Genomic DNA, 72,089 nt, shown 5'->3' on the forward strand with positions numbered 1-72,089 from the left:
ACACCGATCCCTTATCACAGTCCTAGGCGTTATCTCAAAAAGTGACTTCATCGATTTAACAGCAGCCGAAATGCTTCAAGGGCTCACCGGCCAGAATGTAATTGACGTTCAACAAATAAAAATCCGCAAGGATAACAAAGAAATAGATACCAAACACATGGCCCTCACATTTAACATCAGCACTTTGCCTCAGACATTATATGCCCAATCCCCGCCGATGTTTCAATTGTCAAAATTTTGGCCACGGCTGACAGACTTGCCGCGGCAGCAAAACCTGCGCGAAATGCGCTTCGAAGGACCACCATTCTGAGGAATGTGACGGAGCACTGCGCTACGCAAACTGCGAAAGAGACTACGCTGCGTACTCCAGGGCATGTCCGTCCTGGAAAAAGGAAAAAGAAATATTCACCATAAAGACCAAAGAAAACATTTCATTTAAAGAAGTGAGGAGGCGTTTTGCGCTTACCAACACATTCTTTTTCACAGCAAAACCAGACTTCGCTGGTGTGGTGCGCGGGGGCGTAGCAAAACAGAACTCCGGCACCTGCCAAGGCCGCTTCCACAGAGCCGATGGGAAGGCCCTCCAACGCCCCAGGCAGGGACAGCGAAGGCTGCTCTGCCACCTCAAAGCAGGGAGCGCCGGATCATGGGTCGGCATCCCGCAGGACTTTTCACGGTCGTGGGAGGCTTGAAACTAACACAACAGCGGCTTCTCTGCGGTCCTCCAGCACCTCTGGTGAGGTGATGGATACAACTCTCACTCCGCCTGCTTTACAGCGGCGGAACAGCTCTCTCGAGAGAGAAAAAAAGACAGACCCCTCATAACAGGTCCAGAACATAAGTAAACCCCATATCGTTCCCACCCCAAAAGATAAACATGACTTTTTTAGTTCAGTGTAACTGTAGAGGCCTGTTGAGGAATTACAGAGACATAAGAGATATTTCAGGATCAATATTGCCCGTAGCATTATGTCTTCAGAAACCAATCTAGGTCCACAACATATGAATATCTTGAAACACTAAAAAACCTTTAGACGCGATCGCGAGCAGGCAAATACTCTCAGGAGGCGTCGGGATTGTCGTTCGTAGCGGTGTCCCTGCTCAAGAAATCAAAACAAAACTTGAAGCCGTTGCGGTCAGTATCGTTAGCTATAAAACAATTACTATCTGTTCTGTATATAATCCTCCACATTTCACATTAACAGTTCATGATGTACAAGAACTCATCGATGAGCTTCCACAACCATATATAGAGGTTGCGGATTTTAACGGTTGCTCTCATTTTTGTCAAACTTGCGCTGTGACTTTAGAAGCCAAATAATCGAATATGTTATCCTTACGAATAATGTAATATCTTTAAAATGCGGAAAAGGCCACATACTGCTCCCCTACCTCGGAGAAAATCACGTGTTTAGATTTGTCGTTTACTTCAACTTCTGTCTTTAACGATTTTAAATGGGATATCATTGACAACCGATATGGTAGCGATCACCTCCCTATGCTAATCAGCTTAATATCTCCGCCAGAAATAATCCCCACAAAGCCACGACGCTGGAAGCTGCATCTAGCAGACTGGGATCTTTTTAGAGCAAAAGCCACTTTACAAAATATAGATTTAGAAAACCTGACCATCGATCAGATAAATGAAAAGTTCGCTTGTATCGAAAGGGCTGCATAATTAGCTATTCCGCAGTCTTCTGGAGTAGTGCGACAAAACCACAAAGTGAGGTGGACGAAAGACTGCAAGGAAGCAAAAAAACAACAAAGTAGAGCTTGGGGTAAATTTCTCAAGTATCCGACACATTAAAATCTCGTAAATTTTGAAAAGGCAAGAGCTAGATCTCGGTACAGTCGTCGCATTGCCGAGAAAGCTTCGTGGCAGAGTTATGTTTCATCTATAAACAGTCAATTTACATAAAAAAATTGTGGGAGCAGGTTCGAATATTATACAACAACTTCTCACCGTTCACAATTCCTCTTCTGACAACTGGCACAGAAACAAGCATAAGGGAACATGCAGACACTTCGGCTGAACACTTCGCTGCAGTTCCCAGTTCATCGCAATATACGCAGACATTTATAAAACACAAAAATATAACCGAAAAACAACGACTTCCATTAAGTGGAAGTGAAAAAGAACAATACAAGAATTTAATTACTCTCCAAGAAATAAACAGAGTACTGTCTGCCGGAAAAAAACTGCTCCAGGAGCCGACCAAATACATTATGAAATGCTTGCCCATCTCTCCGAGCCTGCCGTAGAAGCACTTTTAGATTCTTTACCACAGTTTGGATATCAGGGAGAATACCTGAAGCTTGGAAAAAAGCTATTATTCTACGGTTTCTTAAACCTAACAAACCTCCAACCTCTCCTAGCAGTTATACACCCATAGCCCTTACCAGTTGCCTCACCAAATCCTTTGAAAGTGTCCTGAATATTAGATTAACATTCGCCCTTCAATCCTGCGAACTTCTAGATGTCCATCAATGCGGTTTTAAAAAAGGATGCTCCACAACAGATTACCTAGTCCGTCTCTAAACTACAGTCAGAGAAGCTTTCATCCACAAGCAATACTGTCTTGCAGTCTTTTTCGATTTAGAAAAAGCATATGATACAACATGGAGGTTCGGGATTTTTCAGGACTTAGCTGAGCTCGGCATCCGTGCCAGAATGCTGAACTCCCTTAAATACTTTTTGTCTAACCGTACATTTATTGTCCGATTAGGCTCGACCTTCCCGAGGAATTTTATTCAAGAAAATGGAGTACCTCAAGGGTGTTTTTTAAGCAAAAACTCTATTGTAAAAATGAATTCTCTTAGCAAAATAATATCGAGGTCTGTTATGTATTCACTTTATGTAGAGGACCTCCAGATAGCTTGCACATCCTTCAACATATCAATATGTGGAAGACAAACACAATTAACAATTAACAAACTGGCATCATGGGCAGACAGAAATGGCTTCCGGTTTTCTGCACAGAAAACCGTAGCCATTATTTTCTCACTCAAACGAGTATTACAAGCAGATCCGACCCTACATTTGAACGAATCTAAGGTGCCCGTAAAAAATTAACACAAATTTTTAGGTATAACATTTGACAAAAAGCTCACTTTCCTGCCTCATGCATTAAAAGAGAAAGCTTCCCGATCACTGAGCACACTCAAAGTCCTTTCACATAAACACGGGTTCTGACAGGGCAAGCCTTCTAAAAATTTACCGCTCTGTGGTACGATCCTGCTTAGCCTATGGCAGTATAGTATATGGTTCAGCAAGGCCATCGTACTTGAAACGACTCGACCAAGTGCACAATTTAGAATTACACCTTCCAACTGGTGCTTACAGGATGTCAGCTATAAACAGTCTTTATGATGAAGCCAAAGAGCCGTCACTTACCCACAGAAGAGCCATGCTGACATGCTCGTACATTCTGAAAATCCGCTCACTGCACAAACATATTTGTTACCCCATCGCTACAGAGTGCCCACCTAGAGTACTCTTTAACAATAAACCGCGAGCTACCCGTCCACTGCTCTTACGATTTAAAGACATGTGCCAGAACCTCGGCGTACTAGACATATTACCAAGCATTGCTCCAAGGCGAGGTCCACTTCCGCCATGGTACAACCTTCCGGAAATCGGTAATCTCACTCTTACACATTTCCGTAAAAAACAAATTCCCCAAGAACATGTAATACAAGCATTCCTCACCCTTGAAGAAAAGTAAACTAATTACGCACCTTTTTATACAGACGGTTCAAAAACAGACGCTTACGTTGGAAGTGCAGTGGTACAGGGGAATTGGAATAAAATAGTAAGACTTCCACAGTGTGCTTGCATCTTCACTGCGGAATGTTACGCTATCTGTGTAGCCATAGAAGAATTAGTAAATGAGAACCTCGGCAACAGTATTATTTACGCAGACTCACTAAGTAAGCTCACAGCCCTTCATTCTATAAATGCAATAACTCCGTTTCACGGCGACCTCATACACAACATCACAACAGCCATAGCTGAAGGACAAAACATTAGACTCTGCTGGGTACCAAGTCATGTCGGCATAAAAGGCAACGAAAGAGCAGATTTGTGCGCTGCTCAAGCTTGTGGCAAGCAAATAAAAATGCAAATGCGCCCTAGAAAGATTGCCTGAAATTGCTGCAATGTAAGGCAAGGAAAAATTGGCAGTCCACTTGGAACAGCGAAGTAAATAACAAGCTTGCCTTAATAAAACCAGTTCTAGGTGAATGGAAGTCGTGTGTGCACCAGAAACGTTTCAAGGAAGTCACTATCTGCCGTCTCCATATAGGTCACACACATTACACACAACTTTCTCCTAACAAAAGAAGACAAACCAGTTTGCGCATGTGGAGATGAACTTACAGTCAGTCACAATTTAATTTCATGTTCGAAACTGGAAAAGCTACAGAAAAAGTGCTTCTGTCCATTTTATAACCGATGCATCCCTTTTCATCCATCACTGCTCTTAGGTGAAAATGCAATTGTGGACATGTCCTGCGTTTTTAGATTTTTAGCAGAAGCTGGTGTTCTTAAAAAATATGTACAACACGACCCAGTACTTTGCCTGATTGACCTCAGCCACTTTCTCATTCCTGAGAAAAGCGCTGGGGTTTATTTTGATTGGTTTCGGGCCTCCAGTCCTTGCCCAAATAAGGACGGCTGATGAGGTTACCCAGACTCTTTTGAAACCTTTAATATTGGCCATTTGTGAGTCTTGTTTTTCTCTCAATACTGGGCAGAAGGGTATAACCTTTAGGCTTTCTACTCCGCCATATCTTTATACCTTTGTAAAAATCTACAGAAAACAATTTCTTATACCTTGAGCTTGGCGCATGATAGCCTTAGTTGCTTATGCGTCACTAAACTCAACACAGCACAAGCAAGCTGAGCTAAAGGAGTCAGCAGACACACGTTGGTGTTGGTATACCGCTGTACATCTGGGCATGCGATTTAACATAATCTCTGATAATCTTTTGATGGTAATCATGTTTAGGAAATGCCTTCTTTTTATTCTTCTTTATTTTGTGATCAGCGTTTTCATGTCTACGTTTTAATTCGCTAAATTCCGAAGCCATTTCATGCTAAAAACAAATAAAAGTTTCGAACCCACTTTTACTCTTATGTAAATGCTCAAAATAGAAACACAACGCCTTACTGCGATAATCTTTTACTTTATTCTCTAAATGAATGAGAAGCCACCGCTTAGGCTCAGTGGCTACGCTGCTCAGTTGCTGACCCGAAAGCCGCAGGTTCAATACAAGCCGCAGTGGTCGCAATTCTATGGAGGTGAATGCCAGAGGCCTGCGTACTGTGCGATGTCACTGCACGCTAAATAACGCCAGGTAGTCGAAATTATCGGGAGCCCTCCATTAGGTCATTCCTTATTATCCATAGCAACTTTGGAACGTTAATCTCCGTAAAACGAAACCAATTTTTGGTAGGCTCCAAACGAGTCCAGAAAAGGTTTTATGTGAATAAGGACAAACGTATCACAGCGCAGATTGTTCTTATATGTGCGCAACGCTGACGTTGTGTGCCGCATTTAAATGCATTTACAAAGTGCAGTGACTGGACTGTGATCGCCAGAGCATAATTTTAGTGTCCTTTTGGTTGAATCCTTTCTCATCAGTCAGTCTAGCGTTGTGTCGCTGTAATTGCACCAGTTCTAAAGCTTGGGCTGTCCTGCAGGCCTCCCTCTCAACAGTCGGTCCAAGCTAAGCTAGCATAGTGGCACCTCAAGTGTTTGGCACTCACGCATAATTGAAGAGTACTAGCAGCCCAGATGCTCGTAAAAAGCATCTCACAGAGCAGCAGTCACGTTCAGTACATAGCACAAAGTCAGACGTAATGCTGCCTGTTCTGATGGAAGATTTCTGGGTGTATACTGGAGGACTACTGGAGAAAGAGCCCCGTTCGCTCTTTTGCATAGATGGGCATGAACTGGAATCGTTAACGTTAATCAAAGACAGAAACTCTGTTTCTCAGGAAATAAGCTTGTACATATACAACAGTCGAGAAATTCAACATTTGAGATTCCGCGCCCTTACAGCCATATTTACGTTACGGCCGACTAGGGCAGTTAGTGCCTGAGAAGTGTCTGGGATGAGTGGGAGTGGGAAACGAGCTTCAACTGCCGTCAAGCGGTCCGAGAATTGTTGGAAGACTTCGTTTAGTCTGTGCCTAAATCTTGCCTCAAACGGTGCGAATCTGAAGTCTAAAACTCGGTCTTGAATTCGGATGTTATAATCGCTTCTGGGGCAGTAACCTTGGCGTTGACTTTGTGCATTATGGTGAACTCGGCATTGCGTTGCGGTCCCTCCACGTGGCAGGTTTCGGCGGTGCGTTTTTGTCCTGCTTCCACTTCAGCGGGCGGGGGGGGGGGGGTGCATTTAAGGCTGGTGGGCGCGTCAAGTTCAATCGCTTTTGCGGGAGAGCTCGTTGTTTACGGCTGCGGTTGGCGGGGAGGCGTCTGCTGCACTGGTGCTTGATGTGCAGGTTTCGGGGTTAGAATAGGTGTAGGTTTGAGACGGCTTTGACAGTCTGCTATTTCTGGACACGATGACCTCCTCTAGTGTATTTTGCCTAACAGAGCCTTTTCCTGAGAAGTGGCTTTGGGGGCCACGACCGCCCAGCTCAAATGTTTTCCGGAGCGGCTGCTGCTTCACCTTCTGTCGAAGCGGCTGCAGTCGGCATTCCTTGGGCTGGCACTCCTCGAACCCCTACATGAACCTAGCTGCCGACAGGACGTCGATCGTTCGCGGGACTTCCTCTACTTGCGCCGTTTCGGCGTTTGGAGCGTTCTTTGGAGCGGGACTTGCGAACTTGCAGCTGCTGTCCCGGTTCTGGGGTGGAATCAGCGTCTTGTTCGTTCTTAGGCGGCTGTTTCTGGCGCTTGACGAAGCGGTGTTTGCAGTTGTTCCCACCCGTCATATGGGAATCGTTGCATACGATGCATTTGGGCGTGCATTTGCGTTGTTCGCCTTCGGGCGGGGGTTGGTGGTTGTCGCAGCATCCGCGGCATAGGTGCGTCTCAGGTTTGGGACAGACATCAGTGCGATGGCCCGTCTTGCGAAAATTAACACGTCTCGACGCGGCAGTAGAAGGAGGGGCAGTTGAAGAGGCCTGCCCTGAAGTGTATCGAGCGGGGGACCTGGCTTCCGTCGAAGGTGATCATGATGGAGGCCTCCACGGGAATGTCTGCGTTACAATCGAGGAAGCTCTTGATGATCTCTTCGGGCGTCTCGTTCAATAGCCGTTGTATATCACGCCCCTTACGGATTTGTCTGGCGGTGGGACGTATGCTGCCATGCAGTACGTTTGGTCTCCCAGCATGAGAGATTAGAGGTTGACGTAACCCAGGACTTGTCTTTTAGGGCGTGCTGATGGTGAACGCGTTGTTGGTGGGGCTTAGAAAAAAGCATTATGTTCTCGTGAAAGGGTGGAAGAAAATGCAGTAACGCAGTCTGCCAGCAAATAAAAAAACGATGGTCAATTTGAGTAGTTAGGCCAAAAGCGAATTTGGAGCGCTACAAGTCTGGTTTTCCCTTCGGTACGGGGGTTCAGATCCAGCGCTCACAGATGGCAGTTGTTTCGATAGCGACAATGGATTCATGTGCACATAAGCGTAATTGGTCATTCATTCGATTCATATATTCCTGGGAGTCTTCCTCTCACTCCTGGCGCAGTGGTGCAGCGGTCATTAAGCGATGCGCCACTTGCCTTCTATGGCCGTAATAGGAAAGGGCAGGGAGTGTCTCGTGTGTGATTGACGTTGACCTGTGACTTTCTGCAAGCCCGCGGTTTTTGAATGGCGAAAGAAATGGGCCATAACGGTGGGTAGTCTATTCGCAATCCTGTGGACAGTCTGCTCACAGTCCGGTGAGCAGGTTGCAATGATGCCACAAGGTCACGTGACCTAGGTGACTCCCCTAGCTTGCTTTAATGAGGCTTTTTTGTAGATTTTTCCCTCGTGGTCAATGACGCCGACACCGGCTTTTCTGTGGCATGGGCTCTTAAGCGCTATCGTCTTAATTTGGTGCCCGAGATACTACTGCACCTGAGCCTGATCGGTGCGGAAGAAGTAGAAACAGAAGCAACACCCGTGCGCGGCCACTACCTCCGAAGATTTAACGCCCTATATATATGGCTGACTTTCTGGCAGTGGCTCTTCTCCTGCGCTGGTTACCCAATTCTTTTTCTGAGTTAATAATAATTATGGAATCATTATCCTTATGCACTTCTCTATCCGCGTCTACTGTATGGCAGTCATATCACATGCTCACATTTTGATCCCTCCTCATCTCCAATTAATTCGGTTTGTTATCAATTCGGTTACTGCTCCCATCCGCCATCATCATCGCTCCCTGACCGCGGTAATGATATCCCTAGGCACGGCCTCTGATCATTGTAGCGAGGATATATCGTGCCCGTTAGTTGCGTGCAGTGCAGCGCCTGTTGGCAGGTGTGTACTAAAGGGAGTACCCAGCCACTCCGCGAACCCACCATGTGTGACTTGACCTACAGCAATCTCCACGCCTCAATCCTCAGTTTTAACGCAGGGAGGTAGTAGATAGAGGGAAGAACAATTTGATTTTTTGAAATGTTCGGATTTTTATAATACAAAACTTGTTCCTGCTCCCATCGGAGAACATGCATTCTCCCTAGGCACGGCACACTACACGCAAAGTACGCTTATTCCCCTAACAAATTACGCGTATCAGCTTACATGCCGATAACGATGGGATTCTTGTTTCGTTTTGGGGCTTTGAATCTCAGTTCTATACATTCATTATTAACGAGGCAATCGCGTTGACGGTTTTGAGACGTCGACATTGGAAAAAACACCTTCTGCAGGTATATCCTTTTACAAAACGTGAAATCATTAGGGCGACATGGTATGCTTCTGGTATGGCTTTTGTACTATGTTTCCTTGCTTGCAGCATGGTGCCACAGCCTAACAAAACTCAGGCTGCATCACTAACCGTCTATACGCGGAAAACAAGAAGCACTTATTAAAGGGCCTCCACTTTGTAGTTGACCCATTAAAGCGCAGCTTATCACTTATTTTGTAGAGTTCAAAAAATACAAATAATTTTCACTTCGGCTCACAGGACGATACATATTGTTCGCAGAATTGCTGAAACTGTGTTTTATAACGCATTTATCGACGTTAGGTCATTGTCACCTGTCAGAGATGCAGGAGGCTTGCTCAGAAGAGAAATGCATTCACTAGGTGATGCTAATCGCAAAGCAGCCTAAACATTATGCGCTCGTAATGCGGCACAGAAAGGTAATGCCGTAGTTTTGTATAATGCTTTCTATTAACTCGTGAGACGCAGGCTCTACGTTCAGTTTTATAGTCCTTAGAAATTAAGAAACCATCATAATTACAAAAAAAAACAACTTGCCTTCGTTTCTTTAAAAAATATTTAAGTTAACATTCTCGCAATGTTAGGATCATCAGTCCTTAAGTATCCTCGAAGATGGTAACTTTAACGCGGCACTTTCAATTTCTGGGCATTCGAGGTTTAACACATAATGAGTTGCTCATTTGCATAATTTAAGAAAATCTTTACCTAAGCAATGCCCGAAAAACAGGGCCTCAAAATAGCGCTCGGTTTAGAATTCATTTAGCATAATAGGTTGCTCTTTACCATGTTATTTCTCTTTCGCTGCGCCCTGAATAGACACGGAAAAATTGTAGCGAAAGCTACTTTGGCCACGAATTCGCAGTTTCGCAGTGCTCGCGGTCCCACCGTGGTCGCACCGCTCCACTTGACAAACCACGTGACCAGCCACGGCGCCGCGCCGCCGGCAGCTGCTCCGCGCCACGTGGCCGGCCATGTGACCAATCACGTGGTCGGTGGCGGGAGCCACCGAAACCCCCGCACACTCACTGAATAATGCAAAAAACCCTGTGTCGAGGCTGGGTATCGAACCAGGGCCTTTGCCGTTTGAGACGGAGACGCTACCACTCCGCCACGATGGCACTTTTTTTCTTTATTGCATGAAAATAGTGCCGAAAAGAAAAGTCTAAGCACGCTTACGCCACAAAACACCAGGCCACCTTAGCCCTGCATGAGCCCTCCTTCCAAAACATCAAAAGTCTGGGTGGTACACACATGCATCCAGATAGGGGAGCCAGCTAGGCGGCTCTTGCAGGGCAGCATATACTCCCCTCACCAGAGCGCATTGTTTCCGAAACAAAGATTTCTACGACCGTGGTGATTCGGCGTGGCGGTGCATCATGAGGCTCTTCCAGGGAGTAAATAGTCCCAGCAACATAAATAGATCATATGGCAACCACAGTTTTTCTCCCCAAGCCAAAAACGGATACTGTAGGGTGTTCTCACAATGTCTTTCTTAATTGTTTGATGTAAAATGTCCCGGAAGAATACAGCATCAATGCACAGACTAAAACAATGGTCAATTGTCTCAGGTGTATTGCACAGGCGGCAATTCACCGTCCATGGCGCAAGCATCTCCTTAGCATGAAGCCATTCCTTCACAGGGAGCGTAAATGTGTGCAGTTTAAATAAGAATATTTTTGCGGCTGAAGAAACGCACATTCGCGCAACACGTTTTAAAACACTGGTGTCAAGGAACTCCAAAAAAGGTTGCCCATACAACGGTACAGGGAACAAATACGCTGCAAGTGCCTGAGTCAGCTGCCTTTTGGAAAGGCTATACAGGTAGGCTAAAGAAAAGCGCACAGTGAGGAAATTGAAGGTGTCAGCAACTTCCTTAAGGAAACCCCATAAAGGCCCCTCGCGAGTGCGTCCCGTCGGTGCGAACAGGAAAGGCAAATTAGCACTGAGACGCCTAATAAGCGCAGCTAATAAAAAAGGGTGGTTTGACGATTTGAAAAGAAAGGCGAAACAAGCTGATGCACGAGTAAGTGAACAAAGGCAATTCCACGAGACTCTGTAGAAAGAAATAGGTTATCGCGACGCATGCGTTTCCAATTGGAACGCCATAGGAACGTGGCAAATAATCAGTGCATTACCTGCATTACCTGAACATTACCTCGCACAGTGGAGAGCCTGCACCACATAGGCAAGTTTTGCAACTAAAAAATGTTGCAGACTTGAGCCCGAGCAAACACTGGTAGCTCCCTACCCAACCAAGCCTGGGTTTGTCGCCTCATGGAGACTATCTGAGAATCTAAGAAAGGCGTCACTGTTGCGAATTTGGTGAAGAGGAATCCCTAGGTAGTGAAGGGTCCCGCAGTCCCAGCTTATGGCACCATAATTACTTGCCGTTGTATCCCAATACCCCAACCAAAACCCCTTGGATTCATCTAGATTAAGAGCCACACTTGATACCTCGCAAAACTGTACATTCAAATGCAATGCCTCAATCACACTCTATTTGTCAGAGCAAAAGAGGGCGACAACATCTGCATAGGCTAAAATCTTAATTTCACACTGCGCCAGGGAGAAAGCACAGATAGATGTGCAGTTAATAATACTGAGGTAAAGGGGTTCCAGATACTAGGGCAAACAACACAGGCGAAAATGGACAGCCTGTCCGAACAGATACTTTCAATGGAATCGGTTTGGTTAGCTTGTATAGGACTGCTTAAAGCACAGTCTTGTGCTCCTAAGCAAAACATCTCCAATATTTGCATGCTCTAAGACCGCAAACAAGTAATCGTGACGAATTTTATCAAAGGCATTCGCAAGGTGAATCTGAGTTGGAGCTACTTATCCAATCTCATCTGATACTGTCTCCACTACTGAACGTGCATTATGAATATGGGTTTGGATGTGGCCTCTGATAATGCAGACCTGATGCGTGCCTATTAAGTGAGCGACAACTACCTGCAGACGATTGAAATGAACCTTTGCAAAATGTTTGTAATCTACATTACAAAAGGAAATTGGACGATGTCCCTCAACTGTTTTCAACTGATTTGAATCTGTGATTCCTGGAAATAATGTAGTATGCCCAGAAGATATAGTGGGGGGCAAAAAATAAACATCGTAAGAAGCGCAATCGTGATGATGAATTCTTATGGCGCAACGGCAGCTCTGGCCATAAAGCTCCATGGCACAAGGAAGCTTTTCATTACAGAAGGAGGGGTCAGAGACCCATTTTTCAAGCTTTTCAACCTAAAGAAGCCGAGTACCATGCAAGGAAGAGCTTGCACTCATTGTTTCACCGGTGGGTACCCCGTGGCACTGGGGATCGAACCCCGCACCACCCGCAACCGAGGCGGATGCTCAAACGACTAGGCCACCTCTGCAGTCATCGTAAGAAGCCTGGAAAACCTCCATCAATAGAGGCGCTAGGGAAGTGGAAAATGTATTATAGAACTCGCTAGTAATGACATCTGGCCCAGGAGGTTTCTGAGCCGTCAGGTCAGAAATGCCAGATTTAATTTCGCCCAAAGTGATAGGTCCCTCCACTACAGCACGCTGCTCTTCGTCAAGTGGGGCAAGGCTTCCAATAAGTGACTGTAATCTGATGTCACATTTGTGCCCGCACAACCACCAAGGAGCTTCCAAAAATAGTAAAAAAAAATCCTCAATAGTACCAGGACATAGCTCTGTGTGCAACCACTATAATGAATTTCCAACATCTTTTTAGCTAGAGCAGCCTGCCTTTCGTCACTCAGGGCCCGACGAGATGGTTGCTCATCCAGAAACCTATGGGCCCTAGATCTTATCAAGGCCCGTTTGTATCTTTCGGTTTCAGACTGCTTAACCTCTGTTTTTAAGGCAGCGATATCTTCTACAAAGGCACCTGGGCTAATCCTCTCTAACTCATTTAGCTCAACCAAAGTACGACCGAGCTCTAGAAGGTGACGTCTCTTCAAAAACGCGATTCTTGCTGAGGCTTCATTAGCAGTTTTTTTTTTATCTTGTTTAAATAAGTTTAATTTTGCAAAACTGAGAGATCACCTTGTGACCATGTGTCCTTCAAGCAAGTAGATACAGCACGTTTGAAGATTTCGTCTGAGAGCAGGCAGCTATTCAGGTTCCACAGCTCCCAACGAGGATGGAGTATGCGCCGACTGTACCTCCCTATCTGAAGAGACACCATGCAGTGATCACTGAAGAATATGGGCGGCAACCAGTCACCAAAAACGCTGAATTACATGTTTGCTGAAACGTAAATCCTGTCAAGCAGAGCACTACAGGAGCACTGAAAATGAGTGAAACGAATGCTATGTCCCTTATTATGCCCAAACCCACCAGGTTGTTTTCGCATGCCAAATCAGTAAGTAAAGAGGCACTAGGGTCATATCGCGTACTTAACACTGCTCTGTCTTCATCCCTACAAACACAATTGAAACCACCCAGCAGCATAATTTTACGATACGTGGACAAATGGTCGACTAGTGACAGAAAAAATAGCCTTTCATCACGCTGCTTTACAGGGGCATAAACCCAAACAATTCGCCACTATACACCCAAAGTTGCGAGGTCTTAGCAGATAAATCGACCGTCATCATCCGTGCTATAGGGCACGGTAGTAATCCCCAGTGTGCTGGCCAGGAATAGCATGCACCCACTTGATAAGCCTCTCGAGTGACTAACGAGAACATTGAATTCTGACAAAAAGGGCTCTACAGCAGCTTCAGACTCCTCATCAGAGGACAGTTTGGTTTCCTGGATGGCTGCCACGCTCACACCCATTTATTTAAAAAATGCCGTAATTGATGTTGCATTCGACGATTACGCAAACCCCTTTTGTTAAAGTTAACGACCTGAAATGCTGTGACGCCCGCCATTTTTGGTGCTCAAGGTTTTATCATGAATAAAGGCGCATTCAGTGAATGCGCGCCTTTCGTTCATTAACTCTTCCGAACCAGATGTCGCCGTGCTCTCGCTACGTATATCCTGCCCTAACACAGCTAGGACATCATAAATTTTTCGTCTGCACTTTTCACGCTGGCTTCTAACATCCGTCGAGGATAAACCTGATCACCTGCCTTGTGGAGCTCGATATGGACTCCGTGATAGGCGTAGAGGTGTTGAAGGCCTTTCAGCGACACTCCGGTCCAGCGCTGCATATGTCCGAAATAGGGCGTCTCAGCATGAAACCATTCCTTGATATGAATGGCTACCGTGCCGAAAAGTAGCATTTCTCTGACTTTGTAGGAAGAACGTACGAAAGAAGACCGCACCAGTGTTGTCTTTATTGAAAAACATGTGCAACATTTATATCTGATGTCGATGGAGAGCCGTATTTCTGTGCATGCGCACTCTGAATGCACCCTGTCGCATGTTATTTTGATTTAAAGGTGACCTTGCAGGCAGTGTCAACATTTGCACAGGAAAATAAATACCTGCATAACGAAAAGTTACGAAATATCCCCATAGGAAATAAGGAGCAGGGCAAGCCTGCCTATTTCCACTGCATTGAATCTTTCTGTCCAGTTCCTGGAGGGATGAGCGATGTTATTTACGAGGCGGAGATTTATTGAAATCCTGTGGCAGTCGTAATCTACACAAAATTTGAGACTGCAACGGAGTCATTTCACAGTTCTGAGAGTTATTTCCACTGTCAGTAACTCTTCACTGTTGATTTCAATTCACAGGGTACCTTGCCTTTTCATTCACGAGCAAGACTTTCTCGCAAACTATGTATTAAAAAATCATCCGCGACAATTGCTCGTCTTTTGCGCTTGGTTATCATACTGAGAACATCTGTGGCCTTCACTCGGCTGGTTTAACCTCCTTAAAATCGCTATTTCTCTTCATGCAGCGCCCATGAAGGAAATTCCTGAAATTCAATTCATTTCCCGCACTCTCTCTTCGTTCACATGCTTCTTGCCATTCACGTCGTGCTGCGCTCGTGAGCTTGCGCGGAGTACATTACAGGCGGGGGAGAAATCAGTGGAAGCCCTGCAGAAGCAGGAGAACACTTTACAAAAGCCCTTCCGGAAGCTGTCTGAGAGAAACGCGTACAAAAACGGGTTCACGCATGAGTTTGCGTACGCGAGAACTTGCGACGCGATTTGCACCGCGATGCGCGCAGCGTCCATGTGTTTTCCGTACAGGCCGACACTTCTGAGGGCTGCCACCACGTGCACGGGGCACCAGAAGACAGCGAAGACCAGCACGACCACAAAGACGAGTCTTGTGACACGCCTCTTTGCACGGGTACTCTCGGCGCTCACCCTACCACCGGGAGCTCTTCCCAGCCACAGTCTCTTCAGCAAAAGTGCGTATAAGACAAAGATCAAAGACAGTGGTACCACGAAGTTCATCATGCAGAGAGACAAACCGAATGCGGCAAAGCTATAACCAGAGTCGGCACGGAATTCGCAGGAGGAGTGGAAGTCATCGAAGATCACCATGCCGTAGGAAACAAGCACCGGAACGCAGGCCACGAATATGATGATCCACTTCAGTAGTATGCATCCAAAGGCGTTCGCCGGCGTCCGTATTGACGTGTACCAGAGAGGGTAGACGACCGCAAGGAATCTGTCCACAGACATGAGGACCAAGGTGTAGACGCTGGCGCAGGCGCAGACGATGATAAGGTACTCAACGATCCGGCACCAAGCGTCTCCGAAGGGCCAGTAGCTGAGCGTGTAGTAACACGCTGTGAAAGGGACGCAGAAGAGGATGAACAGAAGGTCGGCCACGGCGAGGTTCGCGATGAGGATATTGGTGGTGGTACGCATTCGACGGTTGGAAAGCACGACGAGGAAGACGAGGGCGTTACCGAGTGATCCTACGATGACAACGGCACCGAAAATCATAGAAACAACTACTGCCAGCACCGTGCCGCCGCGGTAGTCGTAATCCACCATCTGGTTCTCTTGGCTGAGCACAGTTGTGCTGGAGTCCCCCCAAGTCTTGCAGTGGTCCCCGGAGCTGTTGCAACTTGCCATCAGAGCCGTACCGGTGGTAGTGTTCTGCGCCTGTGAGACTTTAATGGTCCTCAGCAACACTTTGGGTTACCTGAGCAGCGTGATCTGTAAAATACAAATATAAAAATGCAGTGTTCAGCGCACGTGTGCAAAACGCAAACCCTCGCGTGGAGAGTGGGAGATAATGTATGCTAAAAAGTCCTTTGTTCAGGAATGCCATTGCGATTACACGAAAACAAGAATTATTCAAATGCCGAACAGAACACCAATCGCTTCGATTGGGCAAAATAAAAAATCAAAACAACACAGTCGAACGCGAATATGACGAACTCTTGGGGGATCACAAAATATTTCGATACATCAATGATTCGATATTTGAAATGCCAAGAGATAACTTGGTGGCTGAAATTAGCTTTTCACAGAAAAACGTTGCACCATTCTGTTACCTGTTTATAAAGTTGGCCCTGGAGACCTGATGTCACCTCGAGAGTGCTTATGAAAGTAACCTGAAAATACTAAGCGCTTAGCATGAAGTTAGCAAGCAGATACCGTGGTGGCCATCCGACTGTTGAAAAACTGAAACAAGCTTCGTAAAATGTTCTCTGGGTACGCACCAGGAGTCTGAGACGATACATGTCGTAAACTAACGCTTATCCAGTGTTCACTTGACGTTCCCACTGAGTGTCATCGTTTGCAGTTAACAGACAAAAAACAGCGACTTTTCCTTGCACAAAGGCTTTGTGAGGAGAAGCATACCAACATATTCATTGTTCGTTGCTTCTGTCTTTTCAAATATGCAATGTATCTGTAAGCATCATTGTACGCGTGCATGATTCCCGCGAGCTAACTTTTAGCGACCATGGCTGCCACATAACTGTGCGAACAGTAAGCTTGGCTACGCTCAGAGCAGTCTCGCTTTACCACCGTCTGACCATAAAGAGTAAATGCTAACTCCGTTTGCGATCCCCATCAGAGTAGCTTGGTCAATACCATTGAGTCAGTCCAGAATCGTGCTGACCGATTCATCTTATCTGACCATTATAATTCCATAATATCAGGATTAAAATGTCCATTAAATTTAACTGCACTCATCGTGTTTAGTAACCTAGCACATATTTTCTAATGTCAAAGTTTTCGCAAAAAATTCCCGCACCTATTAAGATTCTCCATGCGCTCGTGGCATTTCCCGCCATAACCAACCGAACGCTGTTTACCCACACCGTGGCCATGCTAACATTCCGGCTATCGTTTTTCTTGCAGACCGTTCATGGCTGGAATAGCCTTCCGACTGATTCGGCGACATTTATCAGTCTTCGACTCGTCAAATCCGCCATCAACGAAGCACATTAATCTCTCAAAACTATTGTCCATCATTGTAAATCGTGTATAATGTATGTTTTATGCGTTGCATATTGCAATCACTCAGTTCAGCCCTTGGGCGCGGCCGGGCAGCCACCAAACAACGTGACGTGACGTCACGACAGCCGGAAGAAAAGCTGGGCCCCAACTCGCGCGGTCGCGCGCGGCCGCAGCCACCACCTGACTACCGCTCCTCCCGCTAGGGGCGCTGCGCCGGCGCGTGACGTCATGGAGGAAAAGCTGGGCCCCAACTCGCGCGGTCGCGCGCGGCCGCAGCCACCACCTGACTCCCGCTCCTCCCGCTAGGGGCGCTGCGTCGGCGCGTGACGTCACGGACGAAAAGCTGGGCTCCAACTGGCGCGGTCGCGCGCGGCCGCAGCCACTACCTGACTCCCGCTCCTCCCGCTAGGGGCGCTGCGCTATGATTGACGTCACGGCATATGCATAAAAGAGCTGCGCTCCTTCTCCGGGACAGTCTTATACCCCTGTCACACGGGCATTTCGAGGGCCCTCGAACCGATAGTCTATCGACTCAAAGGCGATCGAGCGCTGCTACACGGGCAGTTTCAATAGCGATCGAGTCAATAGCCTATCGAGTCAACGGAGCAGCACGGAACTCCATCGAGATATGCACCGCATTCTTGGCTTAACCAAGCTAAGCCTGGCCATTTTTTTGCCGTTGTTATCCGCGCCCCTTATATAATGTATCGCGTGCGGTACCCTCGAACAATAAAAATAAAAGGTAATAAATAAAAACAAACTTCTGTTGTTTTAACTGAAGTCGCAATTAGTCCATTCTTAAGGATAAATGGGAGAACAGAATTAACCAAGTACGATGATGTGCAGCAGTATGCGCAAGAAATCGACCATTATGAATAGAAACACTGCAGTAGAGATCGCTATGCTATTTACTGTTGCTGGGGCTGTACTAACTATAATATAAAGTTCCGAATTATTTTACTTCAGGGACTACGTTTATACAGTTTCTGGAAGAGCCTTCACCAGGAGCGAATAAAAAAGCGTGCTTTTGGAGACACTCATCATACAATGTGTCGAGGGGTCCTCTCATATAATCTCTTCGACACTGGCAAGTTTTTACTCTACACACCACTTCCCCAAGAATAGCACCTGGCAAGGAAATATTCGTTTTGCGCCAAATTGCACAGCGTGTCCTTCTCAAGACTTCCGGGGGACCGATACTTCGCACTTTTCTCGAGGGCTTAGCGTGGATAATGTATACAATTAAGCGCAGTCATCGCTTGCAGTGGTTGTTCACGTGTGACAGTAGACCACTTGGCTTCCGAACCCTGAACGTCATCTCGACGGGCAGGTGCAAGCAACCGCAATTTCAATAGGTGCAAAGCGCGATCTGGATGTCGGAGCGGCAACGCATTCCAAATATGATATGGTACAGGTGGAATATGACAAAATATGCGATTTAACATACAGATATGCGATGTAACATACGGCTACGGCTATACCACTCAACCAAACCTCAAAGTTTGGCTGAGATTTTTCGTTTGCTCTTTATACTGCTAAATTGAGAAGGAAAATGACACGTGAAATGCGCATCTCCCCGCGTTGGAAAACAATATCAGCGAATTATTCGTTTTTACTCGCTTATCTCATGACCACAAAAGTTTTTATATCATGATCCGCGGCTTCTTCAAGTCTTAAGACAGCTTCCCACAAGTGCCTGTAACCGCCAACGATTCGAGATATTACTTCGTTGGCAGTGCTTTCCGCGTGAAAGGTGAGCTGGAGCAAGTCTGGATTGTGACAATGCAGCTCAGGCACCTTTACATCACGTTCGCTGTCATGCGAGCAGTTGGAGGCAGCCATGACCAGAATTGGTCTCGACGACCAATGTCAGATCAGCCGATGGGTCGAGACATCAGCGCCATCCACCGGAGTCCTCAACTCAGGAGTCAGCCCTCCTGACTCGCGAAACATTGTTCGAAACCTACAAAGCTTTTTTTCTCTCTCCTCAAGAATATTTCCGGAGATGTCAAGTCAGCTGACCGTCCAGTCCATGCCTCTGGTCCCTGCCGCCCGACCCACTTGTCCTTCAAGGTTCCGTCAAGCCATTCGCGCAAGACTGCTGCTGTGAGCCTGTCCGCCATATAGTGCTGAAACCAGGTGATCTCTCGAAGCGCGAGGTGCGATCGCAGCGAACATCTTGGACAGTGCCTCTCAAGGTGTCATTGAACTACCGGTGCGCTCAGAGCGTACGGCCAAAAAAATGCTAGCCTAATTACTCTCACGTCAAAGACCCCATGTTCCACACCAGACACCAAATGGCCATTGGCTATGGCGTGTTACTTGTACCACCCAGAGTAGGTTCGTATCACTCCAGTAATACACGTATTGAATGATGAGCACGTCATGTCTGTAAACGTCGGGTTCATCAGTCCACGACACCATGTCTAAAAAGCCCAGTATTCCTTCAGTCTTCATCAATATCAGCGGAGTCAAACCTACATAAAAAGTCTGTGCCTATTTACTTCTGCTGCAGCCAGAGGTGACACGAATGCAGTGTAGCCTTCTATAGAATTCTCCACACTGAAGTCTTTTATGTTCCCACCTCAGGAGTCACATCACTAATGCAGGAATGAGGTTTTTCAGTCACGAAAGCCGAAATATCCGCATTGGGCTTTTTGCGGATGGTTCCCTTCCTCCTTCGCGTGTTCGTGAAGCTGACTTATTTTTTTCGTCAAGTAATTCCTCTTTGTTACAATTGGGTTGTTTTCCTCTCTAGTGTCGCACTTGCTGTGCCTTCTTGCAGCCAACTGCAGCGCACAAGTCTAGAAGAACGTTCGCCTTCTGTTCACTTTAGAAGGGCATGCTTCCACTAGACACCAGAACTCCGCAGGGGCTACTTGCGGCGCGACACTAATTAATCAGTCGCGCTCACAAACGCCCGCTATACGACACAGCGTGAAAAGAAGGTTCAATTGTACATAATCATAATAATCATCAGTCTGACTACACCCACTGCAGGGCAAAGGACTCTCCCAAGTGTCTCCATTTAACCCTGCCCTTTGCCAACTGCACCCACCGTATGCCCGCAAAACTTGTTAATCTCATCCGCCCACCTAACTTTCTGCCGCCCCTGCAACGCTTGCCTTCGCAGCACATGCGCTGCCGAAGCCCATTTCATCCTCTTGATTTCGACTAGGACGTCATTAACTCGCGTTTGTGCCCTCACCCACTCTGCCCGCTTTCGGTCTCTTAATGTTGCACCTATCTTTTTTTTTCCATGGCTTGATGCGTTGTCCTTAACTTAAGCTGAAACCTTTTCGTTAGCCTCCACATCACAGTGAAGACGTCACATGGCGTAATCTAACCGGCAACTCGGAGCAAGTCTTCTTCTACCGCGCAAGTTATCTGTGTGTTTTAATTGGAGATCTCCATGCACATCTTTATTTCTGGCTGGACCGCGGCAGGATGGTTCTTAGAATTTCGAAACATCTTGATCCTTCGCGAAAGGGCTCTCAAGAGGCCGCTCTTTGACACAACGTGGAAACAGAACTGAACCTTTGTGGACGATATCCTTCAGCAAGAGTTGTTGACGGACTAGTTGGCTTGACACGTGTAATGTCATCAAAGGTTATGCTCATAAAAGAGCACACGAAGATACAAGATACGACAGAACGAGCGCAAACTAACAACCAGTTTATTCAGAAGCTGACGCCTCTAAATAAAAGACATGTGAGCGCATGCGCGGCGGATATACCCACAGCATTTCTGGTAAAAGTGATAGCACCATAACAGCCTGCAAGGCAGATTTTAATCAGGCTGACTAGTTTCTGTATAGGGCAAGAGACGTATCGCTGACGTAATTGTTCGCCAGGACGGGCACCCGTCCTTGTGCTCTTCTCGTCCGTGTCTTTTTAGCGCATTTCCCTTGCTTAAGTATAAGGTTATAACTTAAGAAAACTTTCCCAAAGGCAGCACTGCAACCCCACTCATGGGCAACTAATGGATAATTTGAGTGCATAATAGTTTTACATTCGATAGCACTCTATCTTCTCGTTGTAAAAATAATTTATTTAAACAGTGAACCGAATTTAAATAGTAAACAAGAGGAAACAAACACCACACTCGGTTTCAATGGACAAATCATGACATCACTGACGAACAATTTAAGTTGCAGACAGCGGTGGGAAAGTGTCCGAGCTTTGGTTGGGCGAACAGTAGGCAGTTAGCAGTACCTCTGTTCCTGAAATGCCACAAAATCAAGGTTGTCATTTTATCATTCGACAGACGCAGGGCGTATATTTATTTATTTCAAATATCTGCAGCGCCCGAAGGCATCATTGCAGGGGGGGAATATATATTGTTTGCGAGAGGTCGTTCTGTGAAAAAACAACAAAAAGAACAGAATGGCGCCACAATAACAAACAACAAAAATATATATTGTTTGCGAGAGGTCGTTCTGTGAAAAAAACAACAAAAGAACAGAATGGCGCCACAATAACAAACAAGAAAAAATTGAAAGGAATGAACGAACAAATTAAACCAAGGCAGCGCGCAAGCAGCTACGCATGTGAAAACAAAGCCCGAAACAATGTTTCACTTGACGTTCAGCAATTTTCTGTGGAAGTCGATTCCATTTGATGAGAGTGTCTGGAAAAAAATGGCGGCGGTATAGCTCTGGTTAAACCTGGAGTCACGGGAGGGCTACAGCTGGCGGAGTGGAACTTGGTCACGTGAGCAACCACGTGACGAACCACGTGATCAGCCACGGCGCCGCGCCGCCGGCAGCTGCTCCGCGCCACGTGACCAACCACGTGACAACGTGGCGGCGCCGCCACGCTGAAGGCTCGAAATGCTACCGTAATGTAGCTATCGCTACAAAAATGAATAACGAAAGACATTGGTCCGACCATTAAATTCTGTTATTTTCAGTTGGTGATCGCGCTTCTTAGACAGAAAATGAGGGGGCAAAAAGTGAGCGTCTCTGTCTACTCTAACTGTTCCGAAATACATTCTGTAGAGCATTTCTAACCGCAAATTTTTCCCGCGCCCGCTTAATACTTCCAATTCTAACCCATTCCTAAGTAATGTAACGCTAGACGTGAAGTTAAAATTATTTCAGACGAATTGAGCTGCACGGCTTTGCATCATTTCAAGCATGTCGGAAGTTTAGTACGGGGGTCCCAAACCGTACAGGCGGACTCCAAAATGGATCTTACGTTCGTAAACTATTTCTCCAATTTTGGCAGGCGCTTTTGTGAAATTGCGTTTGATGAAATTTAGCATTTTGCAACGCTTTGCTGATATGTAATTGAAATGTTTATTCCAGGTGAGTTTAGATGAAAAATAAACCCCCAAATACTTGTATTCTCTTACTCGCGACAGCTGTACAGCGTCTAAAGTATAATTAAACACAGATGGATTGTGTTTGATGCTGTAATAAATAATGCAGCCATCTGCATACAGACGTATTATGCATGAAAGATCGTGAACATCATTGATATGTACCAAAAACACCAAGGGTCCCAAAACAGATCCCTGAGGGACTCCAGAGGTGACCGCAACATAATCAGATTGTGAGCCATTAATTACAACGCGTTGCTTGCGATCCTGTAGATAGCACTGAATCCAGTCATTAGCAAAGGGTGAAGACTTAGAAAATATAATTTATGCAACAACGAAACATGGGGAACAGAATCAAACGCTTTGTTAAAGTCCAGAAATTTGCAGTCAATCTGTACACCAAGGTCAAATGAAACAACAAGACCATGACTGAATTCGAAGAGTTGTGTTGAACACGAATGGCCAGATCTAAAACTATTCTGGGATTCGGTGAAAAACTATTGTTTTCTAAATGCTATATTAGAGCGCTGTACAGTATGTGTTTCACCGTTTTACTGCATACATTTGAGAGCGAAATTGGTCTGCGATTGAATAAATTGTGTTTTAGGCCGCTTTTATGGATTGGGACTACATTTTTACCGTTTTGCATTCTTGAGGTAAAGATGAAGAACGTAAGGGTTTTTGAAATATCAAAAGCAGAAAATGGGCAATCACGTCAAAACTATCCTTTAATACGTAGGAAGGTTGGCCATCAGGTTCATTTCCCGAGGGAACATCTATATTGGCAAACGATTTGACAACTTCATTGTGGGTCACAACGAGTTCGGTCATATAACACAACGTCATGAGTAACAGGCAGTTCATGATGGAATGAAGTCTTGAAAGCAGACTGGAAATAAGCCTTAAAGTAGCAGGCCTTCTCATAGTCATCTGTAACTAATACATTGGCATTGTTTAGGCTCGGAATGCCAGTTGATTCTCTACCGTTTGCTTTTAAACACTTCCACATTTATTTCGGGTGGTTCTTTAACTTGGGCTAAAGCGGCTGTTTGGGCTTGTTGGTCAGTGAACATGGTAAAAGAATGCAGCGCGAAAAAAACAAGGACGAACAGAAGTGGACAGGACAGGGCCCTGTCCTGTCCACTTCTGTTCGTCCTTGTTTTTTTCGCGCTGCATTCTTTTACCATTTTCTTTAACTTGGGACCTAGTTCTAAGAAATAATATTTCTTTTGCAACCTTTTTTGCTATTCTTAATATTCTTTCCAAGACAACGTAACATGTCACGTACTCTAGGATTACGATGCCCCCTGCAAGTGTTTAGCAGACGATGTCTCTTATTAACAAGTCGCCTGACCTCTTGAGTAACCCAAGGTTTATGTCTGCGTTTTTTTTTTTTTGCTGTCAGAATGTAGAAGGGAACATGTTTGTCTGTAACTTCTTTCAAGGTGCAGCTGAATGTTTTCCACAAATCATTACACTCTAAGCACTGATTTAAGCGGCTGAATTCCGCCAGAAAATTGGCAAGCTCTTCTGAGAGTGAAGCATAGTCGCCCTTATCACAACAGTAAACCTTCCTTGGTCGGTTGCGAGGACACGAAGACGGCATGATTCGAGCATGGGCAACAACGCAGTCGTGGTCACTAATGCCCGGAATGACAGAGTTATTAGATACCAGTGCAGCCCGGTTTGGAAAAAGCAAGCCTAGAACAGAAAACCGGCTAGGATCAAGCCTAGCAGGCATAGTAACACACTGGTAGAGATCATTTGCCGATATTAACTCGCGAAAAGCTAAGGAAAGTGCTGATAAATTACTAAGGACCGGCTTACTGTTCACCCACTGAACTTCAGACATATTGAAGTTGCCGCCGATAACATAGTCGTTATTTATTATAGTCATAAAGTCAGACAGTAATCTATACGACTCAAATGAACTTAGAGCGGGGGGACGGTAAAAGAGCACACTGTTAGTAGATGCCCATTGCTAAGACGGATATTGCACGCGACAGATTCTGCGCCTTGAGCTGGAACTACAAGAGGCGACGACTGAAGGCATGAATCAACGAGAAGAAAAACACCACCGCCACGTAGATGGAGGTCGAAACGGTACATGTGAAAACCAGGTTGAAAAACTTCGGAACTAAAAATAGATTCATCGAGCCATGAATCTGCGCCTATTACCACGTGTGGTTTAACGGAAAAGACAAGAGCAGCGAATTCGTCGGGTTTGTTTTTTTATGCTCCTACAGTTTACGACCAAAAATGCAAGGTACGAAATATGACGGGCTGGACGGTTTTTATGCTCACCTTGCTCCACAGGCAAATTGCGTAGGTGTCTAGCTCTTTGCTATTCCTTTAACTCAACAATCATGTCCAGAGCACAATAGTATGTGAAGCATTTCTTATCTATAAGTAGCTTATCGTGCCGCAGTGCAAAAGGGCATTTCAGGGCTTTTGCGTGATGTACAAGCTTAGATCGCGCAAGTCTGACAGCAGAGGAGAAATCCTGACGAACTGCAAAACGTGTGTCCTTAAACTTGATACCGTGTAGTAGAATGCGCTCCTTATCCTTGACACTGCAGAGCTTTATAATGATATGGCGGTTTTTGTTTGCTTGGAACTTGCCTAGCCGGTGAGCACGCTCTATGCATTCAGAAGGAACCTGCTCACCTAGTTTGGTTTGGCAGAAGGCCGGTATCTTTTGTTCTGATTCACACCAAGTTCCGTTTAAAAAATTAGCCAGGCCAAATATAAGCAAGGTGTTTCTTCTAGATCTGCTGTTCACGTCATCAAGTGGCACCCTAAGTTTCACCAAGTCCTGGCACAAGACGTGAACAGAACATGCAGCGGAGTGTGCCGCATCGGATTCAATCTGTCTCGGCGAATGCATATCCCTTTCTAGCACAGACACTCTGGTGCAATAGCTTGCAGTGACGCATTCAGTGCATTTTGTTGTTCTTTTATAGCTTCAACTTCTTGAAGGTATGCCGCCTGACTCAGTTGCAAACGTTTAACCGCTGTGTAAATTTCAGAAATACCGGCACTTTCGGAATTGGTACATGTCGTGTTTACTGCGTGAAAAGGGCCAGGGTTACTCGCAATATATCTAGAAAGCATCAACAGAACGTTAAGCAAGCTAGCAAAAACAGAATTAAACTGAGCGTGGCATTTTCGTATGTGATGGAACAAATCAACGGGAGGACATGACACCGCCATTTCACAGCGATTTGAACTGCGGTAACACATAGCAGCTTTTACATAACTGTTCTGAGCGTAGAACGGGTGTGAGCGCACGGCCATAGCAATGTCGTGCCCCGGAAGCCAAGCAGTGGTGTGCCGCTTAAATAGCTGCCCCTCAGGTAGTGTGCCGATAGCGGGCAGGCCTTGATGTCACAGCGCAGTGTTGCCCGTAAATATTACCGCATTTTAGGTCATAAAAGGAGGAACATTAAAACACTTTCGAGCGAAGGAGTACTGCGCGCGGCTTTAAAATTTTTGTTTAAAAAATCCAGACCGGGAGAAAAAGCCGAGGTAAAAATTTCAGTAGAATTCGTAAAGCTCAGAGAACCTCCGGAGATGATAATGTGTGCTGGTCATATAGCCCACGGCCAAACAAAAGTTTACTGCCTTTTAAGAGTGCTCACTCCAAGCTAGTGAAACGTGGCATTATTATGTCTAGCTAGTGAAACGTGGCATTATAATGTCTAGCTGTCTATCTGCCTTACAGAAGTCCTGTTCCCGCACCATGTCATCTAGTTTTCAAGGTCAAGTCTAATGCCTTCTTTCAGCTGGCTACCCCCAATTTCTAATCCTCAGCACTAGCGAAAGCCTGCTTCAAAGGTTAAAATCTTCCGATAGGACGGGACAACGCTCAGAAGCCAAGCCACCATTTGTAATGCCATATTTCCATTGTCTTTCACACATCATCAAGAAGGTTGCGGAGAAGTATCGCATCCGCGTTGTTTTTTCGGCGCCGTGCAAGCTGAAAAAAGAGTGTCCTTTAGTGACCAGAACAAAAAAACAACCCACCACTTGCAGAAAGAACCACCAGAACAAGTTCACTAAGTGCATTTCAGAAGGAGTCTACGAAATACCTCTTTCGTGTGGACGGACCTACGTAGGCCAAACTGGCCGATGCTATAATGAGCTTGCTCTAGAGCACAGGCGGTCCCTACGCACCGGCATGGGCAGCAATCTTCCACTGAACTGGAGGAAATGCGATACCAACAACTGTCATCCTTATCTAGAAAAAACTAAATTCCTTTCAAGAGCCAAATCACAAACCGAAAGAGAAGTTATCCAGGCGTTCTTCATCTCAAAAAAGGGCGACAACTATGTTAGCTCGCCTTCGGTTTCATTATAAAGAACAGAGATTGACTTCTTAGATTGTCATATTCGGGCTTTCCGGGCGTCTTAATCATATGTGGCTCTCTTGGTACTGTCATCGCCCTACGCTCGCTGTTCCTTTTGTGCAGCGCATATACCTTGTACGTCATGTTGTTTGCCTTTATAAGCGCCGTGTTTTCGAAAAATAAAATCAGTGGGAAGTTCTGCGCTTTGTGTGTTTCTCACCTTGTCCCGTCGTCTTCGCGAAGTTTTTATTCGCATTATAGCAATGTGTAATAAGAAATGTCTTGCAAAGCACTGCGTCGCGAACAACCAGAGGTACAGTCCAGACACAGACCAGAGGCAGCGGTCAGTCCAGAGCACGTACGAGGGATGGAGCGTTCGGCGCTTCTCGTCGTCTTCTTCGTTAAGCGCCAGTATCTGAAGATTCCAAAGCCGAAGGCCAGTCTCACAACTTCCCTGGGCGAAAGAGGCCGCCGCAGTGGCCGAGTGGTTATGGCGCTTGGCTGCTGGCGCGAAAGACGCGGGTTCGATCCCGGCCGCGGCGGTTAAATTCCGATGGAGGCAAAATTCTAGAGGCCCGTGTAGTGTGCGATGTCAGTGCACGTTAAAGAATCCCAGGTGGTCGAAATTTCCAAAGTCCTTCACTCTGGCGTCCCTCATAGTCTGAGTCGCTTTGGGACGTTAAACCCCCATAAACTAATCCAAACCCCCGGGCGAAAGGCCGGCACCCTGTTGGCCTAGGGCGATGTGACGATGGCGTGATCGTACTATAGTTTGAGGTGGGTCGTGTGGACAATGGCGCGGCCTCGGCGACGATTGTCAGGGGATGGCGTAACGAGTTCGATGAGGTAATTGACGGGAGAAGTCTGCTGAAGAATACGGTAGGGTTCCTGGTAATTGCTAAGAACTTTGGAGGAAAGGCCGGGACCTGAGCAAAGTACCCAAAGCCAGACCAAACAGTAAGGAAGGTAAGCGGCAAGAAGTGCAGGGGGATCATTGGCGCTTTTCTGCTATTGCTGGGCGTGAGAAGTGACGGACCGGGGAAGCTGTCAGCATTCTTCGGCATAAGTTGCGGCTTCAGAAAGAGTTGTAAATTCGGAAGCATCAGGGCGGTAAGGTAGAATGGTGTACATTGTGCAATAAGGCTCACGGCCGTACAGATTAAAGCACGGAGAGAATCCAGTGGCGGCTTGAACAGCGGAGTTATAAGCGTATATGACAAAAGAGAGAACGCGGTCCCAGTTACAATCGTCGGATGTAACATACATGGCCAGCATGTCGCCGATGGTGTGGTCAAAACGCTCAAGCATGCCGTTTGTCTGGGGATGGTAGACGGAGCTGGTGCGGTGAACGATGTTGCATTCCTAAAGGAGGGCTTCTACAACTTCGGAGAGGAAGGCCGGACATCTATTACTGAGCAGCTCTTTGGGCGCATCATGGCGAAGAATGGTGCGATGGAGAATGAAGGATGCAATGTCGTGGGCTGTAGCGGATGGTAAAGGCTACGTTTCAGCGTAGCGTGTAAGGTTGTCGATGGCAACGATGATCCAGCGGTTATCGATTGATGTGCTGGGAAGAGGGCCATAGAGGTCGATGCCAACACGCTCGAAGGGCTGCGCTGGGCAGGGCAGCGGCTGCATAGGAGCGGTGGGTCGACGAGGTGGATGTTTTCGTCGCTGGCATGCGGTGCAGGACTGAACGAACTGGCGGACATAACAGGCCATCCCACGCCAGTAGTACCGCTGTCGTATACGGGTGAAGGTCTTCAGGAATCCGGCATGGGCCCACTGGGGATCATCGTGGTAGGAAGAGCAAATGAAGGAGCGCAGATGTGTAGGAATGACGAGAAGCCACTTGCGACCATCCGGGAGGTAGTTGCTGCGGTAAAGAAGCTTGTCTCGGATGGCGAAATGGTGGGACTCACGGCGAAGAGCGCGAGAAAGAGGTCGAGACGATTGGCCAGATACGAGATCTAAAAGGCAAGTGATCCATGGTTCTTTGCGTTGCCCGGAAGCCATATCAGCGGACTCAAACGTTAAAGAAGGCAGGGCGGATATACAAGGCACTGCCTCAGCTGGCACAGGGGAACATGAGGGGGCATCAGCATCAGCATGTTTGCCGCTGTAACGATAGATAACCCGAATGTCGTACTCTTCGAATCGCAGAGCCTAGAGCGCTAGTCGACGCGAGGGATCTTTCAAAGAGGACAGCCAGCAGAGGGAGTGTTGATTGGTGACAACGTCAAAAGGGCGCCCGTACAGGTAAGGGCGAAATTTGACGATCGCCCAGAGGATGGCTAAACACTCCTTCTCGGTGACAGAATAGTTGGTTTCAGCTTTTGTGAGTGTCCGGATAGCGTAAGCGACAACGTATTCGTCAAAGTCTTGCTTGCGCTCAGCAAGTACTGCACGGAGGCCGACGCCACTGGCATCGGTGTGGAGTTCCGTCGGAGAACGAGGGTCGAAGTGACGCAGAATTGGTGGAGTGGTGAGGAGGCGACGGAGTGTCGTAAACGCTTCACCACAGGCTGGCGACCTGGCCGAAAGGTCGTGGCCAGAAAGGAGCTTAATCATGAAGTAAATGATAGTGGCGAAATTGCGGACAAAGCGGCGGAAGTAGGAGCAGGGGCCGACGAAGCTGCGGAGGTCTTTTACAGAAGTGGACTTCGGAAAATCGGCCACAGCTCTCAAGTTGGCCGAGTCCGGGAGAACGCCATTCTTCGACACGACATGTCCGGTAATGGTGAGCTGCCGAGCTCCGAAGCGGCACTTTTTCAAACTGAGTTGGAGACCACCGCCGGCCAGGCACCGAAGAACCGTCTCAAGGCGCTGGAGGTGAGACGAAAAGTCCGGGGAACAGATCACGTCGTGTAGATAACAAAGGCATGTGTGCCATTTAAGCCTTCGGGGTATGTTGTGCATCATGCGCTCGGATGTGGCGGGTGCAATGCAGAGGCCGAAGGGCATGACATTAAATTCACAGAGCCCGTCGGGTGTACTAAGAATAATAATAATAATTAGATTTTGGGGAAAGGAAATGGCGCAGTATCTCTCTCATATATCGTTGGACACCTGAACCGCGCCGTATGGGAAGGGATAAAGGACGGAGTGAAAGAAGAACGAAAGTAAGAGGTGCCGTAGTGGAAGGCTCCGGAATAATTTCGACCACCTGGGGATCTTTAATACCCCTGTCACACGGGACGTTGAATGTCATTCGCAGCGAATGACATTACGTTTGAATGACGTTTTTTTCGCTGCTACACGGGCACAGTCAATGGCATTCACAGCTAACGACATTCGCCCATTGAATGAGTTTCCCGAACTCATGCACGCGCGACCTGTGTAATCTCGACGACAGCGGCTTGGCGAAAAATTACAAAACTGATTAGCGAGAACAAAACGTATTCAAAGAAAACTTTATTTTAATTGCTGCAATGAACTTTTGAATCATTTTTGACGTAACATAAGGTATTTGAAGCGATTTGCGCAACTACACTCTTGTTCCCAGTTGCCGCCAGTTACTGTAGAGACGGCCGCATTTGTTTACAAGCCGTCCTCCATCTTGCCTGAGTAGCGTGGTCGTCACTCCATTTGCCTTCAGTGCTTGCAATGGAAAACAACTCTGCAGCTTCGCCAGCCCAGCAGAAGGCGTGTTGGACTGACGACGAAACGTCAAGAATTCGGGAGGAAGTGGGGGCGGCATGTACGGGAGGGATCGTGAGCGGCTTTGAGCCTGTCTTGCTTTGGATATTTCAGTGGATTGCTTGTTTACTATTGCTGCCGCAAGGCGTTGCAAAAAATTTTTAAAGAGTGTATTAATGTGTAACAATGTGATACTAGCAATAAACATAAAATATGTGTATGAAAAACATGATTTGTAACGTTCTGCTGTCGTAGCAGTTAGCCGATGGACATCACCATCATTTGCAAATGCCATTTTGTGTACCCGTGTAGAACGGGAACGCCAGCAGGCAATGACATTCGTTGTGAATGTCATTCGCTGCGAATGACATTAAACGTCCCGTGTGACAGGGGTATAACTTGCACCGACAACACACAGCACACGAGCGCCTTAGCATTTTGCCTCCATAAAAACGCAGCCGCCGCGGTCGGGTTCGAACCCGGGAACTCCGGATCAGTAGCCGAAGCGCCCTAACCACTGAGCCACCGCGGCGGGTCCCGTCGCGTCTGACTAATGCAGTTTTTGGGCGATCGGCCTCTACCATTTGCACCTGCCAGTAACCGGAGCGCAAGTCCAATGAAGAAAAGAACCCAGCGCCCTGAAGGCAGTCGAGGGCATCATCGATACTGGGGAGAGGCTAAACTTCCTTGCGTGTAATCTTGTTCAGACAACGGTAGTCCACGCAGAACCGGATGTAACCGTCTTTTTTCTTGACCAGGACCACTGGCGATGCCCACGGGCTGTGCGACGGCTGTATCACGTTGCGCTTGAGCATGTTGGTCACCTGCTAGTCAATGAGGCGGCGCTCAGCGGCTGACACGCGGTACGGGCGTTGGCGCAAAGAGGCATGGGTTCCAGTGCCAATACAGTTGGTAACGGTGGTGGTGCGGCCTAAGGAAGGTTGCTGGTAGTCAAACGAAGCTTGAAAACGGTGCAGAACGGCGACCAGCTGGTCTCGTTTGGTAGACGTCAGGGCGTTGTCGACGGAATGGTGAAAAATATCGACAGAAGACTGATTGGTGATTGGAACAAGTGTAATGGGGCTAACGTGAAGGCCGGCCTTGCCATCGATGAGGGGGTATGCTGAGACGGTATAGAGAAAGGCAACACTACTAAGCGATTGGCCACTGAGTAAAGTGGTAGGGCAGGAGAACCGGTTGGGCACATAAATAGCGCTGGAGCCACGAACAATTGTCAGCAGGGCATGAGGCAGTAAAACAGATTTCTGGTCAGCGCATCGTAAAGAGGGGGTATAAGTGACAGTTGCATCCAAGAGAGTAGCGCAAGAAAGAGGTACCAGCACTGAATAGAAAGGCGGAACATCTGTGTCCTCTGAGACGACCACAGTAGCGGCAGCAGCACCGGGTAGGTCTAAGGCATCCCTGTAGCGCGACAAGTCAAGCTGGGCACGGGCGCAGCCAATGACGGCGTGATGTGAGGAGAGGAGGTCCCAACCAAGGATAACGTCGTGAGAGGAGCGGGCGAGGACGACTCGATTGTGTAGGGAACGTTCTCGATAAGCAGACGGGCGGTGCAGGCGGCTGACGGTCGAATGTCCTGAGCGCTGGCGGTGCAGAGAGAAACGGCAGGCAGGGGCGTCGTCACTTTTTTGAGTCTGCGAGAGAGTGACTGACAACGGAGACGGCTACGCCAGTGTCAACAAGTGCTTCGACGGCGACTCCCTCAACGAACACGTAATGATATTGGCAGGCACAGAAACAAGTCTTGAGTGTGTCGCTGGCCGGAACTGCGGCCGTTAGTTTTCCGCGTGGACGGCGGGTTGGCGGCGGGGCATTGGAGAACGGGAACGGCGGCCACGAGACGGCAAGCGGTGGCAGCGGGGAGGGTAACAAGGAGAAGAAGAATCCGGAGGCAGCTCGTGTGACGCATTCGAGGACGACGGCAGAAGGTCGTACGTCGGCTCACGCCTATAATCGTAGAGACGGTGGTCACGACTGCTGCATAAACAAGCCACGTGGCCAACGGCGCCACAGGAATAGCAAATAGGGCGGTTGTCTTGTGTGCGCCAGGGGTTGAGTGGCTGGGGCTGCAGGTCGCTACAGTTCTAACTGCCAGGGTAGGTGGCCTGTAGACAGGGCAGCAGGTGAGGGCCGCGACCGCACCACGGCATCAGCATACGTCAGAGGAGCCGCGATCAGGTGTAGCTGAGGAGGAGGTGGCAAGACTTCAGCCACCTGCTCGTCGATAACACGCTGTAAGTTGGGAGCGAACGACGGCGCAGGCGTAGGGGGCAGGTAGACAAAGATATCTGGCGTGCGACTTCCTCACGTACAAATTGCTGGATGCGCTAGAGGAGCGACTGTTTGTCCAGAGCACCGTCCCCTAGGAGAGCCAAGCTTCAAAGTGTGGCCTCCTGAAAGCCTGCACGCCGGGTAGAAAGGCGCTGTTGGCGCAGCTCATCGAAGCATTGGCAGTAGCCGATGACACCGGAGACAGTCTGGGGATCCTTGGCGACGAGCATATGGAAGGCATCATCCTCAATGCCTTTCATAATATGTCTGGTCTTGTCGGCCTCGCTCATAGAAGGGTTGACACGCTTGCAGAGGTCGACATTTTTTATATAACTGGCGAAGTTTTCACCGGCTTGCTGGGCCCGACTTCGCAAGCGTTGCTCGGCGCGAAGCTTACGCACTGCGGGACGGCCAAAGACTTCTGTCACACTGGTTTTTAGAGCTGCCCAGCATGAGCTGTCAGCCTCGTGGTTTCGAAACCAGAGATTGGATACGTCGCTCAAATAAAAGATAACGTCGGTGGGCTTGACACTATCGTCCCACGTATTGTATGCTCTTACGCATTCATAGGAGGCAAAACAATCCTCCCCACCTGTGTCATCTGTGCCGCCGAAGATGGCCGGGTAACGCTGTCGCGCGGCGCCGGAACAGCAGAAAGCCAAAGGAGCGGGAAGCGGTTTGGGTGACAGTCTCAGGAATTGCAGAGGCGGTAGGAAATGCTAGGGTGCGAAGCTCCAGGGCGAGGGGATCGTTGGCACCTCCACCACTTGTAATAAGTGTAGTGTGGTAATCTTCATCGATATAACCACTGACATGCGTCGCGTGCTGCCGCTCTCAAGGACGAAGAAGTTGTTCGCTGCCTTGCTCTTTCGCCACGCCTGACGCTTCGCTGCGAGTCTCCCCTGAGCGGCTGGAATCATCTGGGTTCACCGAATAAACACACCCCTACAATTGGTGCAGGTGCTGCTGGGTACGTTCCCGTCCACCCTGGAACTAAGAAGCCGCACGTTACCCTCTGCTTCCAGCATGCCGGATGACACTGCCACGACATCGTCGCCCCTCCCAACCACCGTGCTGTGTTCTGGAGCTCTACGGCAGCGTGATCCGTGCTTCCTCAGTGGCACAGCCGACCAGGACGTCGACGATTGGTTGGCGGCATATGAGCGCGTCAGTAGCTACAACAGATGGGACGACGCTATCAAGCTAAGCAATGTAATCTTTTATCTGACTGACGTGGCGAACCTCTGGTTTCGCAACCATGAGGCAGACCTGCCATCTTGGTCTGCATTTAAAAAGAATTTTGCAGAAGTGTTCGGCCGCCCTGCAGTTCGCAAGCTCCGGGCAGAACAACGCTTGCGTGAGCGCACTCAGCAAGTCGATGAGTCGTTCACTAGTTATATAGAGGACATCGTGGACCTATGCAAGCGTGTCGATCCGCTAATGACTGAAGCGGATAAGATCGAGAACATCATGAAAGGCATCTCTGACGACGCGTGCCAAATGCTCTGGGTAAAAAATCCTGCCACGGTGAGTGACGTGATCAAGCTTTGCCAGAGCTACGACGTGCTTCGTAAGAAGCGCGCTTCTACCCGGCGGTCCGGTGTTAGAGACGACGCCATCTCTACACTTGCGCTGGGCGGTTCTACCCCATCAGAGGACAGCCCTTTACTTCAGCAAATCAAAGCCTTCGTTCGAGAAGAGGTCGCCCGCCAGCTATCGCTGGTCCCTCAGTTACAGGATAGTGGCCGCCTTGTTCCTGACATGGCTCCGTCTTTGGCCCCTACCATACGGCGTGCCGTTCAAGATCACATCGCTGACGTTCTTCCTCCCAGCTCCATGCTCCCGCCCAGCCCTGTGCTGCCGCCCAGCCCCGTGCCAGCGCAAGTAACGGCACCACTGACTTACGCCCAAGTTGCGGCCAGGCCGCTCATGCCATCAGCATCTCTTTCCTACCAGGCCGCTCCTTCCAACCTTCCTTCGCCTTTGCCTGGGTCTGCATTCCATGTCCCTATTCCAAGGGTACGCCAACGCCCTACGAACCCTTGGCGTACCGCGGACAACCGACCAATCTGCTACTCTTGCGGGCTGCCGGGCCATGTCGCACGCCTTTGCCGCCAACGCCTTCCACCTTCTCGACCTGAACTATGGAACTACTCCTACAATACAGACCAGCCCTCGCCGAGAAATCCGCCCAGTTCCGAATTTGTATCTCGTGACAATCAAACGTACACAGCTCGCCGATCACCTTCCCCTCGTCGCCGTTCCCCGTCCCCACTCCGACGTTCTACCGGCACCGTTGAGGGAAACTAACAGTCGCAGTTCCCGGGGCAAGAACTGCGCTTGGTTCGAACTCTTCAAGTCCTCGGTGTTCTCCCACTAACGTAATTCAAGTGTTTGTCGACGGCGTCGCAGTACTCGCTCTAGTCGACACGGGCGCTGCCGTATCAGTCATCAGTGAAGCTCTTTGCCGTCGTCTTCGTAAGGTGACCACCGCACTTTCCGACTTTTCGCTTCGCACCGCCTCATCACAGCGCATTCATCCCTCAGCGGCGTGCACGGCCCGTGTTCTCATCGAAGACGTCTTATACACCATCGAGTTTATTGTACTGTCTCGCTGCTCACACGACATCATCCTGGGCTACGATTTCCTTTCCACTCATCATGCCGTTATTGACTGCGCCCGCGCGGAAGTTTCCTTTTTACCTCTTTGTGATACCGTCTTGTGTGACGTCCCTACCCGGCCTGCAAAACTCCTCGTCGCCAGTGACACAGACATTCCTCCATTTTCTGCTGCCCTCGTTCCACTCTCCTGTGAAAGCGTTATTAGTTCGACTGTCTTCTTCACACCTTCCGACGCCGCTTCACGCCATCCCTGCCTCCTGCTTCCATTTGCGGTCCTCAAGATCGAAGATGGCCTTAGTGCAATGTACGTCTCAAATCCATTTTCGTGCCCGTCCGTCCTGCTACGCGGCGAGTGTCTCGGTCGTATTGAAGAACTTGATCCCGCGCTTGTAAATACTCTTCCTGCAACGCCTACTTCATTAGACGTTAATGTGCTCAGCTCTTGCGATACAGCGACCGCTTCGACACCACCCGATGTTCTTCAACAAGCTATTGACGCAGATCTCCCACCCGCACAACGCGATCAACTCGCTGCTCTTCTACAGAACTTCACTTCTGCCTTCGACCTTCCTCACACTGCTCTGGGTCGCACGTCTGTCGTTACGCACGCAATCGACACTGGTACAAACGCACCTTTACGACAGCGTCCTTATCGCGTGTCGGCCTCTGAGCGCCAAGTCATTGCTGACAACGTGGACGACATGCTTCGCCGGGGCGTCATACAGCCATCTAACAGTCCATGGGCTTCTCCGGTTGTTTTGGTCACCAAGAAAGATGGTTCCATCCGGTTTTGCGTCGATTACCGTAGGCTTAACAAAATCACGCGCAAAGATGTCTATCCTTTGCCGCGAATCGACGACGCCTTGGACTGTTTACAGGGAGCCGAGTATTTCTCCTCTTTGGATTTGCGCTCCGGCTACTGGCAGGTACCGATGGCTGATAATGACCGCTCGAAAACTGCCTTTATAACACCGGATGGATTATACGAGTTCAACGTTATGCCCTTTGGCCTCTGCAATGCCCCGGCTACTTTCGAGCGCCTGATGGACACTGTTCTTCGTGGACTCAAGTGGCAGACCTGTCTTTGTTATCTGGACGACATCGTAGTTTTTTCTGCCGACTTTTCTTCTCACCTTCTCCGCCTAAAGGATGTCCTCACGTGTCTCGCCGGCGCTGGGCTTCAGTTGAATTTGAAGAAGTGCCACTTTGCCGCTCGAAAACTCACAATTTTAGGCCACGTAGTTTCTAAGGACGGCATTCTTCCCGACCCCACCAAACTTCGCGCAGTTGCAGAGTTCCCGAAGCCAACCTCCCTGAAGCAGCTTCGGAGCTTTATCGGCCTCTGCTCCTACTTTCGACGTTTCATCTTGAACTTCGCCTCTATCATCGCTCCTCTGACCCAGCTCCTTGCCGGCAGCTCCGACCTTTCCGCCTGGACTCCAGCCTGCGATAAAGCCTTTGACACTTTACGCCGCCTTTTGGTTTCGCCGCCCATTCTACGCCACTTTGATCCGGCTGCGCCTACGGAGATCCACACTGATGCCAGCGGTATTGGGCTTGGTGCCGTCCTTACCCAACGTAAGCCTGGTTACAGCGAGTATGTTGTGGCATACGCCAGCCGAACATTGACAAAGGCAGAATCTAATTATTCAGTCACAGAAAGGGAATGTTTGGCCATTATTTGGGCTATCGGAAAATTTCGTCCTTATGTGTATGGTCGACCGTTTTACGTTGTGACCGATCACCACGCTTTGTGCTGGCTTGCCTCTCTGAAAGACCCATCCGGTCGCCTTGCTCGCTGGGCTCTTCGTCTCCAGGAGTTTGACATTCATGTCATTTATCGATCAGGGCTGAAGCATACGGACGCGGATGCTCTTTCCCGCTCGCCATTGCCTAGAGATAATTCGTCTGACCACGTCTGTGCCTACGATATGTCGACTCTTACAACTATCGACATGGCTACCGAGCAGCGGAATGACCCCTGGATCAATGCACTTTTGAATTTTCTCTCAAGTCCTACTCCCGGTCATTCCTACAAAGCGCTCGTCCGCCAAGCACACCACTTCTCCATTCGTGACGGTCTTCTCTATCGCCGCAATTATTTGCTTGATGGACGGAAGTGGCTTCTAGTCATCCCGCGTCATCTCCGCGCCGACATTTGTGCTGCGTACCATGGTGACCCACAATGTGCTCACGGTGGCGTATTGAAAACCTACACACGCCTACGTCTGCGATTTTACTGGCGTGGAATGTACCGCTTCGTAAGACATTTCGTGCGCGCTTGCGAATCTTGTCAACGCCGAAAAACTCCTCAGAAGTCCTCTGTTTCGTTGCAGCCGTTACCCTGCCCTGCTCGTCCGTTTGACCGCGTTGGCATAGATCTCTATGGCCCTCTTCCGACTACTCCTGCTGGAAACCGGTGGATTATTGTGGCAGTAGACCATCTGACTCGCTACACTGAAACATCACCGTTACCCTCTGCCTCTGCAAGAGACGTTGCTTTGTTCATTCTCAACAACTTGATTCTTCGCCACGGGACTCCGAAGGAACTGCTCAGTGACCGCGGACGCGTTTTCTTGTGCGACGCTCTCGAGGCCCTACTGAAAGAATGTCGCATCATTCATCGCACCGCTACTTCTTACCACCCTCAGACGAATGGCCTGACAGAACGCTTCAACCGTACTCTGAGTGACATGCTGGCCATGTACGTCAACGACGCTCATTCCAACTGGGACCACGTTCTTCCCTTCGTAACCTACGCGTACAACACTGCGATACAGACCACCACTGGATTCTCTCCCTTTTTTCTTCTTTACGGGCGCGAGCCAACCTGCACAATGGACGCGCTTTTTCCCTACCGCCCTGATGTTTCTGAATCGACGCCACTCTCGGACGCCGCCCAGTATGCAGAAGAATGCCGTCAGCTCGCTCGTTCGCTCACAAAGGAAAATCAATGGCAACAAAAACACCATCGTGACACTGGTGAGGCGCCTTCATATGCGCCCAACTCCCTGGTGTGGCTCTGGGTTCCTGCCACAACCGCCGGCCTGTCAAAGAAGCTTCTTGCTCGGTATCACGGTCCATACCGAGTGCTTCAAAAAACATCTCCTGTGAACTACGTAGTTGAGCCCGTTACGCCATCTGCGGACTTGCGTCGCCGTGGACGCGAAATAGTTCATGTGGACCGAATCAAGCCCTACTACGATCCGTCCGTCCTTTCGGCACCATGAGTCGCCAGGATGGCTCCTTCTCTGCCCGGGGGGAAACTGTAGTGTGGTAATCTTCATCGATATAACCACTGACATGCGTCGCGTGCTGCCGCTCTCAAGGACGAAGAAGTTGTTCGCTGCCTTGCTCTTTCGCCACGCCTGACGCTTCGCTGCGAGTCTCCCCTGAGCGGCTGGAATCATCTGGGTTCACCGAATAAACACACCCCTACATAAGAAACGTCTTGCAGAGCACTGAGACCAGAGGCAGCGGTCAGAGCAGGCAGAGGCAGGCAGGCGCGCAGCGGTCAGACAAGACAAGACAAGACAAGACAAGACCAGACCAGACCAGACCAGACAGGCAGGCAGGCAGGCAAGGCAAGGCAAGGCAGTCAAGGCAGGCAAGTCAGGCAAGGCAAGTCAGGCAAGGCAGGAGGACACAGGCAAACCCAGTTGATGAAATGAAATTTGCAAAAGACGCTTCCTCAAATGAAAGAATCGGCGGCAGAACAGCAGGAAGTGATCTATTCTCTCAGGTTCGCCACAAAAAGGGCACAATGGGGAAGGCGCCAGGCCAGATCTGTGAAGGTAGAAATTTAGAAGGGGAACCCGGCAACGCAAACGCGTGAAAGAGACCTCTAGTCTGCGCGAGCGCCAGTCTTTGCTACTCCATGGATGCAGAAGGTGGATATTCGGGAGATGATGTAAGAGCCGAGGCAGCAAATTCCTGAAATTGCCCCGCCGCGGTGGCTCAGTGGTTAGGGCGCTCGACTACTGATCCGGAGTTCCCGGGTTCGAACCCGACCGCGGCGGCTGCGTTTTTATGGAGGAAAAACGCTAAGGCGCCCGTGTGCTGTGCGATGTCAGTGCACGTTAAAGTTCCCCAGGTGGTCGAAATTATTCCGGAACCCTCCACTACGGCACCTCTCTCTTTCTTTCTTCTTTCACTCCCTCCTTTACCCTTCCCTTACGGCGCGATTCAGGTGTCCAGCGATATATGAGACAGATACTGCGCCATTTCCTTTCCCCCCAAAACCAATTATTATTATTGTGTACAGGCGAAACCTCACCGCAGCTCTATATGCACAGGTTGGCAGGACAGCAACAATTGGGCCGCAGATAGGGGCCCTTGCTAAAGAATCTAACCTCATTTAAGTAAAAACTAATGTGACCTGGTACCCAAAGCAACCTTACCGAATTTAGATGGAGCAGAATCAGGAATTTAGAGGCGTAATGCCCGAGACTCAGTGGGTGAGGATAATGAAGAGTTAATGGACAGAGAGTCCGTCATAACCACGACCTGGGAAACGGTAGTTTCTAATTTTCGTAAGGCTAAGATTAATGCTAATAATTCGGCCAGATATATTGGAGTGAAGTCAGGAAGAGGGAGCGAAAAAGACCAACAAAGTGAAGGGGAAAACATTCCTATGCCGCCTGCCTTTTCACGATCCTGCGAGGCATCGGTGGCTATAAGAACATGAAAGGGAAAGTACCTTAGGTGGTCCTGCAACAAACTCTGAAGAAGCGGAAAGGGCTGCAGCTTTGCATTAGATGGGAAAATGTCATCTAATTCAATCTGGATAGAGATGAGTTGTTATACATTTCGCGGAAATCGGTGAAATGAACGTTTATGGGATCAAAGAGGGACAGCACGAAACATATCTGCGGAGTATGAAAGCGAGACCAGGCGGAACTAAAAAATGCGGAAGGTGGACTAAGAAATATTATACTGGAGGCGTGAAGAGGTGAGTCGCACAATTTTAAAATTGTTTGAACTGTTAAAAGGCGAAACCTAGCTGATAACGATGGTATTCGCGCCTCAAGGAGCAGAACAGCATTGGCGACATATTTTGGAAGCCCCGGACAGAGGCGCAACGCCTAACGCTCCAAGAGCACAAGAGGGCGAAGTTTATAGGCAGGAGCTCCTGAGAACAAAACACACCCGAACTCCAAAATTGAGCGGACGTACATTTTATAAATCATCAGAAGTGTGTGCATTCTCATTCCTGACCTAGCACTACAAATCCTGCGTAGGTTGCCAATGACCCGAACTCCTTTTGCAGAAACTTGCTCAAAGTGTGGCCGCCAGGATAGAGTAGAGTCGTATATTACTCCGAAATACTTCACCGTCTGAACTTGAGGAATTATGTTATTTCTATAGACCAGGCAGATATTTACAGGAACAGAAACCGGAAATACTAACAACGCACAATTCTTCACATTGAGGGACAGATGAATTCTTCCTAACCAGTTGTCAAGAACATTGAGGAAATTTTGCAGGGTTCGATAACGAGTGTGACTGTCACCTTCTGATGCAAACAAATGCAATACAGTCGGCGTACAGATAAGTATTCACATTTTGAAGGCATGAAATTGAGCTTAGAAAAATGTTAAAAAGAACATGTGAGAGAACTGATCCTTGCGGTACATCTCTTGTCCGTTGAAATCTTCTTGAGGAAACACTATTTTGGCAGTAATAGAATTCTCTATTTTCCAAAAAACCAGAAATACAGGCTACAATACCTTGGGAAGTTGAGTTCCTGTAATCCGAGTAGCAGAGTCGACTGCTCAACGCTGTCTTGAGCTTTACTGATATCCAAGGTGACAAGCGCAGCAAACTGTTTTCTATTGCGTACTAATTTAGTACGATTCTCTAGGTGAGTATGAGCACACCAAATTGAACAACCCGGCTGAAACCAATTTGACATTGATTCAATACAGCATTTTCTGAAAGGAATGACATGACACGGCTGAGAAGGACCCTTTCCACCAATTTCACTAGGTTAGATGTTAACAAAATAGGCCGTATATTGTCTAAAGTTAAGCCCTCCCCTTGCTTTTTAAGCAATGGAACTATTTCAGCAAGACGCCACTCATACGGTATCCAAGGGCCTTTAATAGAATGGTTAATTAGAGCCAACAGGTCTGCAGGAGATTCATTGAACAAAATTTTGATCATAGATGAAATGACCTTATCGGAGCCAGGAGCCGCTGGGGATAAGCGCAGAACAATTTGCGAACGTTCAGGCATAGAGACCTGCGTGAAATCACTTGAGGTGCTTGTGAATATAGCAGGAGAAGGTAGAGCGGATGTAAAGCGAAGCTCTAGGCCACACGCAATATCCTCTAAGGCTTTTGAGATGTCAGCAGGGGACTGAACGAGGGAATCAATGTTGACAGCCGGTGGAATCACCTCCTTTCGCCGCATAAAATTAAACAAGGCTCGTTTATTTCCAGATTGCGAAAGGAAATCATAATGATTTGTATTATACTCTTCCTTTTCACGGGCGATAGTGCGCTTAAAGGTTGCTGCAACATACTTATAATCCCACAAATTGTTTGGGCATTGATAGATGAGAAGTTTCTTCCAAGCTGCTTTCCGTCGTCTATATGCACGCGTGGACTCAGCATTCCACCAATTATTCGCGATTGCACCCTTGATTTCCTTAAATGGTCCAGTACTGAACATAGATGTGTAGCCTTGCTTTCGGCACTTGTCTCAGCGCAAGGGTTTCAAGTGATTTGGAGAGCTGATTTTAGCGTGTCTTTAAAGCAACTGTAATTTATTAACGTGCGCTGATGTCGCTCAGGAAGAGTTAATTTAGACGCAAACTTGAAACTAATCGGTAGATGATCACTGTTTTTTTCACATTCAAGAGGAGCCCAAGACATAACAGAGACTCCTGGGTAGAAAAAAAGTTAAATCCAAGGCAGAGCGGCATTGACTCCGAACAAACGCAGGCAATCCGGAATTGTTGCATATAGAGTTGTTGTCAGAAGCCCAATCAAATAGTCTAGAACCAAAGCTGTCTGTTTCAAACCCCCACGTCACATGGTGCGAATTGAAGTCTCCAATTAATAAAACCTGAGAACGGCTACTAGACATGAGTGAGTCAAGGGGCCCAGTGTCATGCACACCAGACGGGAAATGTGCATTAGCTACCGTAAAGGGCTGTTGACCTGGGACACTGAGGTCAACCGCAAGGATTTCACTTTCATTGTCAGCATTTTGGAAAAAAAATGCATGCCCCCCGTGATGACCGGTCAAGCCGAAACGGACGGTAATTCTTGAGATGATAATTGTAACTTGTAGATAGCCATGTTTCCTAAAATGCAACTAAATCTGGTAGAAGCTGATTGCATAGTCAATTTAAATCTGTTAAAGCTGAGAATATAGATCGGCAATTCCACTGCAGTACACTTAAGAACCCTATCTTGGCGGGAGTGCCGCAGCCGCGACTGCCTTTAATTATGCCTTTAATAACAGCTGGCGCTTGCTCGCCATATGGGCAGATTTTTCCCTCTCTTAGCGTTAGCATGCATAATATCACACATCATTAATGAGAAGTATGTTGGCATTTTATAAGGATCATTACGCAATGTAAACTGATATCAAAGTGTACTGTTTTTGTGTAAAATGCAGACTCGCACCATGCATGCAGTTCTGCGAAAGAAACCTTGAGGTGGCTGGGAACATGTTCGTCGAGGGAGGATGACTACTCAGCAAGCTCACCAATGCGGTTCACTCGACAACTGTGTTGTTGTGTTGTGTTGGGTTTAATGGCACATAAGCAGCTAAGGCTATCATGCGCCAGGCTAAAGGTATATGAACACTTTTCTGTAGGTGGGAGGAAACATGGTTGTGTAGAGGACTTAAATTGCTATTTCGTTCTGGTAGTAATAAGAGAAAGAAGAAATTTTAAAAATGGCTAAAAATAAACGCTTTCAAGAAGCTCAGATAACCTCAGTAGCCACCCTTGGCTGGGCAAGGATCCTGAGGCTCCCAACCATTCAAATAACCACCTCAGCCCTCTTCTCATGGAATGAGAAAATGGCTGAAATGCATCACATTTTAAAGCAAAGCTGTGGATCAAAGTTTACAGTTTCTGAAGAAGATCTGCTTCTTTTTAAAAGCTAAAAACGGAAGATATGTTAACAATGGCATTTTCGCCTAAAAGCAGCGCTGGGTGTAAAGGAATGTATTCATTATAAAACTTCGTAAAGTGCTTATTTCTTAGCTTTTCGAGTTTTGCACACGAGAATAAAATATGGTTTATTGTTAGTTCGTCTCCACATCTTTCACAACGAGGTTTGTCTTGTTTCGTTAGTAAGAAATTATGTGTAATGTGTGTATGTCCAATGCGGAGACGACATAAAATTACTTCAATAAATCGTTCCTGGTGCCTACAGGTCTTCCATTCACCCAGGACAGGTTTTACAAAGTGCAGCTTGTTAACGTCGTTGTCCCAAGAGGCCTGCCATTTTTCTCTCAATTTATTCTGGACTGACTTGATGCAGTCCTTATGCGGTATGTTTACTGGTTTTATTTTTGCGTTAAGGGCAAGTGCGGCGCTTGCATCAGCCCTCTCATTTCCGCTGATGCCCACGTGACTGGGAACCCAGCAAAACTTTATTGTATGTCCTTGTGAATCAGCTCGTATTACATTATGTATTATGTTTCCTATTAAGGGTTCAGTTGCATTTCTGGGGTTTATTGCTGTAATTACGCTGAGGGAGTCACTGTAGATAACACTGTTCTCTAGGTTTTTCTTCAATATTTGTTCTACAGCTAGAGCAATGGCGTAGCATTCTGCTGTAAATATTGAAGCGCACTGAGGCAGCCTGACTACTTTTTCCCATTTCCCTTGCACTATCGCGCTCCCTACATATAGTGCTGTCTTAGATCCATCTGTGTAGAAATCTGTGCAATTCTTGTATTTTTCACTTACTCCAAGAAACTCTTGCTGTATATATTCCAGTGGGGTATGTCTTTTTTGAATGTGTGTCAGTGCGAAATCGCATACACCAGGAAACCACTACCAAGGTGGCAACCTATCGGGTCTCTGGGCAACATCAGGAAGTGCATCTAGTATGTTTATTTCTTGGCATATTTCTTCAAAGCGGAGGAGCAATGGTTTTACAGCTTGAGGTTTGTTGGTGAACAGTGTTCTGGATGGGCATTTTGTAACTATGGTGTAACAAAGATGTTTCGGTAGCGACCTTATTTTCAGTACGTATGCACAGGTAAGCATTGTTCTCCTGTTGGTGAGGGTCGGCTCATTTGCTTCTACGTGAAGGCTATTTATGGGTGATGTTCTGTAAGCACCAATTGAAAGGCGCAACCCGAGGTTTTGTACTGGATCTAGCTTTTTAAGGTATGATGGCCTCGCAGACCCATACACTATGGATCCATAGTCTAACGAAGAGCGTACTAGAGAGCGATAGATGTGCAATAGGCACCTCCTATCGGATCCCCAACGCTTCCGTGAGAGTACTTTAAGTATATTCAGGGATTGGGTGGCTTTCTTTTTTAGGGTGTTTATATGTGGTAGAAACGTTAGCTTTTTGTCAAAAGTTAAGCCTAAAAATTTGTGTTCTTGTTTTACTGGAAGTGTGGTGTCGTTCAAGTGGAGGGTGGGATTAATCTGCAGTCCTCTCTGCAGCGAGAAAAGAACCGCAACAGTTTTCTGTGGAGAAAACCTAAATCCATTTCTGTCTGCCCAAAGTGCTAATTTGTTTATTGTGAGTTGTAGTTGTCTCTCACAAGTTGCCAGGCTAGAAGATGTGCATGCAATTTGAAGGTCATCAACGTAGACCGAGTACATAATGGACTGTGGAATTATACTGATTAAAGAATTCATTTTTACTATGAACAATGTAGTACTTAAAATGCATCCCTGAGGAACGCCGTTTTCCTGAGTAAAATTATTTGAGAGGGTTGCGCCGATACGAACTTGGAAAGAACGGTTGGATAAAAAGTCTCTCAAATATTTCAGCATCCTCCCGCGGATACCAAGCTCTGCCAGGTCGCGAAGAATCCCGAACCTCCAGGTCGTGTCATATGCCTTCTCCATATCGAAAAAAACTGAAAGGCAGTGTTGTCTGTGTATAAAGGCCTCTCGGATTGTGTTTTCCAGGCGGATTAAATGGTCGACTGTGGAACATATTTTTTTAAAACCACATTGGTGGACATCAAGAAGCTCTCGGGATTCTAGAATAAACATTAATCTAATATTTATAACACTCTCAAAAGATTTGGCAAGACAGCTTGTAAGGGTTATAGGCCTGTAACTGTTAGGGGAGGTTGGTGGCTTTCCTGGTTTTAGAAATGGAACAATAATGGCTTTTTTCCAAGCAGCTGGTATTTTCCCTACTACCCATATTTTGTTAAAAAATTTTAACAGAACTTCTACAGGTTGCTCAGATAGATGGGATAGCATTTCATAATGAATTTCGTGGGGGCCTGGTGCAGTTTGTTTACCTATAGACAGTACTCTCTGTATTTCTTGAAGTGTAATCAATTTATTGTAAGGCTCGTTTTTGCTGCCTGCCGTAGGGAGTCTTTGTTCTTCGGTTGTGTTTTTGTATTTTAAGAATGACTGTGTATAGTGGGAAGAACTAGAAACTATAAAAAAATGTTGCCCCAAATGTCTGCTTGTTCTTTAATACTTGTCTGAATTCCAGGATCCGTCAGCAGAGGAAGGGTGAATGGGGAATAGCTGCCATTTACTTTTCTGACCTGCTCCCACAGTTTTTTTGATGTTACCGAGCTGTTTATGGACGACACATAATTTTGCCAAGACATTTTTTCCGCGTTCCGCCGTATATATCGGGCTTTAGCTTTTGCCTTTTTGAAAGTTATTAGATTTTCGTGAGTAGGATACCTACGAAATACACCCCAGGCCTTATTTTGTTGTTTTTTGGCTTCCCAACATTCTCGCGTCCACCATACCTTGTGGTTCTGGCGCACCACACCTGTAGACAGGGGAATAGCTAGCCGTGCAGCATCGATGATACGCTTTGTAAGAATTTCATTGATTTCATCTATGCTAAGTGTTTCTGAGTAAATGTCCTCTAATCTGGCCTTTTCTCTAAACAACGCCCAATCAGCTAGATGTAGCTTCCATCGCCGTGGTTTGGTCGGGATGACTGCAGGTGAGGATGATAGGCTTATAAAAACTGGTAGGTGATCACTCCCAAACGGGTTGTCTAAAACGTCCCACTTAAAATCACTAAAAACAGAAGGTGAAAAAAAAGACAGGTCTAAACTGCTCATTTTCCCAGACGTTGTGGAACAGTATGTGGCCTTTTTCGTATTTAAAAGACATACATTATTCGTCAGGATAAAATCTTCGATTATTTGACCTCTAGCGTCACAGCGTTCGCTTCCCCACAGGGAGGAGTGAGCATTAAAATCCCCAAGTAACAGATATGGCTCCGGAAGTTCTCTGATCAGTTGCTGTAGATCATGGAGTGTTAACATAAAATGTGGAGGAATGTACACGGAACAGATTGTTAATGTTTTGTAGCTTACGATACTGACTGCACCCGCCTCAAGTTTTGTTTTGAGTTTAATTTCTTGAGCAGGGACACCGCTTTGAACGACTATCGCGACGCCTCCCGATAGCCGATTTGCCTGCTCTCGATCGCGTCTAAAAGTTTTATAATGTTTCAGGATATGTACATGTTGTGGACCAAGATTGGTCTCCTGAAGACATAAAGCTGTGGGTAACATTGACCCTAAAATATGTGTTATGTCGCTGTAATTCCGCATAAGTCCTCTACAATTCCAATGGATTAAAAAAGCCATTTTTATGTTTTTGAGAGGAAATGAAAGAGGATTTACTTAAGTAGTGGGCCCGTTATTAGGGGCCTGTCTTTTTTCCGCTCAAGAGAGCTGTTCCGCCTCTGTAGTGGAGGCGGAGTGGCAGTTATATCCATCGCCTCACGCGAGGCGCTGGAGGACTGCGGGGAAGCCGCGGGTTTGTGGGTTGCAGTCCTCCCCCGGTAGGGGGAAGTCCTGCGGGATGCCGACGCATGGACCGGCGCTCCCTGCTTTGACACTGGCAGGGCAGCTTTCGCTGACCCTGCCTGGGGCGTGAATGGTCCTGCCATTGGCTCGATGGAAGTAGCCTCGGCAGCGACCGGGGTGCTGTGTGGTGCACCGCCCCTGCGCACCACATCAGCAAAGCTCGATTTTGCTGTGAAGGAGAACTGGTTGGTAACGGCAAATCGCCTTCTTGCTTCTCTAAATGAAATGTTTTCCTTGGTTTTATCGTGATAATCTCTTTTTCCTTCTTCCAGGACGGACAGGCCCTGGAGTATGCAGCATGTTCTCCTTCGCAGTTAGCGCAGCGCAGGGCTGCGTCACATTCCTCAGAAACGTGATCCTTGGAAGCACATTTTGCGCACGTTTTGCGGCCGCGGCAGCTCTGTGAGCCGTGGCCAAACCTTTGGCAGTTGAAGCATCTTCGTGGGTTTGGAATGTAGTGCTTGACATTTACTTTTAAGTATCCTACATCGATGGTTTCTGGTAATGTACTTGTATTGAATGTTAGAACCAAGTGTTTTGTCTCTATTTCTTTATTGTCTTTCCGGATTTTGATTCTGTACACATCTGCGACATTTTGGTCAGACAGGCCTTCCAGCAATTCTTTCTCGGTTAGGTGTATGAAGTCGTTTTCAGAGATGACACCACGTACTGAGTTTAGGGATCGGTGCGCTGTTATGGAAACTGGGATTTCTCCGATGGATGCAATGTTTGCGATTTTCGAGTTCTGGGTGTTGCCAAGGAGTTCTAACAGTAAGTCTCCGCTGGCCATTTTAGACACCTTGTAGCCAGGGCCCAGGGTATCTGTTAGGCATTTAGACACAAGGAACGGAGAAATTATTCTTGCTTGTTTTTCATTACTTTCGCTGTGGATTACATAGAACTTGGTGAATGTCAATGTCGGTTTCTTTTTTGAAAAAAAGTCTGCTGCTTCGTTCCGCCCTCTCTTGAGAGAGCGATCGGGTTTTGAAAGGGGGGAGCCATAAAAAATGAAGTTTTTCAGTCATGGTGCCAGCCACGCACCATGGAGTCCAACAAGGGGACGGGACAGGAACTTGAACGCAAGTCCTGCCCACGCCAGCTGTACACCTCAACTATAACCAAATCCGACACAACTCAGGGTGGTTGGCCACACATGGTTAACCCTGGCCGCCTATGAGAAGTGAAAAAAACTAAGAAGTGAGTAGGAGATAGGAGAGTTGTGAGAAAGAGATAGGAAAGTGAAAGACAGAGTGGAGGATAGGAAAAGGCGACTGCCGATTTCCCCCGGTCGGGTCAGGCCGGAGGTGCCGTCTACGTGAAGCTGGGGCCAGAGTGGTGTGTTGCTTCCGCCGAGGGGCCTTAAAGGTCCAAACGCTCGGCATCGGCTCAACCACCAGGATCCCCTTTTCCCCGGACACGGCGATGCCACGCACGGCGAGGCGTGGGTGCTCGGGTCCGTGGTGATGCACAGTTCACCATCATCCCCTTGCGGGGATGTCCCTGCGGATGCTCGGGAACCCGCGGTGTCGCCACTCACCGTCGCGACGCCTGCAAGCTGCAGGCGCCCCCCTGCGGGGATCACTCGACAACTGCCACACCGTCAAGATTACGGATCTTCAGCATAAGCTACCTTATGGTTGTGTAGAAGCTAATCCTGGGAGTTAATGTCGCAGTCCAAGCCTTCTTCAAGCTGGTTTATAGTGATGCACAGGCCTGAATTTTTATTGTTTCCTCTGAAACAATTAGGAGGTAGATGTAACTGCAATTGACTCGTACTTTTGCAGCACCATAACACCAATAAATCAGGCATGCTGCAGTTGTTCCTTGGATTCCAGTAAGGAATTCTTTGCCGAAGCTTCTTGGGGTTTGTGGATGTCCTTGTTCTGACACTAAAAATTTTCCACCTTTCTACAGTATTGTGATTTCCGAGTCAAAAAATGATTTTTGCTGGAGCACAGCCTGTCTACTGCTATGAAGAGCTCCAGTAATACAGGTATATTACATTATGTAGGCATTATAATGGTAAATTTAAAGCGCACATAAGAAAATCAATAAAAGTGGGAACAAAATATGAACCCATCGCGTGCATTTTTTCCTGAAGGATGTAGGGGTGTAAGAAGCGCTATAACAGCAATGGCTCGGCGGTAATAGCGTGCGAGTCGCCCCAACACCTTTAGGTCATTTCTTGTCATTTTCAAACTGGTTCTTTCGCGAAACACCCCGCGTGCAAGGTGAATGAAAACACCAAGACTCACTTCTGGGCCAGGTGCAAGGGTGCGAGTTATAGACACCTGAAAACTCCTTTAAACGTGTATTATTTTTTACAGTGTAGGTATTTGAATGTTCATAGCCTGGAACAATTTCTTATTTGTCAGACATTCCCAAAGTTGAGGCAAAATAGCTAGCAGCCTTCACCAGTAACTTTCACTGGATGAGAAAGCTCTTCTGGTGGCCATCATTTCTGGTACACCCACATTAACCATGGTAAGTATGTATGGCTCGTAAATTTCGAAAAGTGGTCTCGTTTTCATTACTTATGTATATATTTTTAGGTAGAGGAAATATTTGTTTTATTTTTGGTAGGAAGTAACTACAGCATATAAGAAGCCGCAGCCATTTCTGCGGCATTCGGTAGCCAGAGCGATTTTTTTCCATCACACTGCATGCAAGCACTCTTATTTTTTGTCGTCCAAGAAAATTAGCAACTGCTCGAAACGAGGGAAAATGACAAACTACGGGGGTTCATATTACAGAAAAGGAATGGTACTGTTCATACACATGAACTCCGGAGCTTATTTCCGACCAATTTTTGTTTCATATCATTACAGCTGAATGGCGGGTCCATTGTGTTTCGTAAATTTTTTTAGAAGTTAGCGTGAACATTTCTTGAGATATTTATTCATATACATGAATACAAAACATGCTAGCAGTTCTCATTGCAGGCACAACGAAGACATTCAGCAAGCTGTATACCGAAGTGCATAGAGGTATTTGTAGTCAAGGGTCTGACGGAATCCCGTCTGGTCGGGATGGTACATGATACTAGTGAGTCGCACCGACCAAAAATTAAGATGGAATGACGTTTAGGCTCCCACACGGGAGCATGAAAGTATGTTCCAGGCGGGAAGACCAAGCGGCTGAATCGGAATACATACGACGTGATTTGACGACCTGTGGTTACCCGGTGCATATCATCGACTCCATGCAGCGAAAACTTGACCGCCCTAGGATGCAGCCAGCCGAAAGCACAGAAAAGCGAACGGCTCTCCCATACGTCCCAGGCATCAGTGATGCACTTGCGCGTATCTTACGTTCATATGGTGTGCACACTGCTCATGTGCCATCTCAAAAACTGAGAAGCCAACTTGTCAATGTCAAGGACGGGCTTAAGAAAGAAAGATTCCCTGGCGTTGTTTATCAGGTTCCATGTGCCGACTGCCCATCAGTATACATAGGCGAAACAGGAGATTTTGCACGCAGATTACGTGAACATAAGAATGACGTGAAGAACCGGCGCGCAGATCAAAATGTGCTTGCCGAGCATTCAGTATCTGCCAGCCACAATATCAACTGGGCAGAGGCACGTGTGGTCGCCAAAGAGAGAGACAGGAAATTACGGCTCTATCTTGAGTCGCTGATCATCCAAACAACAGCGCATACTATCAATCGAAGTGACGGGAATTTGCCACCTATCCACGCGAGATGCCTGGGATCGCATATACGCCGCATAAAAAAGGCACCACCGCAACGTTTTGCCTCATTGTGAACAAGGCTCCCGTGTGGGAGCCGAAACGTCATTCCATCTTAATTTTTGGTCGGTGCGGCTCACTAGTATCATGCATAGAGGTATGTTGAGCCAAAACGTACAAGACCTGTTGTGGTGAGCCAGTGAATAGGGCTTTTGGTTCCACCCAAGTTAAAGGTTCACAGGTTAAATCTCTGACACAACAGCTGCATTACTATCGAAGTAAAGCGGAAAACATATTGCGCATTGGCACCTTCGTTGTCGATATTTGAACTCCTGTGGGTATAACCTAACTCGGACCTCCCGCTATAAGAAAAATTGGGTTTACAGGACAGCTTAACGTGTAAACCACGCTAACCAGTCGCGTTTCGCAAGTGTTCAGACGTCATCTAAGCGATGTCTGGCACGATGCTTTTCAAAACTTTTGGAAGTTTCGAAAATTCGGTTTGGCTTTTCATGCTAATTAGTAAAAAAAAAGGATTTAGGAGAAAAGCGATTAATATACACTGCATTGATGTAGCTGAAATGCATTTAATTTCTTCACTTATTTCAACTATTCATGGCCTGTAGCTATTCGGGATCCTGTTTCTGCAAAAATCACCGAAGAGAGCAAAATGTCCACCATTGTTTCTCGGTAAGAATGTGAGGAGAGTGATTCGGAAACTGCACTGCACTTAAAGTCATGTCTGTATGCGCAAAGGAACTTTGATGGCTAATGGTGAGAACTTCGGTACTTCACAAAGTATTAGTTACAACATCCAAACACATGAAGCCGAGGCTGTTTTCGCGATGCGTCAAGAAAACGGTTCCGCGACCATAATAAGTGCGCTTTTACGAGCCCTGTTGAATGCAATCAAATGTCGCGTATTGCTTTCAAGGATCATCGATACGTGCATCATTTCATATGTCGCAGGCCAATATAGGAAAACTATTTTTTCTTGTTTTCCAAAAAAGGCACAAAATTGCATTATTAGCACTGTGGCTGCGACCAAAGGTATACATTGTTCCGTGCCGCTCATGGAGTATTTTCAGAATTCTCCACTTCGCCATGAACTGATTACTGAAAAACCACAATAAGCATTTTGTAAAAAGCACAGCTCATGATATTCACGCTGCAAAAACAAGGGTGTCATACAGCGGGACACCCCGAAGCGATGCAATTGGAGGGACGACTGAACCTTGGAAGTCCACCCTCTCGACGTTTGAGGTTTTTCTCTTAATCTGTTCACACGAGCGTGTGTTTTAAACGCAAGAACATCGCAGTGGCCAACGGTAGAAATCTAAAATATCTTTAACGCCTTCTCCAGGCAAACTCAAGTTGACGTTGTCAAAAATAGCCGTGAAATTGAAGCTCACTATGAAGCCGATCACGAAGCTCACAAAAAGCTGCACCTGCCTGAAGCATCCTCGATTGCTCTCAGTGAATGGTTGGGGGCGCTAGAAAGATCTGGCATAACACACCCCCGGGCATTATTATAAGCATCGCCGGTGCAAACAGGGCAGCGTCGTTGTCCGATGTCTTAGACCACTCTGTGATCTCCTCAGCCTCTCGTGTTACGAGTCGAGAAATGTTTGCCCACTAGGTAATTATAAATCGCCGTCTTCACCTTCAATTTGTTATTTTCAATTTTCGGATCCTTAGCGAAAAAAGACAGTGCTAAAAATGCATTTCGAACACACTTATTAATTTCGTATCTATTTCTCATTTTTTTGTCCCATGCTGAAACTGCAGTATGAATGCTTTCTAAGTATGCTAGGAGTACTATTCTGAATATTCTTAGAAATCCATCAAAGATACATTTTCTGTCCACTTAGCAAATTTATTATACATTAAAAATATACTAAAAATACACAATAAATACGTTAAAAATATACAAAAAATACACAATAAATAATTAAATATTTACTATAACTATACAATTAATACATTAAAATATGCTGAAAATATACAATTAATACATTAAAAATCATTCACTTCGGCCCGACTTACAAAAGATTAGCTAGTCGGAATCACCGGATAATACTGATCAATGTCGTCAATAACAGAAGTAATGACTGAACTGGTTATAAGCATGAGGAGACAGACAATCCGAGATAAAATGTGTTGTCATCAAGAAGACTATGCCAATGCAAAGTCACGGGACGGGACCTCAACGTTAAAGATGTCGCCACGCAGGAAATGCCGACGGAAAGTGACGTCATGCAGCAAGCACGAACTCCTCCGACATGTCTAATACTTGGCTTGGCTTATATATACCCTCGTGAGGGGACACATTATCTTGCCCGGTGAGGCGCTTTTCGCGCAAAGACTGTGGGCCCCCAAATTGACGCACTAGCGTCGGAGTGGCCGCGTTCCAATCTGCTGTCTATCTAGAACCGAAGTGCTAGTCGTAAGTTGCGTCGTCAGGCGTTGGTCAGGCGTCGAACTGTCAACGAACAAATGCATGAGCATCTATGGGAGCCGGTCGGCCCTGCCAGCCGGGGTCCTTTTCGCTGGCATGCTCGGGCCCGGAGGTGCGCATGGCGCCCTTGCCGGCACAATGCTATCAGGCTGTCTACACTTAATTCAAATAACTGGTGATTGCCTTTCCGGTAGAAGTTAATATAAATGAATGGATAAAAGGGGAGAGTTTTCATTGTTCCCGGAAACGTTATTTAGAGCACTAGGTTGTTCCACGGCAGCTTGAAGTGTGCTGCAAATATGCTGACGCGGACTGCCCATTTGTTAGAGTTGAAGTATACTACGCACGAATTAATTTCGTATTTACGAAAGTACACATTAAATGCATTGCCAACATGTCATTTCCCGAAACGCGATTTCGAGCGCTAACTGTTCAACGGCAGCTTGAAGTGTGCTGAAAATACGTTAACGCGGACAGCTCATTCGTTAGAATTGAAGTGTACTTTTGAGGAATTATTGCCCTATTTGCGAAAGTACACTTTGAATACATTGCAAACGTGCAATGGTCATTTCCCGTAACGCGATTAGGAGCACTGGATTGTTCTACTGCAGCTAAAAGTGTGCTTCGAATATGTTTAAAAGGACTGCCCGTTTGTTAAAATTCAAGTATACTTCAGAGGAATTAATTTCATATTTACGAAAGTACACATTAAATACATTGACAAGATGCTAAAACCGCATACATATTTTGTCACGTGTTTGAAACGTGCTCGAAACATGCTTTCACTGACGTGCACTTCGGTTTATGGTTTATGGGGGTTTAACGTCCCAAAGCGACTAAGGCTATGAGAGACGCCGTAGTGAAGGGCTCCGGAAATTTCGACCACCTGGGGTTCTCTAACGTGCACTGACGTCGCACAGTACACGGGCCTCTAGAATTTCGCCTCCATCGAAGTTCGACCGCCGCGGCCGGGATCGAACCCACGTCTTTCGGGTCAACAGCCGAGCTCCATAACCACTGAACCACCGCGGCGGCACTGACGTGTACTTCGAATGCATTAATTCCATATTTACGAAAATACGCTTAATATATTGACAAACGGTAAAATCGCATTAATATTTGTTCACATATTTGAAATATGCTCGAAGCATACTTTAAGTGACGTCTTTTTGGAAAATTTTAAGCATATATTTCGAATACTAAGCATAAAATTTCAGGAACCTATTTCCGGGATGCTTTTAGTGTATTCATGGATGCAAATTATGATTAAAATACATTATAAACATGCCCAAGTATATTCCAAACGTATTAGTTTTCGCTAAGGGGATGTTCCGCTTTAATAGCGTACCTACCATTGCTAATTGTTTAAGCCGGATAACTCCAGAGTTGAAAAGGTCAGCTTTTTCGCTGACCTCAGCTTTAGTTTGGCGCACGCCAAGGTGAGAAGGCGGCCGAGATTGCCGAACGCACCGCTAATTGGGTTGAAGAGTGGGCGAGCCTTGTCGCACGTCAAGTATCCAAAAAGGAGCTGGTAAGCACGATAAAGAAAAAAGACGAGCTCGACTAAGCACTTTTACCTGAGCTCATTATCGTGCATTCCATTCTCTAGGACGAAATGTGCGCCCCGCAGAGCGCCATAAATTTGGCAGGAAGACGTACTCGCATGTTTGTCCAAAATATATAAATTACTTTGTGTAATGAAATTTCGCAAATTAGTTTGCTCAGAAAGAAGCCTACTACGACAAAAAAAATATAAACTGCTGCGCTTTAGTTCTTCCGTATTTTCAACCAAAGACAATGTAATGGTGCCTCAGTTGTCTTTCTAAAGGAGTGTTTTTTTACATTCCTGTACATTGACTATTAGAGGCTGGGTGTATGGCTTCTTATAAGTGTTACAGCACAGGGTTAGTGCGCATTCTTTGGCGCTGTCTTTAAATCTTAAAAGGAGATGATAGGCTGCTGTCTGCAGCACGATTAAGTAGAGAGAGCCATTCTGCGTACATACGGAAGGCAAATTCCTATTATTTTGTAATATATTGGCCGAAAAGCACAAATAATAAATGCAAGAGTACAAACATATATACGTGTAGCATTTTAGCACCTAAACTTGTGGCAAGAGCAGCGCTATCTGCTGTAGTATTGCGCAGTAGACCATCGCACAACAGCACTCAATCTGTCACAACAAAAGCAGCTGCACAACTGATCAGAAATATTTGTTATGAGAAGGCGAAAGAAAACTTGTGTCGTATTATGAGAGCTGCACTGTCGGCATACTAAAGAAGATTTTTTTTATTTTTTATACATCAACTAGTTATTATTTTTATTCAACGAATTTGCTGAGCTCAAATGTTTTTTGGTTGCTGATAAGTTGTGTGATATATACTGGTTGCAAGTGACAAAAGAAAAAAAGTCACAGAATAGTGCACAAAGCGTTTAGCAGAGTGCGTTTTTCGCCTTCTCTCTTGCTTGCAGGTATGAACGTTTGTAACGAAAAACCGTCTGCGTCGCTAAGCGTGTTCTAGAACTTTCATCATGCTGTCACGTCAGTTATCACCGGGAAAGCTTCACCGGTACACAAACTTGATACGGCTGCGGTAAGTCTGACTCAAACGAAATCATAACCGAGTACAAAGGCATGGGTGTAACATCTGCAGCGCGTGTTTGGACGGTTTGCTTACGACGATTTCTTACAAATACGGGGTGTTTCAGCGAACACTTTCAAAAATTTTCAAGAAGAGATTGTTTGTGGTTAAATATCCGCAGAAGCACAACTTAATCGAATTAATATTGCAATAAATGTATTGGCAACTGCCGTCCTACAAAGGGCCAGAGTGAAACATCCATATCTAATATTGGGCCGATTAGCTGTGCTGCTTGGGTGGTTTTTGCAACATCGTTTTACCAGTGTTGGCGGACACCAGAAAACCAGTGAGTCGTCTTAAATAGTAAGCTAGTTAAATAATTGTTAATAATTAACTTTTTAACTCGTATAATTTAACGTCTAGTGCAGTTAGATTTCTGTAGCCGATTTTTAGTAGTGGTCATATACGTTTCTAGAATTATGAAAACACCATTAGCCTTGGCGCTGCGGCTAGACAAAATTTTGCTTTTTCGACTAGTTATGTACACTAGAGGGGTTGCTTCGCCTGCATGCTTTCGAAAGGGCATGTACTTTCGCACGGTGTAGCCAAATTTTGTCGACACAGAGCGGCCAATGTAATCGCGTTTTCGAAATACTAGGAACTGATATGGCTATTGCTAACGACCGGCTACAAATCTCTATTTGCAACTAGTTGCCTATCTGTGATGGTTAAGCAGTTAGTAGTTTAGAGGCCCGTGTACTGTGATACGTCAGTGCACGCTAATGAACTCCAGCTGGTCGAAATTTCTACAGCCCTTCACTGTGACGTCTCTGATAGCCTGAGTCGTTTTGGGACGTTAAACCCTTATAAACCAAACCAAAAAGTTAGTTAACAGAAATAGGTTAACCAGCTTCCCACTTATAAACTACACCAGGTTTTCGGTGTCCGCCAACACCAGCAACTCTTGCCGCAGACGCCAAATGTTTACCCTAAAGCCTATTTTCGATAATTTTAGAGTACTCTGTTTCCTGAAACACCTGGTGAATCCGTGACGTCGCTTCTAATGCAGATAACAGGTATAGAATTGTCCATTAGCGCCAACCAATGTGTGGGCGAGCCGACAGAACTCATCGTTTATTTCTGTCCCGTTGGCTGACGCACTTGTTTGCGAGCAGTCGGTATGAAATCTACAGATGTTGAAAATAACTTGCAAATGGCGTGCCAGGCCAAAGTACAAGTTAAAGCCAAATGAACGAAAGAAAAAAATTCTAAGGACGATTCTAAGGACCTGCAGCCCATTCTAAGGAATCAGACTGGAGCAGCGAAAGCAAATGACCAGTTATAGCAGCACCGGACAAGTCCGTTCACAGCCCTAGGTTGAAACCAGTATTCTTGCCTGCGAGGTTCCCGAATCCCCTGAGGCACGAAGAGAAGCGGCAGCCACTCCAGGAATCGAAACCCACCTCTCGGAGACGCCTCCACCACCACCGCTGCCTATGAAGGCCGCCGGGAACGAGCCGCCATGGCGGCAACCTGGACGAGGAGAAGTGCCCGTCCATAGGCGCAATCACACTACACCAAATTTCCGGCGAGCGAAGCGGGTTCGCCCAGATTCTTCCGCTTTTTAGCCAACAAAGGCGGAAAGCGGCGCGGCGAGGGCGATCGGTCCGGAAAAAATTTTTCCGCCTTCGCCGCGGAAGCGACGAAGGGCCATTGACGTCACGTCCGGTCAAAATCCATTATGGCGGCAAGCATGGCAGCGGGACGGGCCGGCGCTTCATCTGTGGAGATGCTATCTGATGGCATAAAGGAGCAACCAATCATATACGACAAGCGCCATTTAAATTTCAAGGACGTGACCAACAAGAAGGAGCTGTGGAAAAAGACCGGCGCTACGTGCAATTACTTTTATATCTTGCATCACGCCGATGCTCGCGAGCACCGTTTTTCCGGTGCCAGTACACTACGTTTCGCGTCGTTCGCGCGCCACTGCTAGCTTTTATCTCATGCATGCGTACCTCGCGCGGCCGTGTACGCGCGTTCTATTACGTACAGCGAAGCCAGCTTCCTGATCATTTCGCTCGTGCCGCTGTTTATTTTGTTTTCAAGTGCCAGTACAGTGCGTTTCGCGTATTCAGCCTGAAACGGGACGGATGGTTGTTCTCGAAATTATTCCAGATACTACCGACGTCCCTAGCAACGCCTGAAGGCAAATTTCTTTGCTGAAGGATGGAAGCACAAAAAAGTTTAGCCCTCTGATCCGATGATGCTACCGCAGAGCTGCAGTGGCACAACTATAGAAAATTGAGCTCCCGAAATACAGGAGCTCATGGGCAGACGGTACAATTAATGAACAGACGGAGCAGAATCTTAAACTGGGAAATCGGTTTATAATATTAGCGCCCCGCAATTTTCGTACACGTTACGAACTGATGTCTCAGACCTGGCAATCATAATAAAAAATGAAACCAACAGTACATAATCTCGTCCACAGAGTAAAATAAAATTTTCACCTCACATGATAACCAGCGCCAGGCGGTTTCGCAACTCTTCCGGTGTAGCAATTAAAGTTGCAGAGGAGAATCGAAACGATCTCCTGCTTTTATGAAATGGTCTCCATTACGTCTCCGATACAAGCTGACGTCCGGGAAGTGAAACGAGCACTGCGATAAAGCTATAAATAAAACGACGCAAGCCAGTTTCCAGGCGCGCAACCGACGACAGGAAAGCGCGCGAACTATCTCTACAGAACGTTTTATTTCACACAAAAAGTGAAAAGGCAGGTTAGAGAAAAATCTCTTTCAACATAGCTTGACAGCGCTCCATCCCCCCAATGGCAACAATAACAGCTTGCATATTTCACGTTACCAGATTACAGAAAAGTCTATAAATTTAAAAAGTTGCAGATACTGCATACAAGACTACAAATTTTAAAGTTACAAAGGTACAAGGCAAAGGACAGTAATAGTTTACAGGACAAAACATATTTTCTTCCTCTAAAAATGAAGATCGGACGAATATACGTAGAAGAGAGTCACACAGACGCAATTTGTGTAAAACAAAAACACTAATTATTACAACGAAGTGAAAACTTATCCACATTAATTATTTCCATTGAAATCACAAACGTTCACTATGACCTAAGAATATTTACAAAATACGGTTGTTTTCAACTCGTTCTACATCGATGCCTTCCGAGTGGAAGCGGTTAAGAATGCCTGGCAACGTATGCGCAATTCTTTGCTGTCTATAGTATGTAAGCATAAAAGGAATGTTCCACTTGATGACAATAATGTTCCAGGCTACTTGATGTCAATAGGGGTAGAAGCTGTTTGTGTTTACTAAGTTCGCCTGTGTTAGGAATTTCTCGTGTTTCCCCTTAATTGCTCGATTGTAGCATCCAATTAACTTGCAGCTATTTATATCAGCAGCTTTTAATATATTGTTTTTGAAGAAAAGTGGTTGAGTGTGTTCCAAGTAAGAAACATTCTCAATTGATTATATGGCTTTCTAATAGAATAGAACTAAGCTATGTATGTTCTTTAGTATCGTGTTCCCCCAAATCAATGAACAACAATCAAGCCGCGAATAGATTAAAGAATAGTAAAGAAGTTTTTTATGCCATTTCGAAACGAGTGATGGCACCTATTTAAAATACCAACACCTTTTGCACTTTTGCGCAAAGAATCTTGACATGTTCGTTTTAAGTCATGTCATCTGAAGTCACCCCAAGTGTTTTCACACTTTTATCACAAGATATACTATATGGTCCTAATCTGATATTATTTGTCGCCTTTACGCAAGTCCCTCGAGCTCTGAAAAGAACGCATTTTGTTTTTGCTTCGTTGAGTAGAAGGTTCTTTGCGACCATTCTTGAAGCGTATTGCAAACGGAGCTTGCTTCGCGAAGCATACATGATAAATCTCGGCCCACAACATACACAGTACAGTCATCAGCGTAGATTACGAAATGGCATCTGGGGATTGAACAATATCATTTACATAGTACAAAAACAGTATGGGGCCTAGGATACTGCTTTGTGGAACGCCGGTTGCTACTTGTCGAGGGCTTGATTTATGTTCGTTAACTGCTACAAATTGGGTTCGTGAGTGAACGTGAGATTTTAGAAGCTGGAGCGAAAGTCGTCGGATACCATATCTTTCTAATTTTCAGAGCAAAAAGTTATAGTTAACGCGGTCAAAAGCTTTGCTGCAATATAGGTAACTACCAACCGTCATTAATTTTTTTTTCAAAGTTATTTAATATTATGTCTCTTTGAACTAGTAAGGCGGTTTCTGCAGCGCGATTTTGTCTGAAACCATGCTGACTATCAGTTATTGAATTCTATTTGCGATAAAAACTATCCACACGGACATTAATTACCTTTTCAAGGCCTTTAGAAAAAATTGGCAATAGAGAGACTGGACGACAATTACTCATATGGTTCCTATCTCCCTCTTTTTGTGAAACTGTCACTTTCGCGACCTTCATGCTCTGGGGGAAAACGCCCGTTCACAATGCAGTGCTGAAAATATGAGTTAATACAGGTGCAATATGATCCACTACATGTTTAACTGGTCTGATTTCGATGCCATCCGCGGTAGTTCCTGAGGCTCTGGATAAGCGTTATTAATTCGGAGGTACAAGTGGGATACAAAAATATTGGATTTTAATAATAACAAGGTGAAGTGTGGGTCACTGGCAAAGTCACAAACAAACGAAAATGACGTTTCGGGTCCCGTACGGGACCCTTGTTCACATTAAGACTGTCAAGGAAGAAGGCGGGATTATATAGTATTCAGGATTGTTCCTAATCTTTTTGCGTAGATATGATGAAGAAAGCCTTGATTCCTGTTCAAGGTGTCTTTCGTCGTCTGGATGACTAATGATTTTAGATGCAGTCTTTTCAAATTATTCCTTTCTGTGGCTAAAATCTCCGCCTCGTCCCAGGCTAACTCGTGGCCAGTGGTCTGAACGTGCTCGGCGATAGCGTTCTTTGATACGCGGTTGTTCCTTACGCCGCATTGATTATCTTTCATTCGTCACTGGAAGTTCCCGGTTTCCCCGATATAGACGGATGTGCAGTCATTGCAAGGAGCTTTGTAAACCATACCAGGAAATTTGGCGCGTTGCAGGGGGTCCTTTACATTGAGAAGTTCGGCACGTAGCTTGCTTGCTGGCACGTGGGCGATGTGCACTCCGCACTTCCTGAAGATTCGAGAAAGGGTTTCACTGATTCCAGGTACATAAGGAACTGCAGCACGCTTCATGGTTTCAGCTGTTCTATCTCGTTGTCCCCTCGTGCGTTGCAAGTTTTTTTACATATTTGTTCACAGGGTTCCTGGGGTAACCGTTTCGCTCGAGATCCCTTTTTACCAGCTTAAGTTCGTTGCTGAAGCTTTCCGGGTCTGCGCAGACGCTTCTTGCACGGTTCAATAGTGACGAGACAACTGATCGTTTGTGAGCCAAGGGGTGAGACGATTTAAAGTCAAGATATCATCCGGAGTGCGTCGGCTTTCGGAACACGCTAAAACTTAAGCGGCACGCGTCATGCTTGACGTTGATGTCCGAAAACGGGATGAAGCCATTCATTTCCTCTTCTACGGTAAAATTTATAGATGGCTCCGTGGCATTGAGATGCTCAAGGACGCTTTGTAGATGCTGCTTGTTCAGAATGCAAAAGCAGTCATCCACGTACCTCAGGAACACTTTTGGACGTGGCTTGAATGAGTTCAGGGCTTTGCTTTCAATGGCTTCCATTGTAAGATTGGCAGCCGTCACTGAAATTGACGCTCCCATAGCAGTACCAAAAATCTGGTTGTACAGCGTACCGTTGTAAACGAAATACGTGTTAGCCAGACAGAAGCGAAGGAGTTCAGTGATCTCGCTGACTTCCAACGGCGTACGATCGGAGAAGGATGGATCATTCTTCAGGGCCTCTTTGCAGGCGTGTACGGCGAGTTCGACCGGAACACTCGTGAGCAATGAGCAAACATCGAATGACACAATATCGTTTTCATCCAGGGTAACCTCCTTGACCTTCTCGGTGAAATCTTGCGCATTCTTGATGTTCGTCGCTGACTGTCAAAAAAAAACTTGCAACGCACGAGGGGACAACGAGATAGAACAGCTGAAACCATGAAGCGTGCTGCAGTTCCTTATGAACTTGGAATCAGTCAAGCCCTTTCTCGATTCTTCAGGAAGCACGGAGTGCACATCGCCCACGTGCCAACAAGCAAGCTACGTTCCGAACTTCTAAATGTAAAGGACTTCCTGCCACGCGCCAAATTTCCTGGTGTGGTTTACAAAGTTCCTTGCAATGACTGCACATCCGTCTATATCGGCGAAACCGGGAACTTCCAGCGACGAATGAAAGATCATCAATGCGACGTAAGGATTACCCGCGTATCAAAGAACGCTATCGCCGAGCACGTGCAGACCACTGGCCACGAGATAGCCTGGGACGAGGCGGAGATTGTACCCACAGAAAGGAATAATTTGAAAAGACTGCATCTAGAATCATTAGGCATCCAGATGACGAAAGATGCCTTGAACAGGAATCAAGGCTCTCTTCATCGCATCTACGCAAAAAGATTAGGAACAATCCTAAAGACTATATAATCCCGCCTTCTTCCTTGACAGTCTTATTGTGAACAAGGGTACCGTACGGGACCCAAAATGTCATCTTTGTTTGATTGTGACTTGGCCAGTGACCCAAACTTCAACTTGTTATTATGCTTCATCCTGACCAGACGGTATTCCGACGAACGTTAGACTAATCCATTTTAATTCATTGCGATGACTGTGGGGGCGTCCTCATTGTTACCGCCGGCTCCTGTATCAGCAAGAAGCCGCCGCGGTGGCTGAGTGGTTACGGCGCTCGGCTGCTGGCCCGAAAGACGCGGGTTCGATCCCGGCCGCGGCGGTCGAATGGAGGCGAAATTCTAGAGGCCCATGTACTGTGCGATGTCAGTGCACGTAAAAGAACCCCAGGTGGTCGATATTTCCGGAGCCCTTCACTACGGCGTCCCTCATAGCGTGTGTCACTTTGAGACGTTAAACCCCCATAAACCAAACCAAACCTGTATCGGCAAGAAAGCTATTGAAGTGGTATGCGAGCTGTTTCTCCTTGTGAACCGTACCGCGTATTGTCAGGCTGCAATGCGGCTGCACCCAGTTTTCCTGTTTAACGTACTGTTTATTCTTTTCCACAAGATGTCGCTTCTTTGTAGACAGGTTTCATCAAATACACGATAGTAATAGTCATTTATGGTTTTTTTCTTGTGTTTATTAACTGTATTTCGAAAAGATTTAGACTCTAACCATTTACTCATGTCTCTAGGTTGGACAAAACGTTGAAAAAACTTTCTTTCAATTTGCTAAAAAAGTTGTTTTTTGTCCATTGCCTGTGTGCTCGTTTTGTTTACTGGCGTATATTTAGCGAAAAAGATACACAGTAAAGTTTCCCAAAAATGGTCAGGAATTCGTTATATGAATTATTAGCGTCTCTAAGCTGAACGTTATGGCTCCAATAAATACCGAGCAGTTCCTCTCTGAAACTTTCTAATGAGGCGGCCGAGATATCAGGATATGCGATCACATCTTCTTTGGGTCCACGAACGCTACGGTGCTTTGTAATCAACTATAGGCAAGTGGTCGCCTATGTCCGCACATAACACTCCCGATAGTGTGGCTTGTGAAGGCGCGTTCGTAAGGAACGTGTCCAGCAGTGAAGACGTAGGCGCAGTGATACGCGTTGGGGATGTAATCACATTGTGAAAGTTATTCCATTCAAGGACGGATAGAAATTGTGCCGCTGGTCTTGGATTTCTAGATACGTCCACATTATAATCACCTCCACAGCTAAGATCATATCTGCTGTCATTTGCATATGACAGAAGACAATCAAGGAATTCTAAAAACACCGATAGGTTACCACTAGGTAGGCGGTATACTACCAAAAACCAATTTCTACCCGTCCTTATGCAGAGCACCTCGAAATTGTCATTTATAACTGAGAAGATTTCTACCTTCTCGCTGTCCGGGAACACTGTCTGTATTGCGGTGCCCCCTCCTCGTATGCCTCGCCGATTTAAGTAGTGATGTTGATAACCGGGCAGGACTAGAAAATGGGAATAGTTTGTGTACCATGTTTCGCTGAATAATAAGACATCAAAGTTGAAGCCACATGACTCGAGGTATACACTTATATCGTCGCGGTTTGACGAAATACATCTGGCATTTGAGTGGAACAATCTAATGCACTTTGCTAGGTTAGCCCCAACGAGATACTTTATATCTTCCGGGAGATTGCAATCCATGGTATCGGGCACTTATACTTCAGGCCATCCATCGGCACAGATCTTGCTAATGACACTTTCTCCAAGAATTTGTACAACCGCGGCGCTCAAAGATGCTGCCGTTTCGGTTTCAGACAAATTTTCTGTTGCGTTTGCGCGCGATAGCCATCCCAAGCATTTTTTTTTTTTCAAAGTTGGGCACAAGTGCTCATTTATGTATACCGGAGAACCGTTTTCATGTTCACTTGAGAGTCCCAGCGCCACAGTTTTTAGACTTTTCTTTCGCGACTTCTCAAGGATGTTGTCTCGCTTCTCACGACGTTGAAACTGCACGATGATGTTTGTTTTGTCTCTCCTTTGTTTGCACTCTGTGGCACACGTCTGCGTCGTCGTTAGATATGGCTTCGGCAATGACGTCACCAATCTTTTCGGGCAGCTCGGAAAGATTTTCATTGGGTTTTTGTTCGATTACTTTGATTTCGAGATTTCGATTTCTGGAGTACTGTTCTGATTTCACCATGTTTATCCGGCATTCAGCCAGGTGCTTTTCAAGCGAGAAAACCTTCTGCTGAAGGCTTTCGTTTCCTTTCTTAACACAACTATTTTCTTTTAGAGCAGTCCCTAAGCGTCGGTTAGCATCATCAAGTGGCTTACGCATATCACTCATGCTCATCTTTATCTCCTCCAGTTCTGTACGTAGTCCCCTTTCCTCTACTGTAAAATAAGTGCATCCGGTAGAGCTTTCCACTCCAGTTTCATTTATTCTTTGAAATCGTTTAGTAGATTTGCCAATTCTTAAGCCATATTGTTAGGAGCATACTTTCCACAGTTTTTACAAACATTCATAGAACACCTAAAGTCAGCAGTGACAGCAGTGCAGAAAGCCAAGAAAAATAACGTGTACTTAAATAACTGTGGACTAACCTGCAATTTGCGGTGAACACGAGTAAGGTGTTGCCCTCAGCGCCGATGTCACTGCTGCCGAATGCGCTACTCGGCGACTGGATGCTGGCTGTAGAGGTGCTAAAGGGGGGGGGGGGTGCTTTGCGCCACGACGGCCGAGTACACGAAGACCGGTGCGCAGTAGTGCAGCGATGACCGGACAGCCGCAGATCTGTGCGTAGTCCAGCAGCGATTTTTCAGGGAATGGCACAGCTGGCGCCACTTTACTTGCGTACACGATGCCTGCAAATCGCAGTGAACACGAGCAAGGTGTTGCCCTCAGTGTCGCTATGACTGCTGCGGGGTTTACGCGCGCTTTCGCTTCCTTTGCGAATTACCGACACTGGAATAGAAACTGCCGTCAGATCTCGCTGCTTTCGTGAAAAAGCGAGAAGCAGCCACAGTTCCGCGTCGGTTCCGCTGTCGCGGTCGGGGTAAGTGAGGACAGGCCCCTTTTTTCCGGCAAAGCGAATCCGCTTCGCTCGCCGGAAATTTGGTGTACGGTGAATGCGCCTTTAGGCGGGTGAAAGGAGGAGATGAAATTGCCTGGCAGATGAGCAGCGAGGGCATTTCTTTCACGAAGGACGTTCTAATCAAAAACACTCATTGCCTCAGGTAAAGGATGCAGGTGGGCTGTTAACACAATTCTGAAACAATGAAAAGAACAAGCGAAATCTACATTAAAAGTCCAAAACGGAAACTAGAAAAAATTAAAAGGCTAAGCGGAGGAAAGGTAAGTTGTGTAGGTGACGTAGGAGAGAAGAAAAAGGGCATCTAGGGAGGTCCCAGTGTGAACCATTAAGGGAAAAATAAAAACGGCACGAAAGTGGAACCATATCCGAACTCAGAAAAATCAGAATATTGATCATTTTTGAAAACATTCAAAAGCAACGTAAGGATCGCTGTAGAAGCAAAAAGAAATTACAGCGTTTTTTCCCCTTCAGCGACGAGATTGAAAGGTGTAGTTAAAAAAGGCAGTTTCGCTCATACCCTTTTGCTATACTGCCGCCGCGGTGGTTCAAGTGGTCATGGCGCTCGGCAACTCACCCGAAAGACCCGGGTTCGATCCCGGCCGCGGCGATCGAGTTTCGATGGAGGCGAAATTCTAGAGGCTCGTGTACTGTGCGATGTTAGTGCACTTAAAGAACCCCACGGGATCGAAATTGCCGGAGCCCTTTGCTACGGCGTCCCTCATAGCCTCAGTCGCTTTGGGACATTAAATCCTCGTAAACCATAAACCAAACGCGCTGAAGGGCATTTCTCCAGTAAGTTGCTCATTCCCTAGCAGCGCTCTTCACGGGAGTGGCTGATGAAGCTCCTATGCGAAGGTCGCTTGCACAGTTCAAGAAAGCATTGTCTGTGACTCTCACGTTAATCGCATACCGTTAGGTTATGCCTTGTTCCACGAACTGAATCCATCTGGCTGCGAAACCTGGTCCTTTCTTGCCGGCATCAGGATACAAGGAAAGCAGAGCATGCATCATTTTAACGGACTGCACTTCATCAGTTCCCGTAAGAATTAGACTTCGCCATTGGTGCAATGGGCACAGAACATTTGCTTACAGCGGCAGTGGTAACCCTTCGGTGCCGTGTAAGGTGGCTGAAAGTACTTCAAGCGAGAGTATAATCGCCTTTCATGTTTCTTGCATTTTATCATTTATCCCGTCTTTCAGCCAACCAAAAGTTGATAGTGGCTCTGCGCTGAGGAATCTAGTCAGCAGGATTTGTGATCCGAGTTATTCTTGTTGCAGCGATCCGCACCTTCCCCGACTGCCGCGGTCCCTCGTCTCTTTAGGACGTCCTTTAAGTGGCACAGGTGTTCTTGAAATGCGTCCGAGTACACCACGATGTCAACTGCTATGCGAGCACATGGTGCCCCGTCGCATTCCCCGGGCCAGAGATCGGTTCATTAGGCGTTAGTAAGTAGGCGCCAACCAATCCAAAAGACATACTCTTGAACTGGAAAAGCCCTCGATGACAAGTGAAAGCAGTTTTTTCCTTGTCGCGTTAGCCCATTGCAACCTGAAAATAGCCACAACTACTGGCGCTCGATGCCAGATACCAGAAGTAAAGTACTTCAGGTTGGATACTAGAGAAGATATCGTTGGGTAGAGGGTTCGCGTCGTTCTTAGTAACATCACTGAAACGGTGGCAGTCAATGCAAATGCAACACGTATCGCCTTTCTTCGAAATTAAAACCACCGGGAAGCCCCATGCGCTGTTAGACCTCTCGACAATGCCAGTGTCGATGAGCCCGTGTCTTAGCCAAACTTATTGGCCTAGGATTGCAGTTCCAAGCCAGAGCATCCCCCGCGTAAATTCTGTGTCGTACAAGTGTAGTGCGGCGAGGTTCGTGCGTGAACATCGCGTAGTATTCCTACAACCGTGACGGCAGACGGGCCATGTGACGTCACGACACGCTGCCCACTTCTGACATTGGAAGTACTGCCCTTTCCTGCACCACACAGGCATGTTCTACCGCAGGCTCTTTCTCTAAAGCTTTTCTTCCAGCGGCGGTTGTCCGCCCGCTCAACGCGCAGTTTGGTCTAAGTGTTGAAGCAAGTGAGCTTTCACCGCCGACGGTAACTCGAGCCGCGTTCGGAGCCGCCAATGGCTGCGATTCTGCGGGCGCTTTCGCGAATAACTTTAAGGCACCTGTTGCGAGTTCTCGGTAGACCCCACTCCTTATGTCTCTCACGATACCCGTCTAGGCCACAAAGTCTCAACAAAGAATTACAGGAACGTATAAACTGGGGAGATGAACAACACGTTGTCGCCTCACCCATCTTCACAGCCTAGCTGCACCGCTTGAATGTGCTGTGCCTCTCGCAAGGCGAAAAGTGGCATTGCAAGCTGTACACCTTATATTAATATTGTCGCGTAGATGGTTCTAACAATTCGTCATCGAAAAGAGACACACCCTTGCCCCTGTACCCGGCAACGCAGGGAACTTCCTTCGAGATATCGTTGACTCGAGGAACGGCGCTCGCATGTGGGCGCACATTTCCACGCGACAAGCTAAGGGCGCCAGGGAACCAGGAGTTGCTGTAAGTTAATTGTGCAAATGCTACTGTTACCTGGAGTGCCTGCTGGCAGATGAAACATTTTGAATGGCAAACTGTGTCAACTAAATGAAATATTAATACAGCTTCAAGTAATTATCACACTTAATATAAAGAACCAGTCTATCTCTAAATGTAGGCACTCCCCTCAGATGCAAAAAAAGAGCAGGAATAGATTGAGTAAAGAATTGAGCATTTTATTGCCTTAAAAAACATACCCGCTACTTAAGATTAGAAAAAAGTGAGCCGCTTAATCAAAATCCCAGGCAAATCACCGGGGTGAAACTTGGGAGAAGGAGTTGATGGGCGTGAGGCACACATGGTAACATCCAGGTCCATTTTTTTCAATAAGGACACCAATACAAATGTTGCTGGCAGTCGCACTCCACAGAGGGCATGAAGGCCGTGGTAACTGGGCGAACAGATAGGAAGACATCGGAGCAATAGCGCAAACAGGACAATAAGGGATCAAGAACGAGTAGACACACACAGCGCTAACTTCCAAAAACTATTGGAAAAAGAACAACAATTTATACATGTATATATTGCCGTGTCATCACAATGCATGCGCAAAACTCAGTGCGAACGCAGGTATGCAATCTCTTTTTTTGAGAGTCAATTTTTTTGGGGCCCGAATCTCAACGTTGCTCTAGGAAAACATCCGTGCGTGCACTGGGGAGTGGGGCTACATGCGGGGTGAATGCCCGGACATGTTCCCGAAATAGTGCACTCAAGGCTTCATGGAAACAGAGCAAGAAAGCAATGACCTGAAACCAAGACTTCCAAACTGAGCTTCCCCGCTGGGGGGTCGTCTGCAGCTTGCAGGCGTTGGTGAGTGGCGACACCACGGGTTCCCGACCATCCGCGGGGACATCCCCGCAAGGGGATGATGGTGAACAGTGCATCACCACGGACCCGAGCACCCGCGCCTAGCCGTGCGTGGCATCGCCGTGTCCGGGGAAAAGGGGTCCTGGTAGTTGAGCCTTTGCCGAGCGTGTGGACCTTTAAGGCCTCTCGGCGGAGGCAACACACCACTTTGGCCCCAGCTTCCTGTAGACGGCACCTCCGGCCTGACCCGGCCGGGGAAAATCGGCAGTCGCCTTTTCCTGTCCTCCCCTCCGTCTCTCACTTTCCTATCATCTTTCTTACAACTTTCCTGTCTCCTCCTCCCTTCTCGGTTTTTTTTATTTTTCATAGGCGGCGAGGGTTAACCTTGTGTGGCCAACTGCCCTGCGTTGTGTCATATTTGGTTATAGCTAGGGTGTACAGCTGGCGTGGGCGAGGCTTGCTAGCAAGTTCCTGTCCCGTCCCCTAGTTGGGTTCCATGCTGGGTCACTGGCACCATGACCGAAAAACTAATTTGTTATGGCTCCTCCCTTTTCCAGACCTGATCGCTCTCTAAAAAGAGGGCGGAACGAAGCAGATTTTTTCATTAAAAAGAAACCTACGTTCTCAAAGTTTCATGTTATCCACAGTGAATGCGAACAAAAGCAAGCCCGAATAATATCACCATTTCATATGTCGTCGTCCATAAATACAACTGTCAGCACTTATGCGTAGCTTTGTACAAGCATTCGAACAGCAATATTTGACTTTGTGTTCTTTTTTGAAGGATGTCTCTCGCTCAAAAGTTGAAGAGTGGTGCATTCAGCGCCAGAGGCGTTTGGATGACATTAAGGCGTGGATGACATTCAGGCGACACTTGCAAGGCTGCGATCTCGTACATGGACAGGGAATCATGCAAATGAGTACTGTTGCCCCAATGGCACAGCCTACACATTATAAATTGTCGTGAAATGTTTTACATCATGCAAGGTCTTTCATGCAGTACAAGGATGAGACTCTGAAGCTGCTCGTTTTGATCACTGGCATTCAGAATGCTTTGCTTTGCTCAGCCAGGATACAGACTTTGAAATTTCCACCATGAGTCCTGTACCTTTCCAGTTTACATTTGGACATAAAGACTTTTACAACTCGTGCATACCATCCTGTGGTACTTGCGTGCCACTTAGGTCTGGCTACTCTGCATCTTCCGCTGTTTGCTTGCCTCGCAGGCAATAATAATGCCAGAAGGGAGCAGCATATCCACGAGTTTCTCGCTGCTATTGGTTTTCCGGTCCATGAGCGTTTTTGCTTTAGGTGGCCCTTCCAGAAAATAGCGAGCATTACACAGCAGCATAGTGGGGGCCTATTCCGGACATTTCTGTGGCAAGATACACAGCGGTTAGCACGGATGTTTTAGCTGAAGGTGTTCAAAGCTATGACCTGGAGTATGAAGAAGTACGGAGTATGAAGTTTGATGAAACCTGCAGGCTTAGACCATGCCAGTTGATACCTGGCCCTTTGCTCGTGCAGGAATGCAACTGCACTTTCCTGCTTTTCTCCAGATACACCACCGCAGGGAGATCTACCTTGGGGAGACAATGGAAGAAGCACTAGACGAGCAGGTTCCGCCAGCATACATTTGCTTTCGGCCTGTGTGAAGCAGGATGTATTGCTCCCTCTTTGATGGCAATAACACTGTGGTTGTCACGGAGCACGTGGCATACACTGGAGCCAGTTGAGTTCAAGACGTAGATGTTATGCCTACATATTTTCCTTTCAGTGGTGAAGTGCCGCCTCTTTATCGCCTCTGGTAACCAGAGCCAGCAATGATCAGCGCGCACTGGCAACATCTTTGTGGATGTCTCGACATGCAGCTTCAACTTGATGAACTCATGTCACTGGATCCAGAATAATGTAATCCTGGTTTCTACGCTGAATGTAATATTCATGGCCGGAGTTCTGGAGGAACGTGAAGTGTCTGCGCTTGTTTTACAGCGCATACTTCCCGGGAGACACAAGCACAAACTTGTATCGCAGGAAATCCAGGACAACGAGATTGGTCCGCACCTGGTCAGCATTTCCACATACTTCATGATAGGACTTCAATCTATAATGGTACTTAGTGCCTGCGGAGGACCAATCTGCCTGCAAGATGCAGCTCCATGGATGATCTTATATGGAATGTTGCTCCATGGGCTTGCTTGGGGGACGAAGACATTACAAGCACAGCTCGTCAGCTTGGCAGTTCGTATACAGGCAGGATGTTAAGATTTCTCCCAACTGATTGTTCACGAGAGCGGAGTATATGAACCGACCGACACTAAACCGGAGCGGCACTTCCTCTTGCTGATGTCCTCAGCCTTACCTCGCGTCTAGTGCTCCGTTGCTGTCTTTTATGCGATGTGTTTCACAGCGTTTCCTAAAAGCTTTCTAAGTAATGTTGTTAATGTAAATAGAACATATTCTCAGTGTAATAAATGTCATATTTAAAAAAGAGCTGTGGCGATAGCGTAGCGGTGTGAAGCAGCGGCCAGTGTAGTTGATTTTTTAGCGCCGCCGCGGGTTTGGATCCAGCTCCGCAAGTTGTGAAGTTATTTATACCTTTACTGTCCTCCCCACGTGGGATGCCGGCTTTCCGCTGTAGTGAAGCTCTCATAGTATGGCTTAAAATAGAACATTTTCAGTCCACCTGAAAATCAAACTGGTCGCTAAAATGCAGCATTTGCGCTGAATAATCGTAATCACTAACTGCCAGAGTCTGGAGTGAACGACTCATGTGGTTGTC

The 72,089-nt window shown here is 46.8% G+C and overlaps 1 pseudogene; it reads right to left on the bottom strand.

Moving 5' to 3' along the window:
• Nucleotides 1-6,745: 6,745 nt before the first annotated feature.
• Nucleotides 6,746-15,656, bottom strand: LOC144102611 (allatostatin-A receptor pseudogene; annotated as a pseudogene).
• Nucleotides 15,657-72,089: the final 56,433 nt, after the last annotated feature.

This window comes from Amblyomma americanum, chromosome 8, assembly GCF_052857255.1.
Source record: "Amblyomma americanum isolate KBUSLIRL-KWMA chromosome 8, ASM5285725v1, whole genome shotgun sequence".
Taxonomy (NCBI): domain Eukaryota; kingdom Metazoa; phylum Arthropoda; class Arachnida; order Ixodida; family Ixodidae; genus Amblyomma; species Amblyomma americanum.